This window comes from Gymnogyps californianus, chromosome 3 (genome assembly GCF_018139145.2).
Source record: "Gymnogyps californianus isolate 813 chromosome 3, ASM1813914v2, whole genome shotgun sequence".
Classification (NCBI taxonomy): Eukaryota; Metazoa; Chordata; class Aves; order Accipitriformes; family Cathartidae; genus Gymnogyps; species Gymnogyps californianus.
The window spans coordinates 57,423,717-57,495,399 of record NC_059473.1 but is presented as its reverse complement, the minus strand read 5'-3'; the positions used below and the strand labels follow the sequence as shown (position 1 = coordinate 57,495,399).

At 40.2% G+C, this 71,683-nt stretch overlaps 3 protein-coding genes across 5 annotated transcripts in view; all 3 read left to right on the top strand.

The window, feature by feature from the left end:
- The first annotated feature begins 12,236 nt into the window (after positions 1–12,236).
- Positions 12,237–41,014, top strand: RGS17 (regulator of G protein signaling 17). 2 transcript variants are annotated; one of them, XM_050894601.1, is made up of 4 exons: positions 12,237–12,370; positions 35,038–35,127; positions 37,052–37,286; positions 40,826–41,014. In XM_050894601.1, the coding sequence occupies exons 1-4, from the start codon at positions 12,252–12,254 to the stop codon at positions 41,012–41,014; spliced, it is 633 nt and encodes a 210-aa protein (XP_050750558.1). In that variant the 5' UTR covers positions 12,237–12,251. The 2 variants fall into 2 exon arrangements, with proteins under 2 accessions (XP_050750558.1, XP_050750557.1); XM_050894600.1 differs by having other exon boundaries at positions 12,252–12,370; positions 35,050–35,127.
- A 6,701-nt stretch (positions 41,015–47,715) lies between these two features.
- Positions 47,716–63,200, top strand: MTRF1L (mitochondrial translation release factor 1 like). 2 transcript variants are annotated; one of them, XM_050894030.1, is made up of 7 exons: positions 47,716–48,019; positions 50,803–50,882; positions 52,092–52,275; positions 58,473–58,636; positions 59,601–59,718; positions 61,521–61,657; positions 62,111–63,200. In XM_050894030.1, the coding sequence occupies exons 1-7, from the start codon at positions 47,716–47,718 to the stop codon at positions 62,324–62,326; spliced, it is 1,203 nt and encodes a 400-aa protein (XP_050749987.1). In that variant the 3' UTR covers positions 62,327–63,200. The 2 variants fall into 2 exon arrangements, with proteins under 2 accessions (XP_050749987.1, XP_050749989.1); XM_050894032.1 differs by lacking the exon at positions 47,716–48,019 and adding an exon at positions 48,374–48,443.
- Positions 63,201–67,114: 3,914 nt separating this feature from the next.
- The window catches only part of FBXO5 (F-box protein 5), a 5,153-nt gene continuing 584 nt past the window's right edge, over positions 67,115–71,683 (top strand). The window contains exons 1-4 of the mRNA XM_050894250.1: positions 67,115–67,845; positions 68,166–68,256; positions 69,465–69,626; positions 71,187–71,683. The exon at positions 71,187–71,683 is cut by the window's right edge and continues 584 nt beyond it. Of these exons, the coding sequence (XP_050750207.1) occupies positions 67,124–67,845; positions 68,166–68,256; positions 69,465–69,626; positions 71,187–71,438 (1,227 nt within the window). The 5' untranslated portion in view covers positions 67,115–67,123 and the 3' untranslated portion in view covers positions 71,439–71,683. The remainder of the gene's footprint in view (positions 67,846–68,165; positions 68,257–69,464; positions 69,627–71,186) is intronic.

Here is a 71,683-nt window from a genome sequence, read left to right as displayed (position 1 = left end):
CCAGTGACCTCGGGAGTGGGAAGGAAAGGAGGCCATGGAAAGGGAGCTGAGCTATGACACTGGTGCAAATCAGGAGGAGGCAGATGGTCCCATGAAAGTCTGTCACTCTGCTATCGACTGAGTGCATCCTGTACCACTGCACTGGGTTGTTGCAGGTGAATGCAAATCAAAGCTCAAAGAGCACAGTGTCAGCATTTTTAAAAAAGCTGTGATGCTTTTTTCTGCTGTCAGGGAATCTTAGAAGAAAAGAGCTTCAGGGTCTAGACCAGTGGCTTCCACTGCCCAGAGATGTGTTAGGCATGGGGCGTGCCTTGACTTTTCCATGAGATCTAGGTAGCATTTTTATATTTTTGACCAAAATAAATGTCGTTGCTGAAATGTTTACTTTGTTAACATATATATATATACACACACACAGTTCAAGGCACCCAGAAATTGAAAGCTGTGTGTCTATTCTTCTATATCTCAAAAAAGCCTCCCATTAAAATTTTGAAGCTTTTCAAGCCACATATCTTGCCACCTCTCTGACACCCACTCTAATTTCTTGCTCCAAAATGGTTCTAACCCAAGATTTAGTCAGGTAAATCCATGTCTTCTGTCTTTCATATTTGTTTGTTGTCTTCCCATTTTCTCACTGATGTCAGCTGCCCTTTTCATTTCATGCCTATTTTTCCTGGTTACTTGCTGAATAGCAGAAAGGGATAAAAGAGCCCTTGGTAGCTCTTCCCAATGACTGTCCTGTGCTTGTGGCTGTGATCAGCGGCTCCCGCCTCTCTCTGCACTGGTGAAGCCCCAGCCAGGTCTCAAAACCAGCAGCGAGGGACACGGAGCCTGGGGAGGCAAAGCCTTGAGGAAGCATGTGGCCACAGTGCTTACTACAGCACCTCCACAAACCATTCTGCTACTAAAGAAAAGGGCCACGTTCATTTTATAAGTGGGGAACCCTCTCATGTGACACAGCATGAAGGACATGAAGCTTGGTAGCAGCAGATGGAAAAGTGAGAGTCACGGCATGGGACGTGTGACTAACAGGTAGACAAAACAGCATCTAACGCAGAACAAGCAAGTACGGTGAAAGACCAGTGGAAATGCAGCATTTCAGACAACAAACCTTCGCCAAGCATGGGAACAATAGTTGCTTCTCTAAAAACAGATGAGAAAATGAAGGTAAAGCTTTGTTATGATGTGGGGAGGAGAAAGGGGAGATGGAAAGAGACTAAGACATCGATGTCAATAGTGCCTGAAACACAGAAACAGCAGATACTGAGTAACAGAAAAAAATGGAAGAGGTTTATTTTGTCTTACTTTTTTTTTTACCTAACATCTAGGAGCACAGAGAGCACAGACTTGCATGACAAGAAGACTGGCATAAGGACTTATGAGAACCACGGTAATTTTGGAAATTGCTCAAGATTCTGGAATTTAAAAACACACAACTTGGGGAACATTTGATTACAATTTGTAGCAAAGATTTGGTTAGTGATAGTAGATTTCATCCTAAAGCTACAGTCTAAAATGTTCGTGGCAGCAGAACCATCCAGGGAATAATTAATATATCTGCCTAAAGTGAAAATTAATGATCTGTATAGCCCTGATAAAAACATAGCAATGAAATAGAAAGACGTACTAAGGAAATTGCAGACAAACCTGGAAGAAGTCAAGAACAAGCTTGTTTGCTTTTAATTATATGAATGACTGCTAGACCACAACCCAAAACTGAGTTGGCAATCTGGAAGATACTTAGGCAAAACTATGATGACAAGTTTGTTCTTTTCAAAGTACTCCATGCTTTATGCTCTTACCATATGCAACAATATTACTGCACCCATGGCATAGCACGAGTGCTGGTACCAGTGAGCACAACTTATCTTTACCGATAGTGAGGAAACAATGGAAAGATCTTGTCAGCAGTAAAGATAACGAAGAGATTGACAGAAGATAAAGAATGGATGGACAGGGATCCCTCCTATGTCATGCTGAATCATCCCTTGTACCAAGTTGTTATGTAATAATAGTAATTGTATCAGGTGCTAATTATAACCCTGCACAAACTGATAGGTAAGGACCTGCCTATTAGAGTCAAACACATAGAGAAATGCTTGACATGACACAGACGTCATTATAGGAATGCTAAGGAACAAAAACACCACAAATCTGAACCTGTCATGCAGGTGAGCAGATGGCCACCCACAGCATAGGCAAGAAACCAAAACCCCAAGCTGCCATGGACTGCAGGTCACTTAAAGCAGCTACAGACTTGGGGTGAGAGTGGAGGAGAGGAAACCAAAGGCAACTGTGGAGTAGTAGTAGAAAGTGTCATACACTGACATACCAATCCTGGGCAAACTCTTGAAAACCCTCAGTTAACAGCTAGGGAAGAAGTCAGAAGTGATAAGATAAATGTGTTGTCTGGAGATAGCAGCAAGGTAAATGAGCAGAGAAATAGCAAGGTGGAAGCAAGAACCTTGCCAACAGCACAGTGCACTAGAGAGAGTCAAGGCTTTAAACTGCTATCTATCCAAATGCCAGCATGGTGGGAAAGAGCATGTCCCTTGCACAGAGTAGACCCTGGTCTCCTCTCCCTTCCTCAAACGAGCAAGCACTAGCGCTAACTAGAGGAGCAGAAATATCAGGAGCTTGCTACGAGTTTAACAGAAGTAGCATAGCTTGTGGGAGGGAAGTAAAGATTCACTACCGATGGGTATGTGCCCAGCCTGACCGCTGTTTGTCAAGGGTAAATATTCCTTTAGTTCTACAATCATGAAGTTCATAGATACTGTAACATGAGCAGAGCATGGTATCTGGACAATCCCTGCCCCTGCCTTTCTTATTGGAAGCAGCTTGTTTTTAAATCAAGCCTATCTGCATGTAGTGCTTGGATTAACCTTCTCCCACTATTCCAAGCCATCCAAGCCAGAAAGACCCTAAGCCTGTTTCTACCTCATGCAACCTTCCGCTCCTCTCCCTCTCAGTTTTACTGTGTTGACCAAATACTTTCTCCCTGCCACACAAATCTCTTGATTTTGTTTATTATACTTTTTTTTTTTTTTTTTTTTTACTTTTGAGGGTGGCTGAGGAAAGGAGGGCTGGAACACACAGAGATCCTGTCAGAGGATACCTCAGAAGTCAGTCAGTGAAACTAAAATCAGCATGATGACCAAATATCCAGTTATTCCAAAAAGCTTATATTAAGGAAGCCTTTTTGAGGCTACTTCTGTCCAAATTTGCGACTTCTGTTTCCAGAAGGAATTTGAAAAAATAAAGTGCCTTGGAAGTAGAGGATGCAAGTCTTCATTTTACAGTGAAGAATGTAGATTCTGTCACTTCAAAGAGTAGAACCATGTCCAAAGCAGTTTCAGAAAAGCTGTTCTCACACTAAAACAGTTTTCCTAATGCCTGCCTTTGTTTTTCAGCCTGTAGTAGCACCTGCACCATAAACGAGTTGTGTGCATTTATTTGATTAAATGTTGCCATTTCTGCAGACGAAAATTTGCCAGAATGGTCTTATGTGCAGAAAAAGTAGTTCACCAACATTAAAGGTTGTTTGATACTTGAATTGCACTTGCAAATCTTTTTACCCTATGTTAGCTACAAATTCTTGTGCTGGCCCTATGATTTTTTCTTAAATTTCTGCTGAAATTTGTACAGAATCTGTGCAGTTCACATAACCCCTAAATGACATCTGGCTTTTTACACAGAGAAATGGCTTTGAGCACAGGGAAACTTATTTAGAAATTACAGTGCTAATGCATGCAGTAAAGCTCTCTGTGTTCTCAAGAGTCTTCTTAGTGTCCTCTTTATGGGGAATGTCATGGACTTTAACAAACACTTCTTTCTAGCAATATGTCAAGATCTGTATTTCCCCCCTATGAGGAAAGTATCTTTTCAGCTTTTTAAAGTGTAGTGGCTTCATGTGTCTAAGTCAGCTGCAGCTATGCTAGCCACAACGAATAGGTAGATATATGTAGTGTAAAATGGGATTCTCAGATGTTTTTCAAACATATACAAATAAAAACAATATGCTTAAAAAAGCTAAAAGGTTTCCTGATGAATTTTACATTTTGCTTTTTATAAAATGTTCCTGAAGACTGTAGAGTGCTCTTAATCATAATTTTAGTACAGCTCCTTAAAAACCACATGCAGGCATCTCAAACTTTTCAATAATGCATTACTGTCAGGCTTAATGTTTTGTTACTAAGCAGTAATGCCTGATTCAGAAGTACAAATGCATATCTACTTGATGACGCAGAGATTTAAGCAGGGCTTCCTCAGGATACTAAGTTCACCATAAAATAAGAAAAAGAAATCTCAGACATCCTTTATGAGCACAGAAGCTGTCTGGCAAATTCATAAAAAGAATATTACTGTACACAAGGCAAGGATTTTATAATGTTCAGCCAAATTGCACAGTTTCAATTTAAATGAATATTCACGTAGCAGTGTTCTATCCTAATAAATAGCTTAATGTCTGAACACTTTCTGCCAAGTGTCCACACAATTTCTTTTTCTTCCTATTCTATCAATGGACAGAATGTCCACTTTATGACCTTCTCAGGGCTTGCTCTGAAAGACTTTAAAAAGGGTCAAACATCCCTAGAGCAGAAGACCTGACAGGAGAAAGATGTCTGTATGGTAGAGGTGTACATGTCTTGAAACTCTTTGATGAGTTGCAGTAACTAATCGAAGAGCAAGATGTTTTGCTGTAGACACTCAAGTCTTCAGTTCCCCAAAAGAAAAATTCAGTAAGTGCAATAACATGTTCTCTGAGCCAAGAAGTATTCAAAACCTACAATTTCAAAAGTTACTACCAAGAGGTGGTCTGCCATTCATACAAGAAGAATGACAGAATGGAGGCTGTGGAGCATCTTGGGCACTTCAAGCTACTTAAGAGCAATAAATTCCCTCCATGGTTCTGCCACCTTGGTAATCAGTATGGGACCATCAGAGTCAAAAGCAATGGTTCATACAGCTTGATGTAGGCAGCCAGGCTTTTAAAATTAAAAGCTATAATATATGCATGCCCTTTATTGGCTGAACTCAGCACACAGAACACAGAATCTGTGCACTGGCATGTATGGCACATGAACATGGTATATATGCAATATGAAGGTCTAGTTATAAACACATGGGTCAACTTCTGTTTTGATTCAGACCTTCTTACTCTTTACAAGTTTTTAGAACTTAGACGTGGTGCAAAATACAGTTTTTGAAGAACCCAGAAAAGCAAATCTGTTAAAATTTGGAGTTATAATTCAAATTCTGACATGACTACTGTTAACCAGAATAGTTTTTAGAAGTTGCCTTTTGCATTGATCTTTCCTTCCAAAACACAAATTCTTAAAAATGCAAACATTTCAAACTTTCCATACTGCTGCAATTAATTGCAGTTTTCCATGTAGGCGATCTTTAAATCAATTAAGGTGCAATTAAAGTTCCATTGTTGCCAAGAGCTTCTAATTGTTCTGTAATAGACTACAGATACATTGAAGTAAGTAAATGGAGCCCAAGGCAACTCAATTACACTTCTTCTTCTGGTAGACTTGTTCTTCTCTATTACTTTACATGAATTTATTTGTGAAATACTGAATGGCTTTCAGGACTTGGTGGTGAAAGAGAGAATGTACCCATGTCAAGGTTTTTCTTGGGCAGAGTGACTAGTATGAATGCCATTGCTCTATGAAGACTGTATAAGAGGTCAGCAGCACTTAAAAGGGTGCCCATGGCTCTGCTATCTTGATTTCACTCAGCATTGTGAGGGCTATATGGAAATCTTTATAGCTCAGAGACATCTGAAAAAATCTCTTGATCTGTCTTCATTTAGCTTGTGGTACCCTTAAGACACTCCTCTAGATGAATGAAGACAGCACAAATAAAAGATCGGTGTTGTGTTAGGGCTGTCTTTGCATTGCAAGAGCAGCATATGCATCTGTGAGATTGTGTAACTGGCAGGTGCATCCAAGCTGTGTTGCACTGTTCTGGTATGCTAGTAAGTCTATCCTTAAAAAAACTATGGCCTTAAAACAGATAGCATATCACAGATCATTAGAAGTAACATATTATGGCATTCTCTGAGGGTTTTTGCTTAGTGTTTGGAGTTAAAAAGATGTCTTATATATTAAAAATTCAATAAGGCACCTAACTCCTCTGAAAAAAACAGTGTTTCAGGGATATCTCTGTCACTCTCCCATTGACTGTTCTAGGAAACTAAAACCCAAGCATCCAATCAAAATCCTGTAAAGATCACTCCAATTATGCCCAAACAACTCATTAAAAAATTCAAGGAAGTGTTAATGTAACTCTGTTCTTATAAATGTTGAGATTTTCCAAATATGTGGAAAATCTAAAATGATAGTTGAAAGTCTTGAATCCACAGTATACAAAGCCTTCCTCAGTGTACATTTATTTCTTACAATGAAGCCTGAATGGGGTCTTAAATGGATAGTGTTTACCTTAATGCCTAGGACTTGAAGGCTTTCAACTTCCCTAAACTTAAAAACAATCCTTATTAGGAATCCATGTACCAAATGAATGCCAGTTAAGACAGTGAAAACATGAAGTAGGGTTAAGAGCTCAATAGAGTCACATCTGGGGCTGGTATAAGCTGGTATAAGGTTTGAATTTATGTGAGCTACACAGTTGAGGTTTTGGTCCTTTACTGGCAAAGTTAAAGGAAGCAAAGCAATGCCGAAGAGCTGATGTGATAGATCACCAAAAAAGAAGTATTTTAAGGGCTAAGTTTCTTGCCTGCAGAGTAAATCACCCTCGATATCCTTAAGTCATTGACTGCTCCTTTCTGATGCAAGGTGATCTTTCTTGCCTATTGCAGAAGTTTGAAAAAAGACAGATAGCTCTGGCTGATTCTGCTCCAATTCTGTCCTGATAGCTAAGCCATTATGTGTCCTACCTGCAACAAAAGACAAAATGCCACTTCCCTGCTGTATAAAATGATGGTGTGTGTTTATCTGCACCCTTATGTGATATCTTTCTTTCAAAACAGCCATTAGGGAATGGGTCCAGAAGATACAATAAAAAATTCTCAATTCCTAATGGAGTTTCAAGATGTTTCTATGACTTCCTAGCGCATGAGCTTCGCCGGGGAATGCCTTCTCAATCCTGAGAGGGGGACAGAAATGCTTACAGGAGGGTCATGTGCAAGGGGAAGTTCCAAAATGAGCAGAGGGGGCTCGATGGGACAGTGCCAAAAGTTCAGATAATTTGCGGGGCCATAACGACAGGCTTTTGAGGCCAGGGAAAAAAAAAAGAATAAAAGCTTGCTCTTGCTTCATCAGAAGATAGGCATCAATAGAGCCACTGAAATGACTGAAATGATGCAGCCTGTGTTTTGTGCCATGTCCAACACCTTGGGAATTTCTGGGGAAAACACTCTAAAACCTTAGCACAAGTCCTGCAGGAGGTGGAGAGTCAGGGAGGTGCAACTGTTGAGAAATTACCTTTTTTTCATCTTCTAGAGGCACTCTGTGGAATTTGAAATGACTGCAGTCAGTATTCAAAAGGGCTGCCCAGGTATAAATGTAATAAACCAAATGATTCTTCCATCAGTTATTCCTTTTTGAGCTCTCTTCCCAAGATACTGCTCTGTGCACAAGGGGATTTCTGTAATAATTACCCCTGAGTACCCAGTGGAATAAGTGGTAATTACACTGTCTAAACATAGAAATAGATCCTTGTGCCATCGGTTCCGAAACTGACAGGAAGCCTTACTCCAAATTTCTAAGGGTTTTTTAGTTTTCATATTCCTCCAGCACTGCAAGATTGAAGATACACACAGGGTTGCACAGACTTTCTTGCTCTGCGGCTTATATGAACTACCTGTCTCCTAACTTGTATAATAAACAGTTGCTGTACCCTTGGGTTCCTTTCCTCAGCTGCAGAGCAGACAGCAGATGTTCTGCAAAATGAAATCCTTCGTGATTATGGGATTGCTCAGAGGGCCGTAATACCTCCCCACCCCCAAGAGAATGAGTCAGTCAAGCAAACTAGAATACTATTCCTATTTCCTATCAGCACAAATGGAAATCATAACACTGTTAGTAAACCATGCCACCAAATGGAGGCAAAGAACCAGATGCAAAACTGGCAGAAGAAACTTATACCTGTGTTGTGATGGTCTGAGAGATCATATAGAGTACCAAGGAGAAAAACTATTTCGTTGGACAAAGGCCCACCTTCACCACCCAGTATTTTTGCCAAGCTAGATGGTCTCAGGAAGAATGAAAATGTTGAAAAAGTTAAAAGGCAAACTGAGGTCTTGGAGACAGTATGTGTAATTTGTAGCACTGTCCTAGAAGGTCTGCTCAGTATCAGTTCACAATATTCTATTCCTTCACAGTTATGTACTAACTTTCACACTTAATTACAGAAAAATAATTTATCTCATCAGACTGACTTGCTGAATTAAAGATTCTAAATTTCTTTTTCGTGCCTTGGACCAAGGCACCAAATATAAACCCTCTGTCTACAGTTCAGTCTCTAAATATAGCCAAGAATTAAGACATTCCTGCTTCTGCATCCTAAATAATCTAATGGAATCAATTACAGTTTTGTGTAGATGACATCTGGTATTTGCAAATACAACACGAAACATGAAATCCAACCAAAATAAGCATGAAACTAAAGTTTCCACCCATCCTGCTTCATCCTCAGTAAACATATTATTGTTTTGCATTACAGGGTGGATTTTCATATTTCTTATAGACTTCAGCTTAGAAGCTCTGCAAGAGAATGTAACATAAGCAGAAGAAAAGGGCTGATAACTTTGACTTGAGCCAGAGGTTAGGCCAGATGAGTGAATGTCGTTCATGTATTCACTGAGAACACTGTCCCATTGCTTGGATTTTCAGCCTTGCGCTTTTATTGATCAGCGTGCCAGTCACGCCAAGCTAAATAACAGTTTGCATTGTCAGATACAGCAAGGTTCAGAGTGAACACCAACATCAGCTGTGGAAAGGACAGAATCTGAAATAGATTAAATACAACTCTGTCCCACTGTGCCAGTAAGATCTTTGCCCATTATGTTTGGAAGCTAAGGATAGTCCCACTACACAGTATCGATGTTATCAACCCATTTCAAAATATAGGCCCTTGCAGCACTTTCCTAGCATTATAATTAATGTTTTATCCTCAAGTAGCCAAACATACTGTATTAGGGCTAGAATGCAAACTATCCCTGGATGTAAGTACACAGGATTTTGGGGGGGCTGGGGTTTTAGTTTTTTTTTTCTTTCAGATACACCCTAAATAGATAAATGTAACTTTACCTGCAATCAAGGACTGCCCTCTTCCTCCTCCAAATAATGCACAGTCAGGAAGGGGATGGATCATGTCCCTCCCCATACTCCAGAGCAGAGTCAGAGCATAGCATAGCAAAGCAAGCAGTCCCACTCTGAAGACTGGCTAGCCTGTGGGCTCTGAGCAGCCTTGGAGGAAACCATGCCTCCTGAAATGCTCTTCAATGAAGACCCATGTTTCCTCACAACTCCTGTTGCTACCATGTCCTGCCAGACTTGCAAACCTCCGAAACAGTTGGCCGTGGCAGTCCATACCGAAAGGTGAAGGGCTGGAGAATTTTCAGTGGTAGAGGCTGCTGGGCAGGGTTGAGGATGTGAACCATTCCTGTGAAACCACACTTCTGACTCTGCACCCCAGACATGGCCTGTGCTGTGTGTTGGGAATTACAGCTGCAGATTTTACCTTTCTGCGGCTGCACAACTCCCATCGATTTCACCATTGCTTCCTGCCAGCGCGAGCAGGGATGGAAGGAAGTGGTCCCCACACTCCCCTCGCCTGCCTGATGTTCTGTTTCCTCCCTTGCTCTGGCCCAAGTGCTCACATCTTCCCAAGGTGAATGAGACTGGGACTTGAACCAAGTTAAAACTAATTTTATTTTTTTTCTTTCCCTTCTGAATTGATTTTAAATCATGCCTACTCTTTTATCCAATTCACCAAGTACCTGCACAAATGCTGCTGCCAGCACAGAGAAGGTGACAGCTCAGGTGAGGGAATGAGTGACTGCGAGCTGTGCAGGAGAAAAGGGAGATACATTTATTTCAGTGGCAGCGGCAGCTTGTGCTGTGTTGAAGTTGTTGTGAAACTACAGCAAAGTCACCAACTGTCATCATCATGTCTGAATGGATAACCTTCATCCTGCCCCCTTGTATTTATAGTGCAACAGATTCAAGCCATAGTACATTTTTTATATATAGCTAAAATTGTGTAAGAAATGCATGACTTCAGGTACACAGGTGGAATGCATAGGATGTTTTCATTCCAAGATGACAGCCCTATGAATACCTAACTATGGGTAATTTCACTGGTTTCTGAAACTAATAAATTTTGTGGTTTTATACAAATGTTTCTAGAATCTCTACCTTACTTACAAGAAACAAATGTTCCCTGTGAAAATATCTGGCTTTAATTCCTTTAACCATAGTCATTGCACTTGCTGAAGCAAGTACCATTCACAGCATGACACAGCTATCTATGAAATAATTTAACTGCATCATGCGCAGTCAGCAGAAGTTCAGCACTGTAATTTGGAGAAAGTGACTCCATACTGTCACTCACTGTCTGAGCTACATATTATGCTGCAACCCTTTTCCTTTCCTTCTTATCTATATAGGCAGTAAAAATACGGGCAGTTTTTCAATAATGTCAACTTATCCCTTGTTAACAACATGTTTACATTTGATAAAAAAATGGTGTGGTTTTTTGTAGTATGTTGTTTTAATCTTCAAGAGTTCAGCAACTATAAACCTTAAGAAGTAATTTCAATAGCATTAGCAGGTGCCCTCACCACAGGTAGTTAAATGGTTCTTCATTGTTTAATTTGACCAAACACTTCAGAAATGACTTGATTCTACTCAGTGACAGTGTACATGGAAAAGTTAGCTATGCAAGAAGCTGAAATAATAATCACCAACCTTGAGTTTTGCAGCGTAAGTTTGAGTTCTGAAGCTTAGTATCCTTGCTACATGTTGTTGTGTGTAAACTGTCTATAAGGACACTATTACAGAAGAAGAACTTCAGGAGTTTTAGCAACCATGTAAATGCAAACTCTCACAGCTGCTGCTTGAATGCATGTAGATGGAGTAGCACATCTCTCGGTTGTCTGTGCACGATGCATCCAGGTGGCAAATCAACCAGAGCCTGCCTTTCCCCAGCACTCCTGGCTGCAGCAGGATGCCCTGGGGGTCTGGAGCACAGCGCATGCTGCTCACACCAGGCCATCTTCTACCCGCTTCTGTTTTAAACCGGGCTCCTCCCCACAGTAATCTGTTTGTACTTTTTCAAAGCAAAAATACTAAATTTATTCTGATTTATGTATGCTTGTAATAGCCATTACTCTGGGAAACATAGTTGTTGTACAAAAAAGATGTGAACCATTGGAAGGATCTGACATCTGAACCTTCCTAAATAATACAACTTAGCAATAAATGTTTTAACTTCTTTTGAAAACTAAGTAATGCATGGAATATTACTTCCAGCTGCGTATTGCAGGTCACTGGAAAGAAAATTATCTTGGCGTAATAAAACCTAGGAAAGACTGGCAATGAGCAAGATAAAATCTTCTGTGACCAGAAAATAGTCCCAAAGTTGGAAAAGTATTTTGGAAATGCATATTTATTATTCATTTTATTTACAGAGAATAACTCTTAAGTAGCAAACCTCCCAGTTATGACACTTATAATAATCTTGGCTCTTAACAGACAGCTATTAGTGCCTGTGATATAATACCACTTATATCAATTTCATTGGTCCGGCATTGACCAGAGAAGTCAAAAAGTAAAAAAGATCAGTTTCCAGCTCACGTTTAAAGTGAATAACCATCCCGCTGTATTTTTAGTACAATGGAAAGAGCTGTGATAGTCATATGGTAAGGAACAAGTCAGTCTCTACCAAGTGCTACACAAGCTGTGTAGCTTGCTGTTCAAAAGGGTAATAAACAGTCCTTTTAGTCCAGCCAAAGCGATAAGAATAGATGTGATTCAACGGCACGGTAGCATAAGCTTGTCACTAAAATGTGGTCTTCTGGAAACTGCTTTTAACACAATAGAACTATTACTTTGCCAGCACAGTTGATGGCCACGTGCTTTTGTTGCCACAAGCTGTGAGAATCAGTAGAATCAGAGATTGCTGTAGAAATGTGAATGTACTTTATGACGGTCTGTAGTAATTCTGTACATCTCTTATGTCTGTGTTCTTATAGCCACTTGGGCACTGAAGTAGCTGAAATGAGAAAGAGGCAGCAGTCACAAAATGAAGGAACATCAGCTGTGTCTCAAGCACCTGGAAACCAAAGGCCCAACAACACATGTTGCTTTTGTTGGTGCTGTTGCTGCAGCTGTTCATGGTATGTCCTGTAGTATATTTGGTTCCATATCCACCACAGGTAAACGATGAGAATGGAAAGTGCCAAGCACTGGGAACATGCAAACTTCTGGGAGAGGACTGCTGCCAAGAGGCACAATTTAACATTTCACTTAAAAATTTGATTAAACAATTCCCTGATTTGGTTGGACATCTTGTGAGGGGGAAGACGAGAGAATAGTAAATTCAAGCTATATTTACCCTACTTAAACCATAACTAAATTAGGACATTTCAGTTGTAAAACTAGTATGTGTGAATGAGAGGCTTGATACTGAGCATTTTATAATTTGCATTCAAAACATTTTTTTTTTCTGCTTGTACTTTTGATATTACAGTTCTCTGCATCCAGGAGGGTAAAAGGGAGATGGTCATAAATGTGAATATATGATGACCTGTTTTACTACTTAGTTGTTGAATAATATATATTCTGTAAATCTGAAAACACAAGCCTTAAATTCCACTTTATCTTTTAACTGGTGTGGTGTAATTTTAGTGGAAAAAAGGCTCAAAAATTGTGGCTGCTTGTCTATTCCTAAACAAAGAGTTCACTTGGAAAGTCAAAGAATTAAAGCCAGTTTCAGAAATAGCTTTAAATTCTCAGTGTCTTGAGATGCATCAGGTCTTTATTTCTTATTTTCATGAACACAGTTAGTGTTGAAATATAAAGTAATTGACATGCATTACTGTTTGGAGCCTGTGCATCCTGTTACATACACAGTTCAGTCTTTTTGGAGTGACCATTCCTCTGTGTATCTGTGTTGTTTTCACTTGAATCAGCCATCTGGCCTCAATCTAAAATCTGAGGCTATTTGCCCCCAATATATTTAAAAATACATACCAGCATGTATGCACCAGGCATCAAATAGGACAGCTTTTTCTAAGATGCCACATCCTGGAGGCAGTACCAGGGTGGACCTGCCTTGGCTGTTACTTCCAATTTCACCTGGAGGCAGAGGATATTTGGAGCAAGGATGAGCGAGAGCTCATGCTTTTACGAAGTTACTTTGCAATGCGTTCAATCCATATTGCAAAGAGGTGGAAGTGTATTAAATGGGAAGAAAAGGGAGTATGTTTTGCCACTGTTATCTCTGCTTTGTGACAAGGGCACAATGTAAGATTAGCTATACTGTTACAGACCAGAGGTTCATTTAGCTCAGTATCCTATTTCAGGAAGTGACCTGTAGCGGATGCCACAAGGAAAGCATAAAACAAGGGGACACCTCCTCAACCTACCCACAGCAGAACTCCTCACAACTTCTGGCAATCTGCAACTTAGGGACTTCCTGGCCCAGAGGTTATTGCTGTGTGTTTTATAGCCCTTGACGGAATTTTCTTTCATTAATTTGTCAAACCATTTTCTGAAGCAACTTCCTGAACTCGTCTAAACTTTTGGCATCCAGAGTTTCCCATAGCAATAAATTCTGCAATGGACCTGTGCGCTCTGTGAACTATTACTCCCTTTTATCTGTTTTAACCTACTAGATGTTAATTTCATTTGATGCCTCCTTGTTCTTATGAATGTGAAGAACAGTGAATAATTGTTCCTAGGATGATCAAGATTTTATAGAGCTCTCTCATATCCCCCTTCAGCTGTCTTTTCTTCCATAGTCTTCTCTATTTTAATCTCTATGATACAGAAACTGACCCAGATCATGGTTTATCCTTCTCTCTCTTCTCTCTACCCACCTACCTTGTGTGTCTCTATGTACCTTTCCTATTCTACTCTCTCCTGTCTGAGATGTGTGACTAGATCTGTTGCAGTAGTCAAGACATGGGTGCACCATGTTTTGTGTTTGCTCTTGATTTTTTATTATTAATTCCTAGCACTCTGCTTGCTTCTTAACAACCCCTGAGATGATGTTTTCATAGAATTATCCACCTTGAATACAACATCTCTTTACTGAATGGAAAAAAAGTGCATCACTGTGCATGTACAGCTAGGGTTGGCTTTTGCCTTGCATACTGCAACATGAATGGCCATAAAAGTATCAGTCTAATTTCTAAAATTTAAAGACAACTGATTTTATTTTTTAAGCATGCTATAGCTCAAGAAGTCTTATTTGATAACTATACTCTATTTTGAAGCTTTCATGAGCTTTGTGACCCTTGGAGTGTCTCCACTCCTTAGAATGCAATACCATTATATATTTGAACAGCTTATGCATATTAAATCTAAATTAGAGCAATTACTGCTTTAAAATGTAGGATGTCCCTTCAGCTGCTTTAGTAATTGTTTTTGCTGTTAATATCCTGTCTTTCGGGGTTTTTCAGGGGTTGAAGGGGCTTTTTTGGTAAAGTAGATTAGACTAAGCATGGAGATACCCTGTCAATTTAAGCTAGTTTTCAGGATTAAGTCAAAGAATGGGTCAAAGGGGATAGTGACATTACTTGCATTTTCTAAAATCAAAAAGGTAGAACAGATGATGTAATAAGTCTTTTCCAGCTCTATCTTCTGTGATTCTGCAGTGGAAACTCCATTAGAGGAGAGATGGGACAAAACTTTAAAAAAAGGCAATATGCAATGCTTCAGAATCTCAGTTAAAATGAAGTAATTGATTTTGGTGCCAAATTTGTTTGGTAAATTTGAACTATCCAAGTAGAGTATGGATTACTGTTCTTGCCTCAGTTGTGTACCTTAAAAAACTACAAGAATAATTTAAAAAAAAAAATACGTAACAAACTTTACTAGTCACTCATTATATAGAGGATCCTAGGTAGGTAATTCTCTAGGGTAGTTCTCTGTAATAGGAAAGCCTAATCAATAATTGTAACAGGTTCTCTGGACCTAATGTAATTACATGCTTTCCCTAGTTCCACAGGTCTTTGTATTTGAGTAACCTGAATTTCTCAAGAGATACCTGTCTGGAAATGTTGCTGGATTCATTAATGGTGATGACAATGCTTTAACTGTCAATATCAAGATTAGGAGACTTTTCTTCTGTTTTTCCACCAGCCTGTGTGACTGAGGACAGCTCTTATATCACTAACCTCTTAGTGCCTCAACTTCCTCACCATTCATAGAAAGTGGGGGGAGGGAGGGCAGGGTATGAGCAGCTTCTAGTAAGAAGCTTTCACTTTTATCTGTTTGAAGAGTTAGTTCAATAGTTCATATATCCAAACAAATCATTAGAATTCTAAAAATATCTTTTGTGTATCATGTGATGTTTGTTTTCTTCTGTTCCACCTTGTGTTAAAATCAGAATAGGCATTAAGTCTTCTGTTTGCATAACAGCATAGGCAAATATTCACACCTTTGTTTGGGGAAATAGTACCTTGCCTAATAGAGACTTGTTAACAGCAAGAAGTTAGATCAAAAAATTATTCAGTACATCTTATTACAAACTTTTTTTTTCTCTCTAATAATTCCTTCTCAAAGGTAAAAAATATTTGAGTAGTTCTCCATTGTTGTGGGATAACCCTGGTAGGCAGCTCAGCCCCATGCAGCCGCTCGCTCACTCCTGCCCAGCGAGATGGGGAAGAGAATCAGAAGGGTCAAAGTGACAAAACTCATGAGTTGAGATAAAGACAGTTTAATAGGGAAAGCAAAGCTGTGTGCACAAGTAAAGCAAAATAAGGAATTCATTCACTGCTTCCCATCGGCAGGCAGGTGTTCAGCCATTTCCAGGAAAGCAGGGCTCCATCACACGTAACGGTTACTGGGGAAGACAGACACTACAACTCTGAACCTCCCTCCTTCCTCCTTCTTCCCCAGCTTTTATTGCTGAGCATGACATCCTATGGTATGGAATATCCCTTTGGTCAGTTGGGGTCAGCTGTCCCGGCTGTGTCCCCTCCCAGCTTCTTGTGCACCCCCAGCCTGCTCGCTGACAGGGCAGTGTGAGAAACAGAGAAATCCTTGACGCTGTGCAAGCACTGTTCAGCAACAGCTAAAACACTGATGTGTTATCAACACTGTTTTGGTCACAAATCCAAAACACAGCACCATATGGGCTGCTATGAAGAAAATTAACTCCATCCCAGCCAGACCTGGTACATCTATTGGCACTGATAATTGTCAGGACAGTAAATTGTTCAGTTTACGAGGACAAAAAGCAGGGCTGATTATCAAGGTTTGCTCAGATTGGAAAAGATGGAGATAAACAGGCTCCTTAAGTTGGCCATTTTATTGTAATAGGTATGGTCAGGATGTTGCCCAGCCAGCTTAAGCCCTGAACTGGTGCCCGAGCATCAGTAGTGAAGGAAGCAGTCCTCCTCAGTGAAGAAAATAAAGTGCTTCTGAAGTTCCCAACAGGAAAAGCTTGTCCACTTTCTACAGAGGCAGATGATATATCCCTCTGGAGATCTTCTATAGGACCTTCCTCTCTTCACTGGCCAGATATAGACCTTAGGTGCTTACTTCAGGAAGACTGCCTCACTAAAGCATCTAACAGATAAGTACCAGTCAGGTACCTAAGGTGCTGGGCTGAATCTCACCCTCTGTCTTAAGCTTCCACAAAACAACATTTCCGCAGAGGACAGAAGAAAAGGCTTCTTACTAGGTGTAATTTCAATGACTCAGGTAGCCTGAGAGTTGCAAAATTTGCAGTAAGACACCTAACATGATAGTCTATAATTTCCTTAATTACACATTCTCCAGAGTGCTGCGCATTTAGTATTTAGTGCTATGGCTTTACAGTTTTGAGCTCAGCTTGGCGAGGTAAGGGTAGAAGCCTGCTATTTCGCCTCACCAACCTTATTTAGCAATCTGTTACTCCAGCTTCCTGAGCAGACATGAAGCCAGTCATTCTTTTGCAAACACTTGTAAATCACATTCTTCAAAAAAACTCGCAAGACAGTAGCACAGAGAGGTTGGCTATTCTGCCAATTTTATTTTGCTTCCTCTTTTGTCTCCCACCCAGAGCAGGAATCATAAGGTGCTCAGAAGATTTTAAAGCTGTGGGACACTCTGATGCCTGATAATCCCTCTCCTTTTACCACACACAGAAGGCTCAGAAGGCATCTAACATCTGCCCTGCAAGAGACCTTAGCAGTATGGGAGTCTGGGGGACATGAAAAGCCTTCCAGGGGATAAGTGAAGATGATCACACAACTTCACTTGGTTCTGTAGCTCGATTCAAATGTGCGAGCTGGAAAGCCTTTACCTTAGAGGGAACCATTAAAACAACTGCTGAAGACTTGTGGAAGAGGGAAAGGGACTCACATGTCCAGCAGCTCCGAGCTGTGCCCTGTACAAAAGCTATGCCTGCCATTTGATTTCTTGTGATCCTTCCATGACTAGTTTCCCACACCCAAGAGATGCCAAGGAAGATAGGGTATTTGCCAGCTTGGCAGTAAACAAGAGTTGCTCTTGGCAAGAAACCTCTCTCCTCCAGTTCTTATAACTTGCCTATGACTGCTGTGGATTACGTCTGAAACTTCTTCCTGACGACCTTGTTACACAAATATTTTTCTTTATTAAACGGAACATTTTCTTTGCATGGATTTAGCAGTTGACTTGGGCCTACAAGAAGATATTTCTGTCTCTTGTGCCATGAATATGAGATGACAGATACAGTTCTAAGGAAAATTTTAAATTATATTTTTTCTCTATGGGGTTCAACATTTTCCTCTTCCTAACAAACAGATAGTGTGCATGGTACTCTAAACGAAAAAAACAAACCAAAACAATTTTTTTTGCACTTCCCACCTGTCTAGTACTTTGAGATGAATAATTTTTTTCTGGTGTATTCAGGGTTAGTTTGCCACCAAAAAATTTTGTCTAAGCTTTGCATGACTCTACACAAGATAATCCCCGGGGTTGTCATGGCTGTTTTACCTTATTTAACTATGGTAGAAAGTGTGGAGGAGAGGGAAGCAAAGAAAGGATGGAAACAAAAACCAATTTAATGCAATAAATTATAGCCACGTGTTCTGAAATACGTGGAAAACAAAATCCATATTCTGCTTCCCATGCCTGTCTGCAGCAGAACTTTTATACTAGGAGCAGACTAGAGGTGGGTGGGTACAAAAAGAGTCACCCAGGCTCCAGGATTTTGTTAAAGCTTTCAGCAAGAAAAGAAAATCTTTATCTTTGAAACAAAAGCACTCATTTTGAAAAATATTTTTGGCTTCCAATTTTTTTTTTACAAACCTAATTTTTTAATTCTTTTCCTCCCTGAACACACAGGATAACACATCTGAAACAGATGTACTCACCTCTCTGCATTTTACCTTTTCAAAACATCACACCTGAGAAAAGCAAATATGGAAAAGTGCATCAGGAATTATTGTACTCTAGTGCAGAATACAGAAGTGCAGGCTACTGTACTCTATTTTACTGAAATAGAAGGTGATATTTTTAAAAATATTTAATGGGAAAAGATGTTCCATTCTGAGCCTTTTTATACTTTAAAACATCACAGGACTTCCTTACATTTTTATCATTTGCTGTTGCAGAGGTCAAAGATGAAAACATTCCCATCTTTCCTGGAGAATAATTTATTCTGAGGGATAGTAGGCTTAGCTAGCATGGGAACTCGGGCTTTATGCATCTATGGGACAGTATCATCTGTATCATCACACTGCAATGGGCAGCACTGGTGCTTTCTTAGGAAAGGAGCGCCAGTTCTTCTGACAGGTAGAATTTAAAGCTGGATAAAATCCATTATATGACCTGTCACACAAGCTACCAAATGTGATATTCTAGAAAATCAGTCTTAAATCACCTTGTCTTTAAGTCCACATATCCTCAGTGCTGAGGCCATGAGAGAAAGCTGCCTTGCAGACGTTCCTGTTGTCACTGGAATGCACCATGGGGTAAGTGTGGGGTAAGGATTTAAATACTTAGTCCTCAGAAATAGGCCTCTCAAGGTTCCCTGAGCTACTTAAAATAAGAAATTTAAATTCTCAGCATTTGGAAAAACAAGCAGAAGACACTCTGAAAATAAATCGCTTGTCAAGTATTTTTTTCATACTTTTTAAAGTTATGTTAACAGTACTTATTAAATAATAACCAAGTAAAGCATTTCTTTTCCCTTTAAAGCAAAAGAAAGGGATAATCTCTAAAGTTAAAAAAATCAGAGGGGAGAAGCATGTCTTCCCAATGGGTATGATATTTAATAGGCTCACTCTGCTTTATAATTCAGACAAGGCAAGTGATTTTTCTGGACTTTTATGGATGTTTAGGTCCTCAGGGCAGGCTGGGGACAGGTGGCTCTGTGCATGCTTGTTTACACAACTCTCCCAGGGCATCACAGCCTGACTTGCCAACCTCTGGGCTTGCGCCCTTCTGTGACACTGGGCCAGATTGTCAGTGTTAGCCTAATAATTCCTGGAAGTCTGCTCTCTCCTTGAGCCAGAACACAAATATGCCTCAGATGTGATTCAATACACGGCTTAACCTCAGATGTGATTCAATACACGGCTTATCCCAGCGCTCCAGAGGTGGCGAGTAAAGGCAGCTTTGACCACTTCCTGCACCTCCCTGTGAAGCAGATGTCAAACGCTACTGTTCGAAAAAGGGGAGCACACTTCTTCTACATAAACGATGCCACAAGGTGCAAAGGTATGCTAGATGAGGTCTCAGGTATACTAACTGTGGCGACCTACTTCTCCATAATTTTTCCTGCATCTACTTCTAAAGAGTAAGATGTGAATGCAGGAAATCAAAATGTTACCGGCAAACCAAAATGACTATAGAAATAAAATTTACAAAAGGCAAAATTTAATGTAAAAACAACTAAAGGAACCTTAAAGTGAACCTGTTAAATCTCATGAGAGCCTGCCTTGGTTACTGTGGAGCCCTGTTCTAAATTAATCAAATACATTTCATCTCCCCTCATCAAAAAGCAGCCCAGAAATCCCTCTTTCCAAGCTCATCCACCACCTTTTATCTTCCTCCTTTCTTCTTTTCAGTCCCCTGCCACCTACCTCCAAAGCCCTGTGGAAGCACAAGGTCTTGCACAGCCTTGGAGCAGGGGCAGGAACTGTGAGCCACCAGCTCCCACAGCAGCAACAGGTTTCCACAGTTCATTTGCCATGCAGAAGCAGCTTTGGTGCAGGTTATTGCTTTGTGGGACATGTAAAGTAAATCAAAATCGTGCAGTTCTCTATGAGAAAGCTGTAAGCTACACACTGCATTTATTTCGGCAAGTGTCTGCAAAGGGGTAGTCACTAAGGTGCTGCTGGTCTACCATGAAATCATGGTGGAAGCACAAAGATACACAAGACACTACACAGATGTTCAGCATATATAAATCATTTTAAATTAATTTTCAACCAAGAACTCTGGTTTGAAAAGACCTTTGACACTGTAAACAGAGTCTAACTCCATGTAAACTGATAAATGGTTCTATTTTCAACGGTATAAGGTAAACTTGTTCCTCCCCATGATAAAATAGAAGTCTAATGCAAAGGGTGGAGCAATAGCTTCTTATGCAGCCAGTCTGTTAGCTTTGATCGCAAGCCAGTGGCAGAATCCTCATTAACATCAAAACCAGCCCTGGGGTCTCTGGGCCAAGCTTTCCTAGTATCAGGATTTTATCCTTAGTATTTTAAACTTTGAAAGTTCATTTCATTTTGAGGAACAGATGGAGGCTTATGTGTTTACTGACATTTTTATCCATCTGTGATAACACAAGCAGGTTAGAGAATGGGTAGAACATAAACATAATATATTAGCAAATTTTCAATAAATGTTTCTGAAGCTTCACAAACCAAATACGTAGATTCCTATGTGTATAATACTGCTAAGATAAGAAACCCTCATCAGTCTAACTGCAGAAAATAGTCCTATTTCAAGCAAACAATTCTGTAAAGAAAATTGGAATTTAAAAAAAAAAAAAATCAGAGCTGCAATCCTCTTAAATTGAAGAATAAATACATGCTCAGAGGGGATTTGGGATTACACAAGGCTCATTCTAATTCAGCCGTGCATAAGATGCTGACAGTAGCTCCTTAGAAGGAGATAGCAGACTAAATCTAGTTAACTTTAGAAAATGATCTTGATTCTGCCCTGGTGCAGCACACAGAGTGTATTCAGGGACAGCTGCTCTTGAGGAGACTAGAGGGAGAGAAAGCAATGGCAGAATCACCTCCACTGGGGTAAAGCAGCTTGATGCCTCCTCAGAGGCTGTTTAAGAGATGGATTGCTTCAGAGCATCAGCATCTTGGCTCTCCCTCGCCACTCATGCCCGTTTCCCACCTGCCTGTGCCAAAATGCTATTCAGCTTAGTGTCTGCGGAACAGTGGCTGAAGGAAGATTCGTAATGTCATGACAGATTTTCTGTCACCAGTGCACAGCTTGACTGTTGCTGTGGAAAAAAGAAAAAACAGAAAACCAAGAGTGCTGAGGATGCCTGAGTCCAGTTTACGCTGTGATTTTCAGCTGTTAGGAGTTTGGAGCCCTTGAAATCTCCCCTGATAGGGTTTGGGCTGGTTTTTTTTCCTTATTGCAAATTTGACAATTATGTATTTACACAAAGATGCATTAACTCAGGAGTCTGTGGAAAACCACAGAAATGGAGAAGTGTGTGAAAGGTCAAAATGGGTCTGAGATCAAGATATAAGCTGAAGTAAGGCATGTTGATAGATGGTGTCATTTTAAAGGTGCCAAGGAGGCCTTGCAAATCCTCTGAACTTTATTCATCATGGAGTATAATAAAAACTTAAATATTTAACATGCAAAACCACCACCAACAAAATCTTACCCAAATTAAACACACTGGCTGTGTCTATACTAGTAAACGAAGCAAGACCAGGGTCTAATATGGGCTCAAGCAATCAGCCATGCAGTTATTGTTAGCAAGTGTTAACTCCCTGCCAGAGTTTTGGCCAGTGCCAAAGTGCACAGTCTCAGGCAATGATCTGTCGCAGGTGCAGAAACCCTGCTTTGGGTATGGACTTTATGGACTGGGGCTACATGGTGCCAGTCAGCCTCAGAGCCAGAGAACTCTCCCAGCCCGTTTTATCTGCAAGAATAAATGCAGTCTCTAGTTCCAAGCCAAAAGGGAAAAAAATTAGGCTACTTAAATCTGTTAGCAGCAAAATTTCCATCTTACAAAGGTTTATTTTTTAACTATGTATCATTCCAAATCCATTTAAAATGTCAGTTAAAACAGGAATAAACGTCTAGCACTTTTAAGAGAAAAAATGAGAGAATGTATCATGGAAATGAGTCTGCATCCCTAGTAGATAACACTTCTAAGATGGAGATCCTCTCACTAGAAAAGTGGGTCAGACATTCATTATGTGAGGCAGAAAGGCAAAGGAGATGTGAATCTTGTCTAGTCACCCTTAATAATTCCATAGCACATATATTTGTCTAGATGGCAACTCTGGCTCTTCTGAAGTAGCTGATTGAGGGCCTGATACCGGCAGATGCTGAGCACCCATTATGGAGCAATGGATATCTTCAGTTCCTCTTGACATCCATGTTGAAAGTGCTTCCCAGCTCAGGGCCTTGTCTAACAGAAAATCTGGAAACCAGCAGTCAACATCCATCAAAACAGATGTAATATATACAGGCTGGCATGCCAGTTCTCAGTCCTGTTTGTTAGTTGGACAGATGTTAAGTGGAAGATCCCTCATCTTATTTGACTGTAACGTGGATAAGCGTATACTAGTTTGGTCCAGGCTAATTTCATAAAATACAACGTTCATGAACATCATGGTAGGAATTATGCTTTACAAATACATAAAGCCCTCTTTAACTGAAGAACTTTACAACACCTTACGAAAAGAAAAAATGTGAATTTAGTATGAATATTCCCAGGCATCACTTTCCATTTGGAAACTGCAGCTAAATCTATGGAATCAAAGGAGTAACCCTAATCAGGCTCAACTCTTTACTGTTGCTGCTATTTTCATCTCTGCAAACCAAGAATAATAAAAAAAGCCACTACAGAAACTGAGACTAGGCCCATTTATCAGAATTAATTGACATCATTAGGCTTGCTTGCTAGTGGATTGGAGGGCTTTTATTCATCCAGTTACCCTTTCAAAGAATACAATTTCTATTTCTTTGAACACTAGACAACTGCCACTTTTAATTGTCTCAAATATATGAAGGAATTGCTTGCAAAATAGCTGTAGCCAGGAGTAAGGACACTGCGGATTGTCTAGTAATTAGATGTATCCATTGTACAAGACAGAATATGAATGGTAATATTATTCTGAAGGAAGGAATGAAGCTGACAGCCAGACTAGTGATCTGTTGGGTGACCTGACAAGAGAAATACACCCTTGAGTTGAATTTTGCCTAAAGCAGAAACCAGCTCTACAGTAATGAAACAAAGCTAGAGTAACTCCATTAGGAATCATTGGCAAGCAAACTTTGTCAAGCCATGGATTTCTTACCTATACAGAAATTACATTCCACATCTGAGAAGAAAAATCTCAAAAATTTATCCTAGAAAGGACTAAAAGTTTCCAGAAGTTGTAACAGCATCTGGGGTGGCTATCATTATGTAAAAGTAATATAATCTCTTTAAAATAGAATCCAGCAGAAAGCATATTTTCTTACAGATTTTCAGAAGAACAATATACATCTGAGAAAAAGCAGAGTTTAGGAAAGTCAGATTGCTTTAAATCACTAGTTCTTTCCTCTCTTGCACAGTTACAACTTTTGCTCAGTGCTAGTCTAAGTTTGAGGGAGATACTGTCCTTTATTCCTGAAGTTCAAGTACAGTGCACACTGGTAGTTTCCATCTGCCTTTGGATGCCTGCTGAGCTGCAATATCTGTAGCTAGGTAGTTTAAATCAGTCACACAAGAACAGAGGAGGAAAGCAAGTTCAGCAAGGCTGTCCATTAAAAGGACCAGTCTCCTTTCACGTACCTTTTTGCCTGCATTGACCCTGAAAGCATTTCCCTCCTTCACCCTGAAGTCATCCTGAAGTGTAAATATCATTACATTTTTTTAAGTAGCCCCCAAAAATATTCTTCAACCGCAGCCTTTCTTTAAATATGATTGTAGTAAATGAGTTGGTTGTGGCACTGGTGGCCACACCTGGAGTACTGTGTCCAGTTCTGGGCTATTCATTGCAAGAGACCTGGACATACTGGAGAGAGTCCAGCAAAGGGCCACTAAAATGATTAGGGGACAGGAGCATCTCTCCTATGAGGAAAGGCTGAGCTGGGACTGTTCCACCTGGAGAAGAGAAGCTCAGGGAGATCTTATCAATGTGTATAAATAACTGAAGGGAGGGTGTAAAGAAGACGGAGCCAGGCTCTTTTCAGTGGTGCCCAGTGGCAGGACCAGAGGCAATGGGCATAAGCTGAAACACAGGAGGTTCCCTCTGAACATCAGGAAACGCTTTCTTACTGTGAGGGTGACCAAGTGCAGGCACAGGTTGCCCAGAGAGGCTGTGGAGTCTCCATCCCTGGAGATATTCAAACCCCATCTGGACATGATCATAGGCAGCCTGCTCTAGGTGGCTCTGCTTGAGCAGGGAGGGTGGACAAGATGACCTCCAGAGCTCTGTCCCTTCCAACCTCAACCATTCTGTGATTCTGTGTTTCTGTGATTCTGTGTTCAACTTGGCAAAGACTGAACTCAGATCTTAAATGTTTGCAAAACATTTCTGGATATATTTGTGGGTATCTTTGGAGAATGTCCCTTTTGTCAGAGGGTTTCCAGCAGGTTAGTTTTTCCACTACCAATCCGCTTCTGAACATTTTCTAAAAGAAGAAAGAATCAGTATAAAAATTACATCGAAGATCACATTGCAAATAGCAATCTATGGTGGAAGAAGTATTGACACGTGGATTTTTGATTCTACAAGGCTTTGCTTTCAAATTCTTCATGGGGTCCAAAAGGAAAATGCAGAGTTTGGACAAATTTGAAAGCTTGTCTACCAAATGCATACTGAATTCAACTTTTATGGAAAATACAGCAGGAGAATATAACTCATGGCTTTAAAGAGAATGTTAGTCCAACTGTCCCTTATGAACAGAAAAGGTTACCAGATTTTACATCTATTCCAAATATACAGGAAAGGGAGTAGAGTGGAACACTGCAGATTTCCTAAAACCTTTTTAGGTACTTGCTTTACTGAGCACATCCATCTATGACTTACTTTAGCTTAGCATTCATATTTCAGTAAGAATGATCTACCTTCACAGTGGCATGTGGGATGCAATTTAATAACCTTATATAATGATCTTACATAAACTCCAAAATCTTGGCCAAGACTTCCCATTAACAAAGAAATGATTATACTCTTAAGCACTAGATCACTTGGGTTCAATTCTGCTTTTACTCACGCTGAGGAGTAGCACAACATAAGACTTATCTAAATGTCTTAACTGACTAGACCTTAATAGCCTGAGATGCTCCAGATATCTTAAACCTTAATTTCCACCAATCTCCTTTTTCTTTTACGGTTTATAGTTGAATCTGTAATGACTTTGACCAGTTACGCTGAATCCAGCACAGTATTAAGAAAGCACTGCAACTGAAAAGCAGTAAGAAATTCAGCCTGCTCTCCCCCACCTTCAAAGTACAGCAGAAACATACAATTTCAGGTGAACTGAGAAGTTCCTTATTTTTCATGGGGAAGTTCACAACTGTGAACAATGATGAGCTGGCCTTATCGTAAGCCTTTGAACAAAAGAATTCACAGACCTTAGCCCAGCATTTCACAAGGAAGAAAGGTAGGACCCTGTTCATCCATAGTGGTTTTAAGTGTATTTCCTTCTAAACTCTAAAATATCTCACAGGGGTAAAAGTTATTCCTTCACACAGAAAAGTCTAAATAGGACTGCAAGAGCAGTGCTATGGAACAAAGACAGGAGAATTGTCAGCGATTCCTTCAGTCACCCCTGGATTGCTGCTACAGCGTAGATGTCAGAAATACGGCAGTGAACAGGCCAAGATACCTGTGTGTAGGCACAGGGGGTTTTGACCACATCTCTTTGTTCCTATGTCCACACACTCCACAGCCATATCATCAATGCCACTCTTCTAGAAATCTCAAGACTGCTTTAGGGAAGCGAGGATACTTCAAAATAACCCAAAAAACAAAGGCAGGTTTTGCTGTGCTTTAGGATTTTGATACTGTAAGGCATTGCTCTTCAAGCTTCTCTCCACAGTTCTTAGTATAAAGGTCATTCTGAGTCAAAGGTGGGGCTGCCAACTGTTTGCAGGACTGTGAGAGATGAGGTTCTAATAAACTCCAGGTATCATGAAGTTAAGAGTTACAGCTTCTGGATCTCCTGATGAACTGTTTTCTTATTAGAAAATCTCTTTTCTTGTAATCAGAAAGCTTACTGGGAAAAACATCTACTATGACAGAATGTAATTCTTCTAAAGAGCTTTTTAAAGTTAAGCACAATATTTCATTTAAATCTATTATTTGATTACATTAACTAGAATTACTTATGAAGGACTAGTTAGAATAACAGTTACTAACAATGAATGAAACCAAGAAAACTGATTATTACATTTTAAAATGTAATGATAATTATTTTTAAAACCATCAAAACAAATTATGAAATTTCATTAATCTTAAACTTTTCCACAAACACATTATTTTGTGGAAAATCCAATTCAGAAGTAAATTATCTTTCTTTAACTGTCAAATCTGTGCAGAACACAAACTCAGTTCCAGTCAGCTGCATTCTCTATGAAACCCCAGTGAAAGGGCCTGTGAAACAGCTTCTGCACCCATCCTGGGCAGCAAAAATCAGACCAGAAAATTTCCACCTTGAGCTCCTCCTTGGCCCACAGGATTATGGTATGCAGAAAGGTGCATATGGGAGCCAGAAGTCTGCCTGCATTTACTATTACTGGATCCTGAGCAGACACTAAGCTTTTCAGTTGAAAGCACATTCACGGCACACACAAGTGCCCAGCCGTCTGTTACAGACTGTTTCTCTGCTGTATGCTCTTCAAAGAAAGAGATGGAAAATAGGGGAAAAATCTGAAGTACACCACACTACAACATAGCAAACTGAATCAAGGGGAAAAAATACCACAAAGGAAAATTGGAAAGAAAGAAATTGAATGTTTTCTAGCCATTGGAAGAGACAAAGCATCTGGTTTTATCATTTGGTTTTTTTTTATTTTACTTTTTGTGACCTATGAGAGGAAAAAAAAAGGCCAGTTATCACTGCAGCTTTTATGGCTACAAGTCAAAATGATGAGACCACAGGGTAAGCTGAACAAAGAGCTGGGAGGTTTGTGACTCCACATTCCTTCCCCCATCTGAAGCTTTGAAATATTGGAGGGGTTTTAGCTGTAATACAAAATCTCCAGGATGCTAACCTTGCAAATACTTGCAGTATTTAAAAAAAAAAAAACAAAACCCAAAACATTTGTTTGGGTTTTTTTCTTACATTAGGTACAGCTTGCAGAATCAGACCTCAAGTTTATAAATTCTGCTTGCAAAACACATATTTTTTCACTCTAAAACAGCTGAGTCCAAGCTGGAGTCTATGTTTGTTTGTTTTTTTCTTTTAAAAACAATTTGGATTATACATGTCTCTTGCACCATCTTTTCACCTAAGGCAAATGTAACTCTGGCACTCAGGAAACTTAGCACCACAGGTACCTGGACTTTTTGAAAGGAGTTTATAGTTTCAGTGGACACAGCCAAGTAGGCTGATTATAGCCTTATGGTAATTGTTGGCTTTTCCCCAACAGACTGCTTTCTGGTGTCAGTCTACTGAACACAATCTCCATCATTTAGTTTTAAGCACAAGACATTTTTTACTCAGAGAAGGATGTAGCTATTTTTCACTAAAAGTCTAACTTGTTTTCAGTATAAAATTGTACATCCTACATTTCTTTCCTGAATTCAGTGAAGATCTGTAAATCTTATCTCATTAAAGAACTAGGATGGACACTAATGCCAAAAAAAATCCTTCACATTTTTTTGATCTGTTTCTTCTTTGGAACAAAAATTATCACGTTCTGCTGACTCAGTTAAGACCAGATTCTGATAAATTTAAGTAAATGACTCCAAAGGCTCTTGACCACCATTCCCCTCCAAAGTTTCTCGCAGACAACCAATGCAGACATACGGAAATACCAAGTTTGCAATTTTTACTGTTTGACGTCTTTTGGTGGCTGAACTGCACATCACTTATGCTGTCCTTGCAGACCTCCAGGGGTCCATGCCTCTGCTCTATAATTCATTTAGTGCCACTAATTTGGCTGAAGTTTGCTCTGCACTTCTATGCTTTGCATATACTGGTATTATTGCCACAGTCCAAGTGCTTTAGTCTCTCTTGCTATTCTTACAAGGAGATAAATTATCAGAGGTCAGAGATAAGAGACCACAACACATGGCTTTGATGGCTGATGGTCCCTTTCTCTCTAATCCAGCCAGGGGCCTGAAGGATATAGTGCAAGTTTATCTGAGCCTATGAAATCATCTAGTGCAAGGCATCACTTCTTCATAAAAATCATGACTTTAGCTCTAGTTTTTCTCAGAATAACTGTTCTGGATGTTATTCACTTATTGTAACAAAAAGTGAATTCTTTTCCTAACTTTGATAGAAGCAGGTTTTTTACCCTTTACTCAGCTTAAAAAAAAAAAAAAAATCATTATCCTTCATTAATATTGTTCATGTAACATTTCATTCTCATGGATGTCTATTTTTGTGCCATTAAAAGGGAGATAGAAGATAGCATTACTGACTAGACTCTAAATGATTTTGAGATTAACATAGCTGTATTGTTCTTTATGAATGGATCATGATAATATTGCAGTTATTTTTCATTATTATTGCTTTGTACAGTATAGCAAAATCAGCATGCTCCTCTGTTCATAAACAAACACAGCCCTGACTAGTTTTCACTGCTGTCAGGCTTAAATATTCCAGCTGTCAGAAAAACAAGGTGTCAGAGAAGAATTTTGTCTTTGGTTTCATAAAAGAAATTAGAGAGTGCCGGTATAGTTGTCTGTTGCATTATCATGCAGCATACAAGGACCACATCCATCTCTGACTTCCACCAGAGCCTGCCTCAGCGTGTAGGAGTGAACTTGTGAACAGAGCTGTGCAAATAATTGATTTTTCAATGACTGACTGTTGAACCATGGTATTGAAGACAGTCTGGTCAGATTGAACCACAATCAAAAATGAAAAAGACACTGGCATGCACTTTTTCTGCATCCAAATTAAAACCAGGAAAAATATGTCTCTGTTCATATAGCATGCTTTAAGCCAGACACTTATAATAAAAGTAAAGGAATCAAAGAGCTTGGAGACAGGCAGGGCCACAACCACTTTGTACTGAAGAGTGCAGGTATTTACCCAGCTGGTGAAAGATCTAGGGTTGGTGCCCATCTTTCTCTCAGAGTTTTCAAACCACCTTCCCCTCACTTCAGGAAAATGCACTAATCATATATTCTTGTTTTCAGGCTCTCCCTTCAATGATGTATAAAATATTGTACTTTATATAAAATGCTTAAAAGTATTCATTACACGATGATTTGCCATTAAGTTAAGAGTCTCCTGTTTCTGTCTTGTGTAATGAGTATTCTATTATTTTCACCAATGTGGAATAGCTTCAGCAGAACAGCTTGAAAGACATCTACCCCACCACAGTGCCACAGGAAGGGTGTTTCAAATCCTGAATGAGTGCACTAACCTGCTTGTTTAAAGGAGGGCTTTTCCTCCTCCAAATGACTCTGAAAAAATATTTCCTATCTGAATCTATTTGGTAAATTCAGCCTGTGTTTGTCAACATTTTAGGTGAATGGCCTTTTTACATCACCTACCAGTGGAATTTTAAAATCACAATTAAATCTTTATCTCTTCTGTTTTTTGCGGGGAAGGGAGTTGTGTTTTTTTAAGAAAGCCTCCACTTAATCTACATCTACCATATTACCATTATTTAAGTTATGGCAGTCCTGCCTGTAGCTTGCTTGGACTGGAAGATGGACTCAAGCATCAAAAAAATCCTTCTTGGCTTTTGGACCTATGACCTAAAAATATTTTGTCTCTTGATCTGATGATACTAAAAATTCCTAGGAGTGGGATAGGGTGGAGAGTGGTACCAGTGAGATACGCTCTTTCAAAGTGTAGATCAGTGAAAGAAACATGTCAGAACATCTGTCATCCAGAGGACGTTAACTGAATATTGATTTTCATCTGAAAACCAAATTCTGCCTTTAGATTATGTATGTGCAGCTGACTTCAGGTGGCCTTTGGGCTGCGATAAGGAAGGTTTTTGTGTTACAGTGGTGGCTAGAGGGCTCGTGGCCCTACTGTGTGACATACACAGGTTCAGCCTAAAATGTAATTGTTGCCCAGCAGGGCCTAGCATCTACAAACTTCAGCCAAGAAGTAGGAATTGAGCACAGATCTCCTGAATGGCAACCCAATAGCCTACCAACTAGTTCACAGTGTCCCAGTTTGATTTCTACTCTTTAACTTCATGGCAGCACAAAAACCACCGCTAAGGCAACAGGCTTTAATCGTCACATTGTCTTCAATGCCAGACTTAATTGCAAAATACTGTGATGATATACTGCATATGATGCACATAACTGAGAAAATACCTGAGTGAATAGTAACTGGTGTTAGCCATGCATGGGCAGAATATTAATCTTAGCACCTGTCACAATGGCATCGTTTTCTTGCCATAGTGATAACAGTAATTTCACTGATTCACCAGATTTAGGCTACTCGTACATGAGAATCTGACCCTTGGGAAGCAATTAAAGACTATTTGTTTACTGGTTATACAGAGAATGAAAGATCAGGTCCAAGCTCTAAATGATTTTCAGTTTCTTAATAGCAGTAGAAGGTAAGTGCAGCAGTAGGGATGCTAAGCAACTTTAAAAAAAAGGCTAAAACCACCAGCTGGAAACACCTGGAGGAAGAGTCAATGAGATTTTTGCTCTTAAATTAGTCCAACTCTCTTGATGATTTTATCCAATTAGCTTGGCTTTTTTACCTAACCATGCACCAGTGGCCTGCAATACTGATTTAGCTAAGTAATTACTCAACAGAACAATTATTTAATTGCTGAACATGAATATTAACAGCCGAACAATAGTAGCTAAATAAATAAAGATTGGTTTTCTGAATCCCACTAGTTCCTCCAAAAACTCATCAGCTAGGAACCTGGACCAGTTTAACTTTATGTGTGGTAATTTGTTCAATTTGTATACTTCTTTAAGTAGTCCCTGGTCATTAACATTTTTACTTGTAAAGTCTGTGAAGTTGCAAAATAGAAATGCACTCACTCCAAACAGAAATTACTCATAATAATACTGTTGCAGTAGTTAAAGAAACTATCATTTTTGTAGAAGTCAGGAACCCAAGATATATTTGAAAGGTACATCAAGCTCAGGCCACTTGGGTTTACCGAAGTACTCTTCACCATACTCTCCAGAGCAATAAAATCAGCATAAAAGTGGGCAGAACCAACCTTCCATAGGAACAGAAAACAAACTAGTGCTTGTGCTTTCCACTTAAACTCTGCCTTTAGACACCCCAAACTCTCTCTTTTTAAAGCATTAGTAGTTTTGTTGTGCTTTTATCATGGGTAATTTACATCTTTAAATTTTAAAGATATCTGCTGGATGTACTCCAACTAATAAATAATAATGGCACCATATATGTTAATTTACATCAGGTGTCTCTCTAGAACATCTCCCTTTCATTTAACTACTTTTTGATAAGGCATATCAGCAATTTCCTCTTCTTAAAGCCTTAACTAAGATAATTTTGTTAATCTTTATCCTGTTACTTTTACTCTGTTTAGTTTTACACTATACAGCATAATTCTTCTGACATAATCAGCTAGCTTCCATGATGGAATAATGTGTCAAGGACACCAACTCCAGGTATGCAGGGTGCCTTTGCTGCTGAGGACTGCTTGAATTCCACAGAGAAATGTGAACAGATAGGGTATTTTCAACTGAAGACAGCAACATAGTGAATAGTAATGTGATCAGTTATTTAAAGGCTGCTTTCAAATTAGCTTTGCAGTCACAAATGTGTAAACATTTAATTTTTTTTCTAAGCAAACATGAACCAGTTCCTTGAGTGAAAACAGAGCATGTCTGAATTGAATGTACTTCTGTATAAAAATGATGGTTTCTTTCACAGGAAAAACATATCAAAAGTAATGTATCCGATGGAACTCCAGCCTTGACAGATGTAGATAAATAAAAGTTGAACTGTAGTGCTAGTGTTTGTCACGGGAAACATAACGCAGAATTTAGGCCAAGATGTATTATAAATTTAGTACTGTTTTAAATGCAATACCCAAACTTGAGAAATTGTTCCAACCAAGTATAACACTTCTGTCTTTAGAGTCTTCCCTGTTTTGCAACTCTGACTAACTTCAGCCATTGAACTCCAGCTATGAATGGTGAGATGAAGGAATTAGGGACAAGTGTGTGCCTCGCATTGTCACTCTGGTATAGCTACCAGAAAACTGCACACTACATTCTGGGCCCACCAACTGAACTTTTTACTGAGATGTAGTCTTGTAGGAAATCAAAATGCATAGAGCCTATCCGTTACTTCTTTGATTAAAAAAGTGCAATGAAGTCAACATGGCTTTCTTGTCCGTTTTCCTATTTCTCTTACTCACCACTCACTACTTGTATTCCACCTTCATCAGCCCATGTTGTTTTTTCTAAGTTTAGCAGAGATCTGGCATGAGCAAAACAAACAGTATTTGATCCCAGACATCAAATTAAATTAGCAGTGTAGATGAACTGCTCTCAGATGAGTCACCTGCTACTTCCAGTAAGACTCTGCATCCAAACCTTGGATGTCTACTGCCCGACAAGTAAATTATCTCAGTACAGCTTAGCTGCTGCTCATGTGATGGTGGAAAGAGAACAGGCAGCTTCATTCTCTTTTGGATGGACTCAGGTGAACACCCTGTTACATTCCCAACCTACACAAGCTGTTTCCTCCTTCCATGGTGTTACTCTTCCATGGAACCAAAGGACACTCAGTTCTCTGCACCCAGCAGAGAAGACAAATGCTGCTCTACCTACAGACTGCACAGGAGGGAGGGAGGGAGGGAGAGAGAGAAGCTTTGTGCCTTCCCTGTTTCTCCCTCACCCCAACTTTGTGCTCCGGCAAGATGCAAGGTGACCCTAAGCAGTTACCTGTGTAGACTTAAAGATTACAAGACAGAAAGTGGATGGTCCCTTTTTTTTCTCCTCCTGTATACGGAACTCCCATTGGCTTTCCTGGGTGCTCCCTCTATAGACTGACGAGCAACAGGTCAGAGGAGACGGAAAGGCTTTTTACCTGCCAACCCCAGAGTTCAGGATGTGTTGTTTCTCCTGCAGCAGTTGATGACACCCTAACACCTTAGCAGCACTGGAGCTGCATTCCTACGCTGTAACAGGGGAAGCAGGACCAAGGGCCTGAACTAAGGTCTTGGCAGGTAAGTGAAGGAGCAACCAGTATCAAACAGCTTCGTTTGAAAGTGTACGTCTCTAATGTTTAAGTCTTAATATGTGCTCTGCTTTACCTGGGAGCTTAAACTTCCAGTTTTCAGAAGAGTCTTTGAGATCACCTATTAACTCTGCCAAACGCTTGAAAAAATGTTGAAGAAACTCATAAATGCAGAGGGGCTAGAGGGAAGGGTTATTTGTGCTAAAAATATCTCAAAGCTGGGATTTATTCTTAGAGCTGAGCAGAAGTTATTCAGATTAGTCGGGGAGGGAGAAGCTTTATGCTACCAACATATTTTTGTATATTGCCACTTAGGATGACTGAGAGCATCATTGTATGGTGAATACTCAATATTCAAAATACGAGCTCTCTTGGGATTGGGAGGGGGGATTTTTTGCTTGGTTGCTTGTTTTCTCTCAATTGGACATGTAGGGAACACCTGGTAAAGGGAAATCTCCCATCTCCTTACTACGTTCCGCTTCTTAAGCTTAATTATTGGAGCCACGTTTCCTGTATGAATACTTATGTCATCCAAAATGTGCTTTATTTCAGTAGTTGTCAGGAATTGTGTTTTTGCTGGCAATACCATGTTCCAGAACATTTATAGAGAGCACACACAGAGGAAGTCGCTACCACTAAAGCAAATCTGATTAAAAAGATAACTTACAGAAAAATAAGTGACGTTAGTTACCAGCTCAAAAAAGAAGAAAAAAAAAATTAAAAACATCCTTACATAAAGGAAGTTTTTCTTTTCCTTGCTTGTGGTAATATGAGGGTAATTGATGCCTTTCTGTTGAGAGGCCAGTAAGTTTTACTTTTTGGAATGAAAAACAAATTTAGGTCAGAGGAGGAAATCATAAGGAGCTGCCACATGCTAAGTTCTGTATCTGAGCCATCTACTGCCACCGTATCCTGGAGAGAAAAAAGGGAACGTTCATAATGATTGAACAACCATCCAGAATTGGTGGGGCACCAAAGCCTCATCAATGTCCAATTCAGATATTCTTATCCCCCCTACCCTTATTGTTACTAATATTCTCAATTTACTAAGTGAAATCACTCCACAAGTGACCTCTAAGTTTGTGTCCATCTTTCAGTGGATAAACTGTGAACTTGTAAAAAATTACACATGCTAATATCAACTGTTAATTAATATTCATCAGAATTAAGGGGAGAAGTCATTATCAAAAATTTCTCTCCAAAATTTTAGGGGCAAGAGTGAAAAATGACACTTTACATAGGTTTATATCTTTTAAAAGTTTGCATTACTATAGTCATTGTTTTAAATTAACTTTCTCTAGACAAAATAAAGTGTTGTACTACATTGCAGCCTCACTGTTAGGAATGAAGATAGAGGAGACAATGCAGGAAGGCCAACACACACGACCAAAATGGAGAGTATCCAAGTCATAGAAGAATGGTAAGTTGGTCAAACTGTTGTCTAGTATATGTTTTTAATTTGCCTATAACTAATATCAAGAATTGTCTTGGGTTTTGTGCTTCGGGAACGTCCTTTTAATTACTTTTCCTCCAAAAAATTCTATACAAAAGGAAGCAAAATCTGTCCTGACAATGAAATGCCAGTAGAGACATTCATAAGTCAGGCTTACTTAGTTTCTTATTTGTGGGGAAGAACGGTGGGGAGGAATGGCAGGTGTATGGATGGTTCCATAGACCTGTGGGTCCCTATAAGAAGCCTCTGCCACCTGTGGGATCATTTTCTTCTGTTTATCCAGACAAGAAGAAAAACTAACGGGGCACAAGTGTACGTCACAGTCAGATTTTTAGCATGGTTACCTTTCATAAAACAGCTTGGACTATGGTTTCACTGGAATTAACCAAGAAAACACATACCTTGAAAAACAGGCTAACAGGCACTGCAGGTCTGAGCTTCTATTTCTGCCTAAAGCTTGGGCCCATGTTTATTGCGTTGGGAAAAATGCTAACCTATCAGTGGCCTTGAGTTCTCTAATCTCATAAAAAGTAAATTAAAACTTAACTCTAAAGGATATGATTGATGGTAAAAGCAACCCAAACAACTCATTGTCTTCATTGCTACTCATGGTCATTTATCAGAGGACAATGTCAGAAATTTCCACAAAATACTGTAGTGAAGAGACCTTCCCAACAGACAAAAAGGGAGCACAGGGTGCTTGTCAACTCCATCCACCTCAGCAGGTTCTTTTCACTCTCCTCAGAGAGAGGACTTTTCACCTTCAAATCTGTATGTTTATACTTTTTGGTTCAGATTACAACTATTTTGCTGGATAGTTTAAATGTTAAACACTTTCTCATTTATTAGATCGTTTGGGCTGCCAAAAAGCTATCACAAATAGCTCCCCATCATCCAGTCTGCCTTGCATGCAGAGCAGGAGTTGATAAATGGACTTGAAGAGAAATCATATAGACAAATGTCACTTACTGTGCAACAAGATTACACAGAAGCTATTAACAACAGCTAGTAAAGCTCTTGTGTTGGATCCTATCAGGAAGGGGAGGGTGAGCACTCAGAATTAAGTTTGAAACCATATTTAATTGTTGTTAAGTAACTTGAGGTATTACCTTCTCAAGCTATTCATTGGTAAATTAATGGATTAGTGACACAAGTTAGTCTTCTGATCACTTATCCAGTGCGGCCACTGCTACAAGCCATGAATAGTTTCCTTCAGAAAATGGGAATAAGGACTTTTTCCCATTTCTTCTCTCTCCAGTTTTTCCAGCAACATCCATCACGTCTTGTGCCAATAGATCATCATTCAGGTCAATAGCACCAAACAAAGGGAAGCTTAGCAACCCTTAGGTACAAGCACAGAGAAATATGCTAATTTAAAAGCTCTCAATTACGATTTTGTTGGGCCTCATTAGTACGCTCTTGGCTGCCAAGAGCCTTTTGTTTTTCTTGTCCTTCCTGAATCAAATCATGTGGCAGCCATTGATTGGCCAAACACCATCAGAAGCAGGCAGGGACATCAGGTGTCCTCTAAACCCCTCATGAAAGAGAGTCTACTGCCAGCTCCCTGAAATCACATCTCCTTTAACTGCAGAAGCAGTAATTCAGTGCTGTTGTGGAATTTTGTCTTTGAGTCTGATGGCTAACAACACTAGTAGAAAACTTGTAGAAAGCCAAGTGCGTGTCTCATAACATTAAACACGTTTAGTGGGCTATTGAGATAATGAATGCACAGTGAAGAGTGAACAAAATTCCCCTGTCGCTGCTGAAGCCTTGTTGCTTCCAGTTTTCACTCTGGACTAAAGTGCAGTTGAAAGGAGGATTTTTGGATGAATGTATGAAAACACTGTTACAAAAATAGAAGCATATTTGTAATGATACTTTGCTTTTGCAGCCAAAACCCTACTGCAGATGAAATTTTGTCTTGGGCTCAGAATTTTGACAAGATGATGAAAACACCAGCTGGGAGGAACCTTTTCAGGGAGTTTCTTCGAACAGAGTATAGTGAGGAGAACCTGCTTTTCTGGCTTGCGTGTGAAGATCTAAAGAAGGAACAGAACAAGAAAGTTATTGAAGAAAAAGCAAGACTTATATATGAAGATTACATTTCTATACTATCACCAAAAGAGGTAAAGCTGTAAATGTTACATTTGCATTTTCTGTTATTCCAGACCAGAAATGTTATACCCTGGATTGCCAGATGGGGGTCTGAAAGTCTGCCTGATCTGTCAGATGAAAGTCTTAGTATGGACATTAAATCAGGAAAGGAAGGGACAGAAAAAGTAGAGACACGGGTTCCAGGCCATTTAGCATCACTGGCCACAACACCTCAAAGCTCTCTGTAAGACTCAAGAAACTCCAGTAAGAGAAGGCTGAGAAATAGGTATGCTTCTTTAGTAATGCTACATGCCTGCCAGAGAGAAGTAAGTAATGCAAATGGATTTCTGGAGCAAAGGCACCAAAATTAAGGAATTTAAATCAGAATCATTATAGATTTATCTGCTGCAACAGCTGTCTGGGAGAAAATCCAAATTTGCACTGGTTATTCCTATGTGAGAGTCCAGGAATGGAGACCACATATTTTCTCTAATGAAAGGTATGATAATATCTAGGAAATTACATAAGATTTTCTTCAACTCTTAAACTGAAATAGACAAATTCTGAAATGATCTTCACCTGCAGTAAAGAAAAAGCATCCCCTATCAAACCATGTTTTGGAATAGAGATATATAAATATATAAGCACTATAGAAGAGTCTTTCTTGGGCCATGTCATGTACCTTTAGCTCCTTTGCCTTGTCTCTGTGCATTGCATCTGACTTTCTACTCAATGGCGTATGCTAATTTATGCTCACTGTGGACCTTGCTTCCTACATTTTACTTCTGCATTGCATTCAGTAATATTTTGCAACTTCATTTATATGAATGAAGCCAACAGCAATTTATAGCTCCATTATCTTCTCTTGTGCCATAGTGTATACTTCTGCTTTGGAGTGAGATAGCTGCCAGTATAGCAAGCTAATAATGAGTTTTTCTTATATATAATATCTCTAGTACATATATATGTGCTGAATGCTCAGTTGTCTTTTTAAGCTAAGATCAACCAGTAGTTAAAGTTCAAACACTAAATAAGTGTTGTTTGACTTAGGGTTTAATAAAAATACTCACAAACTTGATGAACTGGATGTGTGCGGAAGTCATCAATGCAGTTGCTCCTGCCCCTACTGGAAATCTTATGAGGCAAACAAGAATTTTTTGCAACGCTTTAGATCAGTACGGGAGCTGAAAAGTTCCTACTCATCCAGGCATCCCATTCCAGATGTTATCTTTTGGCATAAGAGCTGAAATACTCAGCATCACTTGTTCAGTGATGAAGTTATTGAGGCAGAAGGTCTTAGTGTTCTGAACAGATACTTTGTATTCATCTGTTTAGCAAGGAAATACCTTTAGTAATTCCAACTAGTTTTGCCATCCGGCTTTAGTGAGTCACTGAAAAACTACAATGTAAATTAATAGTTCCATAATTAAATTTTTTTTCATTCTATAAGTGCAATTAGCTTTTACTATATTCAATGGCATGAAACCCCACCATCCTGCCAAATTTGAGCTTTTTATCCCAGCTATTATATTTGATAATGAAGACCCAATGAGCTAGCTGCACAAACTGTTTTTGCTAAGATATGTGCGTGTGCATGTGTGTCAGGTGGAGAATTGCTTAAATCTTAGTGTGTCATTTCTGTGCTACAGAAATGCAATGGTCTAGGATTGAAATTTATTCAAATAAATTCCGAAGACGCATGGCTGCAACACTGCTTCTCAAAACTACCATAACACTACTCCCCCGCATGCTGTTGTGTCTAAAAGCAGGTAGTCGCTGGCCCAGCAGCCCCACTGGTCTGTTCATTCCTGCTGTGCGGTCCAGTCTGCTTGCACAGCTACGTTAGTTAGACAATGAGTTCAATCAGAAAAATGCCTGGATTGAAGAACAGCCCAGAAAAGAAATGCCACTTTCAGATGGATCAATTCCTTAACTCAGCTAGCTGTGGGGCTGCCCAGACAGCCGTGCCAGCACAAGGGAGGGGAAGCGCCAGGGTGGGAAAGGGGGGAGGCTGCTCATGGCAGCTGACGCAGCACCCGCTGCCCATCTGTAAGGGAGACGTACAGCAGGGATGCCTGCTGCGCCCCGGGATGCTGCACGTAGGCGTAGCAATGACCACTTAGATGGAGAGTGTGCATTAAGCAGGTGTAATGGATGTTCTGCAGGGATAGCGTACTTGAGTAATAGGTACAGTTTGCTAGCATGAATAGACAACAGTTTACTCGCAGTCAGGCTGCATCACAGTTGTGCCTTGTGACCGATAACCAAGTAACAGCAAATACTGGAGGAGAAAGAGCTCGCCTGCTGTGGCAGTAACATACTCCAATATGCCAACAAACCAACAATGCCAGATTCTACAGTTGGTACTGAAGATATAATGAAAATGCATATTTACTCCTCAGTACCATACCATACCCCTGTATTTCAAAGAGTTTGCTTCACCACATATAAAAATACACAAAGTCACACATCCACACATGTTCTGAGTTAGCGTCCTTCACATATCAAGGTATCTTGGTATGTGCAGCTTTCCAGGGTTGAACTCAATCCTTCAGACAATATGAATATCTGTTTATATGGTTGCAGAGTAGTAGGGTCAGACTGCAACCTGGTGTAAATCACAGTAGCTTAACTGATCTATGCTTGGTATTTCTCTACTCAGTGTTCTAGCTTTTTCTTCTTAGCTGAGTAAACCCTTGCTGGCTTCAGTGGGCTTTCCTGCTACTGGCATTTTGTTTAATCCAGAAGGCATTAATTTTACTCGCTTTAGAGCATTTTGTGGATAAGCTGTACATTCACTCAAATTTCTAAATGATATTCTAAAATCATCTGTGCATTCATCCCAAGCATAATACGCCCTTTTCTGCCTAGGCACAGTTCATTACAAATGGAAAGTAAATGAGAAGCTAAAATTGAAACTTGCTAACAACTTCAATATGGGCATACAATATCCTGAAAGTATAAATTACCAGATGTTAGAGAGTCTTGAAAAGAAGAACAAATCTGAAATAGTTAATATTAATGGGGAGATTAACACGATAAAAATGATAAAAAAACTCTGGGTAATTTGTGAGTAACAAGTGTAGTGCCTGAAAAAAATGGGAAAAAAAATCTGTAGGGCAGCCAGATGAGAATGCTGAATAGAAAGCTTCTGAAGATTTAACCACAAATGGTCAGGAAAAAAACATTTCAGCTTTCTGAAAGAGAGTCATTCAACATTCATTTCAGATAAATAATTTTTAAAATGTAAATTTTTTTTTTTAAGGTAAAATAACATATTTTGGGAAATCCAGGTTACTGCAGAGCTTTATTTAGTTGCACTGTATTTATTCTGTTATACAGCTGCATTTCATCTTACAGATCTTAAGATGAATGCAAAGACCAAGTCAAAACTGAAACAGAGTCGATGATCACGGTCTGTAATAATTGTGAAAAATTCTGAGAAGCACAGAGCATTACTTGAATAAACTGATAAACTCGGCATGTTCAATGGAGCCCTGAGAAATAAAGATATGTATAACAGCCTTTCTGATATTACTGTTTAATATTAGTCTGTTCTCATCCTCTTCAGGTTAGTCTTGATTCCCGGGTGAGAGAAGTGATCAACAGAAACTTGTTGGATCCCAGCCCTCACATGTATGAAGATGCCCAACTTCAGATATACACTCTAATGCACAGAGACTCTTTTCCAAGGTTTTTGAACTCTCAAATTTATAAGTCTCTTGTTGAAAGTATTACAGGCTCTACTTCTGAAACTTAGTTTTAATTTTCAAACAAAATAACTTGATTTTTTTTGGGTGGGTGGGATGGAAGAAAAGTAGTTTAATAACATCTGGAGCTGGGTTCCTGGAGAACTACAGTTTAGCACTACTCAGGCTACTGTGAAGAAAACAAATACATATTATGGTCTCTGTCTACATTTTTACCAAGGTCCTCCTTGCTCGAGATGGCGTGGGAGGGGAACAATGGATTTGCCAAAATACATTTGTTTCACACTCCTTTCACCCTACTGCAGTCAAGATTGCAATGATGTATTTGTAGTTTTATGAACAGTCTCCTTGTGTATCCTCACACTGCATGTGCAAGGTAAAACTGCTTCACTTACCACTTAGTTGTTGCAATATTTAATCCAATAACATAAATTATATCTGTATTTAAGAACTTTTTTTGTGCAATACAGTCTTATGGTACATAGAAACAATTGCAGCAAACCAGAAGGAGGCTTGCATTTTTTAACATCACTAACTGAAAAAAGCCAATTTTTAAGGTGTAGCATTACTCAACATGCTCTACTGAGTACAATACACTGACTTTTTGAAGCCAATATTTCTGTACAGAAAAAAAGAGCTATTTATCACTGTTTATTTAAAATAAATCAAGCAGAGGATTCCTCTGGTTGTTCACTGCCAAAACTGTGGCATTTTCATTACAGAGTTTGCAATGTTAAGAAAAGAAAAAAAAAAAAAGAAAAAAAAGCACAAACCACTTAAAGGGATCCATATCTGGGTGACACAATCTATGCGCTGATATTGTTTAATTGTTAAAAGAACAAAGATTTTCAATGTACATTTCAGATGTCAGATACTGTAATTGATTTATTAAAGACTGGCTATCCAGTTCTAACACTGTTGTATAATGTTATGTACTTCAGCAAAAAACAAAAACAAAAACAAAAACAAACAAAAAAACAACAAAAAGCTTGATAATTTAGTTTTTTGAATAAAGAAATTTAATAAAAGATTGCCTACATGTAGCATTTTAGAGCATTTTAGAACATTTTGATGAATTGCATCTGTCCTGTAAGATTTTTTTTTTTTTTGGAAAGCTAAATCCAGTAAAAAATGTTTTTAAACAAAGTAATGTTTTACAAGGTGGCGGGTTAAAGAAGACTTATCTTAGCTTCTAGCCTCATTGATTTTGAGTAGCTCCTTGAAAACAAGGGGTTTGGAGAGTAATATTAAACCAAACTTCAAGGGCTCCTAGACCTACAATACTTACCCAAGCAAAATGCCTACGGAAATGCAACGGGTGTCTTTCCTGGGTAAAGAATCCTGTACTGAGCCCTTAATCAGAGCTAAGGCAGCACAGTACTCCCATCACTTGGCTGCCATGGTGTTTTTAATAGGTGTTTGCTTGGCCTTTTTATCAAAAAATGTCCAATTTTAGGATGCATTTTGATGTTTAAAGAGACAATGACTCGGAACTTAAAAAAAACCATCTTCATACCTACCATATACAAGCAAAATGAGTGTTAGCATCCCTCACGAACTGCTAAAGATATACCAAGAAATGGCTTTGAATACCGGTTAAATATATATATATATGTATGTGTGTATATATATATTTAATACTGACAACTCTGGTCTTATACTAAGACTTAAGAGGCAAGGTTCTTCTCACTTACATAGGACTAAATATGGCATATGCCCGTTGCTTTCGATGGGACTGGAAGGTCTGGCAGTTGTGTCCTTGAGTGGAATCTAGCCCCAACACACTTGGCTCCAACCACCCAGTTACTCCTTGCAGGCAGCCTCCAGTGCCGGCTCTCGCTGGAGCCGCTGCTGCTGAGGCGGCTCTGCTGCTATACAGTAACTGGTAGGATGCAGGTCTTAGTTTATCTTCTGGGGCTTATTTTTTTCCTTTGTTTTACTACCTCTCATTTTTTTAATTTATTGAACATGCTTCAAATAGCAAGCCTGGGGAATTTTTTAATCATTCTTTTTACTTGAAACCTGTGTGCTTTTTTTGGATATATATACAAACAATTTAACAAACTGTTTCTTAAACTCATTTGGTTTTGTAATTTATATAGAATTCAGGAGATGATTAAAGGGCTATTCTCTATTCCCTATGCAAATATTTTAACTGTTGTAGTGTTTGACAAAATGGGATCTAAAAAAAAATCTGCAAAGTGGAAACCAAATCTGTTTACAGTGGCGTTGCTGACTATCCTACCATATTCAGCACTTTTAAATATTGTTATTTATGAAAATGTAGTTTAAAATGCAAGACAAAATATTTATAAATGTTTCTTTTAATAAATACCTGTTTTGTCTGAAAGTGTTACTGTGTTATGACAACTTTATTCATGTTGGTTAGCTACTTACCATTATGAATAAAATATTCAATTATTATACTGATAGAATAATAGCTATGATGTTTACAAATCCTGAGGGGGGAAAATTCAGTGAGAAAGGACTGCCTCCCCCTACTGTGAAATACTGTTAGAAAAAATGAATTTTTCTGGCTTTTTTTCTTAATTGGAATTTAACTGTGGTCCTATATATGTCTAGTATCATTTGATTACAGTTATGTTTACTGTGGTACTAAACATATACAGCATCATATATGTATATATTTACATAGTGTAATTTCAAGTTTGTTGGTGTTTGAGGCACAATACATTTAGTCCACACATCTAAACAATGTGTAAGAGACAAAACTGCATGCCTGAGTTTTTACAAATGTAGACTTGAATATTCTCAGTGTTACTATTTGATGGTGACCTGCTAGTCATAAGCTATCTTTATAAGATATCTCACACAGGTAGAAGTTCCTGTCAACATAGACAAGTCATCCTTTCAAGGACAGTTTTAAAGCTAAATGTGCAAGCCCTAAAATATTATCTTGATTTCTAGCATAAGATTCCAAAATCTGTATTTGGAAACTGTTACATCATTTTGAAAAATATTACACCAATCTTCAGTGTAATACTGCAATGAAATCACGTTCAAAATTTCTTGTCTTAAATCCTCTGTTTGGAGGGATTTAAAAATTGAACATAACACGTGAATTTTCTTTCTTGAAGCAAATGCTCATATTAAAATGTTTAATATACATTCCATCTATCAGTTTGGGTTTCCCAAATTTTTTTAATGAAAAAATGGATATGGTCCAAATGGACAACAAGTCATGCCGTAACATGATCTCATTGCCTATCATACAGTTCTTTGAACACAAATTGTAAAACAGTCAAGCTATTAAACTGATTTATTGTGCATGCAGTGTACAATACACTTTGAAAAACTGCCTAAATACACTTATTCTATAGCCTGGAATAAAATAAGTATGTATTTAACCTGTATTTCAGTTTTTCATGAGACTGTATGTAGCAAGTGCACTACAGAAAGTGAGTTACGTTTTTGTCACTTTTGCCCAGTGTTTAATCTTTTCTGTCAAATAGAGCCTAATGCCAAGTAGCCACAAATAAGCAGAGCACTTGTGTACACTCCTGACGTTTAGGTTTCAAAGAAACTGAATATATATTGTATTATGCATGCGTTCAACTTAGCTGTTTACAGTCAACTTTCACATAACTAAGCTGAAAGTAGTTTGGGATACCCAGGATAAAACAAAACCTGCAAACAGTGTCAAGAGTATTTCAATTAGACTGGAGGCACATATGGTATGAAGGAGACCAAAGGTATGATGGAGAAAAGACAGGTCAGTGACACACGTGGCTGGGCTGCATGTTAACCAGCTAAGTCCGGGCAGCACTGTACTGTGGAAACGTGGCCATAGTGCTTCCAGGTCCACAGCCCGTCCACAACTCGCTTGAGCACCTGTGGAGTCCACATAATCCATTCGCAGGACAACAGAGAGTGGACACAAACCAGGCTTAAACTAGTAATAGCTCTGTTTTAAATTAAAAGCATACTAAATTGTCTGCTAGGCTGTGGTATAAACCAAGCAAACAGAGGAGACCCACATTCTACCTTAAACAGCCAGGGTTTAAGCTGTCACTTGATGCCAAACTTGCTCTCCTAGGCAGCAAATTCGGTCACAAGGAGCATCCGCCTGTGGAACCAGTATCTAAAAAAGTCCAGCTTGCTGGACTGACCACCCCGTGAGCCTGCTCAGGAACTGGCAGCTTCTGTATGCAGTAAGTGCTTGCGAAAGCCATTTAGCTAAGTATTCCACAATGCCAATTCAAAAGCAATCAAAGCTGATGCAAGAAAGTCTCTTAATTTCAGCGACTGTCTACACCACAAGGAGTAAAGCTCACACCTCTACAATGTCTATGAGCCTGCTCCCTGCAATGTTAGCCCAGCCAACAACAGCCTGAGTCCTTATCAAATCCAACAAAGCAAAAAATTAAGGTTGCGTGTAGATAGACAGCTGCAACGTCTGCTCCAAGTTGATTTGAACCATGGCTAACTACCAACTTCAAAATAGGGTTTTTCTCAGCCCATAATGCTGTTATTTTTGGAGAGACCCAAGACTAGCACTGTAGCACATCCTGGGACATGGCTGCAGTGACAAAGGTCCAGTTGTGTTCACCAGTACCTGAGTACGTTTGCAGTGACAAAACATCAGCCTCATTCACATAGGCCCTGAATACCTCTGCCAGCAGAAGTGCTGTTTGTGGGATGAAAGAACAAAGCAATAATGGTGCCAAAATCAGCTGGAAAAAAACCTGACATAAACATTGTCTGCATATTACTTTAACGTTACACCAAAAGCCAGATTTTGCCCCTTCCTTTAGCCATAAACTCACTCTGTGGAAATCCATCCTTCTGATTTAAAACAGGGATACAATTCAGGTGATTCAAAGGCTGACCATCAGTCATTGACTCACACTACCTTTTCTTCTGCTCAAAAGCTTTACATTAAATCACCCCTTACTCTAAATTTGCTGAGTTCTGCGTACTTCTCTCACAAGCAGGGTTCACACAGCTGTTAAGACTCTCATAATTTCTTTCAGTTACAAACACCAAAATATTTGGTCTATTAAATGCATAAATTTGATCATTTTTTCTTTACCCTTCTGAAAGAAGGCTTCAGGGAGCTTCATGGGCAGGCAGCAGTGAGTGCAAGGGAAGCTTTCGGTGGGTGAGATTTCCTAAGCAACAGCCTGGGCTGTTCATCAGCGCCAGACTAGCCGCACAGACTGTACATTCTCCACAAAGCTCTTTGAGCGTGATTTTACTTATAAATTATTGCTACAGTGTATTTTACCAATAAACCTTATTCAAAGTGGTGCATTTACGATCATAGGAAAACATTTTTATCTAACCATTCATTTTAATGTTTAATATTCCGAATAACAAATTCTCACGTTGACTGTATTGCCTTTGGATTTCTACAATGGAACAAAACTTCCAAGTTTTCATTTCTGACTACCAAAACTACTTAGGTGTGCAAGCATTACTCTTGCTTTTGATATTACATTCATGAAAATAACAATTTACTAATGTATCATATGGAAGTTACTGTTATTCCACCAGTGTAATTAGTTGTAAAGTATGATTACCTAGTTATGTTAAGACATGAACAAGGACAGAACAACAGCAAAGACCCGACTTTGACTCCTCCAATGATTGTAATATAAAATACTACCTAATAAAGTTCTATGGATAGTTGCACATTTTTATAATAAAGTATATTCTTCAAACTCTTTTGAGTTTAGCCAAGAATCTCATTAATGATGTCATCTAAAACAAGGTTACTATGCCACCCTGTCTGCATACCAGAGGGGATTTGTCAAGATCATCCCACAACATCCATCACGTCACATTTACTAAATGCCTGCATCTTCACTGCCTTCCAGTTTAAAACTTTGACGTAAGACACTGTACTCAGGTCTGTATTTTGTAAACGGGTAGTCTTTCAGCCTCACCACTAATCTCTGACGTAAAGACTCTTTCAGTTGCCCTTTTTTCCTCTCCTGACAATGCATTTCTTTTCCTCTAAATGCTTAGTTTTGCACCTGCTTTTACTGTAGAGATATTCTTCCACATGTATTTGCAGCTTCCTCCTCCTCCTCAGCGTATTTTAATTCTGAAAATTTCTTCTGGAGTGAGAGTAAAAGACCTGTAAGAGTAACCTGGATATCCAAATCCCCAACTGAAACTTTCCACATCCTCTTCCACATAAGCAGCCTTGGGAGTTGGCTGCAGCGGAGGAGGACGTTAAACCGCCCCAGGGAAAACTTCAGCACCCCCGCGGGCTCTTACCCCAGGGGCCCTGCTTTAAACTTGTGGTACGGAGGATCTGGCGAGGCTTGGGGGTTTGAGGCTTTTTTTTTTTTTTGGCCAGAATGAATAAGACAACACCCAGATGTCATCTCCTGTGCCGGCAGTAGCCCCCCGGGGCCTGCAGGCAGGCGTACGGAGCAGCATGGCCGCGACCGACGAGGTGTACCCAGCCGCCCCCCCGCCTGCGGCACCGCCGTAGAGCCCCGATACCGCCGGGCCCCACCCCTTGGCCCGCCCTGCCCGCGCTGGCCAATCAGAGCGCGCTCGCCCCAGGGCACAGCCCCGCGAACCGAAGGCAGCCGAACCCCTTCGACTGTTTCCGCCGGCGGAGCCCCCATAATTTCCGACTGCGCCTGAACTCAGAGCCGAGGCTCTTCGGCAGCTTCCGGAAACCCGGACAGGAAGCAGGCGAGGGCGTTCGGGTGCCTCCGGCACGGGCAGAGCTGGCGAAGGAAGGGCGCCCCAGCTCCCGCCCCAGCCGGGCATGCGGCTGCTCTCGCGAGCTCTCCGCGCGGCGCGCGGCTGCCGGGCCGCCGCGCTGGCCCCTCGGAGCCTCCGAGCAGCGCCGGTCGCGGGCAGCCCGGCGAGGACATGCCCGCTGCAGCCGCGCCGCGGGCTGAGCGCCCGGCCCGGCTTAGACGAGCTGTTCGCCGCCCCCTCCTTACACCGCCTGCTGGAGGCGCGGGCGCAGGGCGGGGGCGGGGCGGGGCCGGAGCTGGCGGCGCGGATCCAGCGGCTGCGCGACAAGGAGCAGGAGCTGCGCGACACGCGGGAGCTGGCGCGGCAAGGTGCGCTGCGGAGAGGGGCGGGGCGGAGGCGGTGGCCCGCGGCGCCTCCTGGTGGGGGGGGGGAGTGGGGGTGGTGGTGATTTGCATATGCCGACGCGATTGGGGGAGCGCCCCAAGGGGGCGGGCGGAGGCGGCCACGCGGCGCCGCGCACCTGTGCGGGTGGCGGCCGCGCGTGCGGGAGGCGCGGCGCGTGCCGGGCGGGGCGGGGGCGCGCCCCGGTGGCGGGAGAGCGGTGAAGCGCGGGGAGGGTTAAAAACCTGTCAGCTGGGGGAGGCCGGGGCAGCCTCCCCGTGCCTTCCGTTGCCGAAAGCAAACAAACCTCCTGAGCAGAGGTCAGGGTACGAGCGAGCGTCAGCTGGCGTGAGTGGGGAAGGCTCGTCCACGGGCGTGGGAGCCGCGGATACTTGAAGGAAGAGCAGCGCGGTAGCATCTGTTTCGTATAAAATAAAGATAATTAATCGGGGATAGAAACCTTTTAATTTTTTTTTCTTTCTGGTGGCTTTTTTTTCTTGGTGTCAAGACAGACCAGTCTGCCTGCCTGCATGCATTTCAGCAGTCATAGAGCGTAGTTTGTGCTGCCCCCGCACTGTGGTTTGACTTTGTGTTGTGTTAGTGGCTGCGCACTTTTAGTGTTGCCGAATAGTGAATGTTTTTTTACCCTGAATCAAACTTCATTTTCATAGCAGTTAGAAACCAAAATGCAGAAAAGGAGTACTTTAAGATCAGTAAACATTCACTAGATCATGAAATGTTCCCTAGATAATTTAATGCTACTTTGCTAAATACTGATTAATCAAAAGTGTTAACTGTAGTCAGTTATTCTGATTAATGGAGATGGCAAACACTGTCTAAAAGCAAATGGTGGGGTTTTTTTTTTTTTATTCATTCTCTCCCACCTCAGATTGAAAAAGGAGAAATGGTTCCTTTGAACAAACTAATCATTGACCCAAACTAACTGAATGAAATGGAATGGAAGATTTTTTTTTTCTCCTTTCAGAACCTGCTGAAGAAGCCAGTGTCATCAAAACCAGGCTTAGAACTTCAGCAAAGTGAAGTGATCACAAGAGCTCAGTCAGTAACTTTGAGCACTTCTGCAGTTCAGCCTTAAAAATACTTGTATATATTATTTTAAACTGATTTTAGAGCCTATATTACATTTGCATCTTAAAGTATGCAACTGCTATTGTTATATTAGATTATTTCTTAATTGCATAATAATTGCATTATCAGTAGCTGGTTTGACTCTAATAGATTTATAATTCCTTAATTCTTATCCTTCCTTCTGTTGGCCTTAAGGACTGGCCCTTGATCAGTCAGTAGTTATTGTAAAGAAATGTAGATAGTTGGAGATGGTCAAGTTTACATGTGTAAAGAGTTACAGTTAGTCAGGTAGTCAACCATGCATGCTCTTAGCCAGCTGTAGGTAAAGCATGCTTGTTGTTTAAACCAATTTACGCATGATTATCTTTTTAATTTCCTTCTTACAGAAGTGATTGGGGGTGGGGGGGTTAATTCACCAATATTAAACCTAAATTGTAAAGTCAAAAAGTTTCATTTAGAATTGTGCTAGTGACTAAATGCAGTTACAGTGCTGAAGAGGTGTGGCTTTATTGTAAGAGTGCACCTCCTGTCTCAGCTGAAAGCATTTAAAAGCTTGCTGTACACAGAAAAAAGAAGTCTAGCATCTTTTGTTTTCTTCTCTTGCTGCTGACTGTACAGTTATGTGTCCCTGTGCCTGCCCCAGTTCCCTCTTTTTCATTGTGTGTACCATTTTCTCCTTTTTGGGGTAATATTTTTTTCTTCTGGGTGAGTGAGCTGAATCAGTACGGATCAGAGGCTGCTTAAGATGTTGATTTTTTAATTTTTTTGGGGGTGGGGGTGGGGGGAGGGCATGTGTGAAGTTTGATGTTGACCAGAAAAAAAAGAACATTTTAACATATTGAAACTGTATTACAGAAAAACAAGTCCTAATTGTAAAGCATTAGTGTTGATCAGTCAAGTAACACTTTAAAATTACAAGTTCCTCTTATTGTGCAAGAGTCCTTCCATACTTTTGTTTTTAGTGATGTGTTAGAAGTTTTGCAGCTGTTCTGGAATAAATTGACAGAGATAAAATACTTGAAATTACTACTACTATCTTCAAATTTTTGCATACAATGATAGGGTTAATAGTCCTTTTAATGAAGAGTGTCAGTTGTGGGGCTGCTGTGGTCTTTAAGTCCTTGATGTTCTTGTCACATTGAAATACAGAAAGTAATTTCTTAGAATCATAGAATGGCTGAGGTGGGAAGGGACCTCTGGAGATCGTCCAGTCCAACCCCCTGCTCAAGCAGGGTCACCTACGGCAGGTCACTCAGGGCTGTGTCTGGTCGGGGTTTGAATATGTCCAAGGATGGAGAGGCCACAACCTCTCTGGGCAGCCTGTGCCACTGTTTGACCAGCAGCGCAGCAATTGTTGTTTTGTTGGGTGGGGGTTTTTGGGTTTTTTTGGTTTTGGTTTGTTTTTTTTTTTTTAATGTCTAAGTGGAACTTCCTGTATTTCAGATTTTCCCATGTCTCATACATGAACAATATCAGAAAACACTCCTAATATGTACTGTGTATCTTCGTTACAGATCCTATCTCATTTTCTGACAGGTTTAGTGTGTTGGAGGGAGGGGGGTTGTGTGGTGGTTTGGGTTTTTTTTTGTAGAGTAAGTTCTTCATGTGGTTATTTTTCAGAAGGTTTTCTGAGAATAACACTGATATAAATCTGATGATTAACCGTACTCAAATATTCCAGATGAGAGTGAAGATTTCCAGAAGCTTGCAGAAAGGGAAATCGCCTCCTGTGAAGAAGAGATAGCTGAATTGAAACACCAGGTTAGATCCCCTTTAAAAGCCTCTATTTCCTTGCCATTCTTAAACAAAGCCAAATTGTCTTCTCATCAAAATAGCATGTATACGATAAACTCTTCTCCTCCTCCCCTCCCTGCCAATTATACTCCTCAACTAGTGTCTGTTATCTAAGGAAAATGAAAAATGCAGATGGCATAGAGACAGCCTGTAAGTAAGTGCCTACTTGTATCTGAAATTGTTTGAATCAATACATCTTTGTCTTGTCTGGGTGTACCTTTATGGATGTTCAGCTTTTTATCTATTGGAAACATTAAATATATATAGTATCACACACACATTAGTGGTTTTGACAAAAATAGTTTAAAACCATGTAGCTACTTTAGACTGCCACCTTATATAGGTTCTACATAGTATCTATGTTATTTAACATAAAAATACTGATCTTTACATAAACAAACTGTTATATATTCTTAATGTTACTGGTGAAATAGAAGCTGGTATTGTCACATTCTTTATTCCTTTGACAACAATATAACAGTCACTTTATAAATATTTTTGTAAATACTTATGATTTTTGCCAAAAGAAGGAGAAGTCCGTGGAAGGAAACATCACCTAATGCTAGTAAAGGAAGATGATTGAGAAGCATTTGCAAATCATCCAGAGTTCTGATCCAGCCTGCAAAATTGTGATACAGTTTTTTTTTTGGTTCTAGTGTATCTTTCTTCTACAGATCAATATAAGGCTGGCTCTCCCTTTTTAAATAAATAAATGAATAATATAGCTGAGTTGTTGTTGAAGGACTGTCCTCCTGAACATCCATACCTTCTTAGTTCTGCAGTTGAGACCAGGTTAAAAGGGAATCTGATGGGAAGGGAGATGCTCAGTTGTCTTGCAAGAACTGGTGTGTATCCTGTGATGTCCAAACATCGCAGTGCTCCTGATGGGTGAGAACTTCTGTGAAGTTTCGTAGGTCTTGAGAGAGACCTATGTAGCTCCTGCGACTGTGAACAGACACAAGGAGCCTTCCTGCAATGCAGCATCCCCCCCCCTCTTCCTGACTGCTGCTTCTGCACTGCAAGAGGCATGAGAAGCCAGTCCTCTGGGCAACCGACGAGTTAGTGCAGGAGAACGCAGCCTAGATCGATTACAGGCTTGTCTGGCATTTTATACTGTCTCAGTTGTGGATAGCAATGTCAGAGGGAAGTCTTAGCTGGGTGTTTTTGTATTTGCAGATAGTGTTGCTTTTGATTCCTTCAGAAGAAACAGACAAGGGTGATCTTGTCATGGAAGTAACCGCTGGAGTTGGAGGGCAGGAAGCCATGCTGTTCACCTCGGAAATATTTGATATGTATCAACGATATGCTGCCTATAAAAAGTGGAAATTTGAAATATTAGAATACTTTCCCAGTGAAATAGGTCAGTAATGAAAATACTTAATCTTTGTAACTTTTTAAGTTAAAATACTCATTCATATCATACTTGAATTTCCTGGCTACAGGAAGCTAATTTGCACTAACTTAATTTTAGAAGCGGAAGATTGTTTGAATGCCTGAGTACAATTTTCCTCAGCTTCTGTATTTGAGAATGAAATTCCATTTCAGAAGTACTATTAAAATCCTAAAGTGCTAATAAATAAAACTTGTCTTTCAGTAGTTTCAAAAAGTAGAAATGAAACTAAGTGCTTGGCAGAAGAAGATTCAGAAAGTGATGCAGATATGTTGTTTTAGCTTTTTTTTTTTTTTTACAAATACAGATTACATATACTTTTTATTTGGATGTGCTGTTCTACTTAGTTACTTAATGTTTCTAGTGTTTATAGATCAGTTTGGTGGCAGGTTGAAAGTCTGTTTATTATTATGGATCCCTTGGCAGAGAGGGATCAGTATAATTAAAACTGTTCTTGAGGTTTAATCTAAAACATCTTGAATTTATCTGAAATAATGTTGTCTGAGGATTTATATAAGGAAATGGGATGTTTGGTTATAGCTCATCTGTAACAGCTAATGAATGAGCAAAGTAGGGGAATTGTTGAGACTTTGAGAGGAGAGATAAGAGATCTAATTATTTATGAAAGTCTTCAACTAAAATTTCACAGGTAATCAGTTTAACAGCTTGATGCCAGTAAAAGGAGATCTTTCTCCTTTCTCCCCTCTTCCTTACTGCCTCTCTGCCTGTCTGAGCAGTCCTACCTTTTTCTCCCCCCCCCCCCCCCCCCCCCCCCCCCCCCCCCCCCCCCCCCCGTTTTCATGTCCATTCACTTAAACGGGCAAAGACTTTGCTTTTTATGACTGGGATAGTCTTTTGCCTAGTTTAATGTGTTAAGTCATTTCTCCTGAGCCTTAGAGCTGGCATAAGATAAGCAGCAACATGGGGCTGAATGCAAGGAGGTGGAAAAACTGGATCTTCCGGTGATGATGAGCTACGAAGTTGGTTCACTGCATCTCATGGAACAGTGTCTTTGCAAAGATGGGGATTGGTAGATTTGCACAACAAACTGAGGCAGTGGCATATGTTAATTTTAGCTTAATGCAGTTAGTGTGTAAAGTTCTTTCACAAAGATCAGGCTGCTGTCTCTGTGTTGCTGCTGACTTCTTTGCATTGGCACTTGCGATTATGCGTCTTTGCAGAATCTTATCACAAAGTCAATCCAACTGAAAAATAGCACAAAACCCCCCTCGATTAATCTTCAGGTAATCCGGCACAAGAGGAGAGGAGAAATGCTCGTGGGGGCAATGGAGGCAGAAGTGTGTAGCTAATGGTGGTGGCAGTGAGAAAACCAGGACCTCCTTTCAGCAGCAAGAGGTTCAGTCAGCTTCAGCCAACTGTGAAACTGCAATCCAAAACATGCCCAACCAGTGGCAGGGATTTCAGGTTTTGATTGACAGATTGCTAGCCGTGTTTCTGAGCAGGCTAGATTTCCCAAGTCTGTTTGTGTTAACAGATCTGCAGGCTTACTGTTTTCCATGCTGTTGTGAGTAAACTAGCACATTTTGCTTATTTACATATGGCTGTGGAGGTAATGTATATATCATAGGGGGTATGGATCAGTAGATGGGTGCTTGTGCAGCTTACTGCTCCTAGCTCAGATTGGTTGTGAAACTTTACCTGTATTCATACTTTCATCAGCATTTTTTTCTTTTTTAGTGAAACTTTGAAGAAGAAATGAGAAAAGCTAGGATGTTAGGATATGCAATCTGTCAGAAAAACTCTAATCTTTTTTCAGTCAACACTTAATACAATTGCAGAGAGATTTTTAGCAAGCTTTGAGAAATGTGAAGCATCTTCTAACACTTCTTCTGTTTACTTATGCTGTATTTTGGACTCAATGATATTTTCAAGTATCTGGAACCCTTTCTGTTTCAACTGTGTAGAAATTCACAAAAAATAAATATCCACAACTCTCCTAATTGAGCTTCTCATGTCAGTGAGCTACTTCCCCCTTCTAATGAGGGTTTTTCTGTGCCCTAAGACCCTTCTTGCATAAGTACAGTTTTTGATTCACTGTTATATATTGAGGGATTAAAAGAAGATTCAGAAATTGGACTCCATGGAAGAAATAGTCAGACATCACAAACTGGGAACTTGAAAATCTAATTACAGGCTTGATTTGTTGTCTGTATTCAGACTTCAAAAAAGGGAGGCCCATGTCTTCAGCTTTCAGATGTGCAGATACAATTTAACTTACTATGGATTTCACTTATACTTCTGGGTGCTTAAAAATCTTTAATAGAATTTGATTCTAAAAGTGTTATATCTGTAAAATATTCGAATAACTTTCTTTAGAGTTCTTAGCAGGTGACTTATTTCAAGTTGATGAACATGAACTGGGTTTTCACAGTATCAGAATCTCCTTCTAGAGTGGCTGCTGTCGATTCAATTAATATATATTTTTTAATTTAATGACACTTGAATTCAGTATTGCCTATTATCTGATTTTGTTACTATTAATAAACTTTTTTTTATGGTCAAGAGGTCATTTGTCAAGTAAACTGTTTGCACAGTTAAAGTGAAGGTAGGGACAAGAAGAAGCTTCATGTTACAGCACAGCTTGTTGCTGAAAGAGGAAAGTCATGTTTATCCCCATTCATGACCAGCCAAATGCTTTGCCAGGAGCTGAGCCAGTTCAGCCATCAAAGCCGACAGAAATCTATTAACTTTTTTTTTTTTTAAAGTAGATGGAATAAGCATGGTACAGGTTAGATGGGTGTAAACAGAATGGGGGAAGGGTCTGGGTCTTCTTTATTTCATATACTAGGGGGAGAGGACAGTTGCCCTTTGCATTGAAGCAAGACTTAGATGGGGTGAGCCCCAACAGTCACATACAACTTCACCTTCAGAGCACAGTTTTACAGTCAGCTTAAACAAGGGCTGTCCCACTTTCCAGCCAGCTGCCAGCCGTATGTTCCTTCTCTCTCTCAGCTCTAGCAATTTTGAGGCCACAGTGCTAATTGGATCAATCCACTGATTTGGCTTTAAAATTCGCTGTTATTGGATAGTTTTAAGTCAGGTCTGACTCAGCTTGCAGTCCTGTGATTGGAAGAGAAAGGGAGTTGTGCTTGCCTACCTTTTTGGTGAAAGCTCAGTCCTTGGACAAGGAGCCCACACCCTCAGAGGCATTCTCTTTAATGCCTTAAATGGGAAATTGAAGTAATACATTAACCTAGTGTACATCTAGCTGCATTTTCTCTTTGCAACTGCTAGGGTTTTAGTGGCTATATATTTATTTTAAACTCTTGTCTTGCTGAGGGCTTGCCTGTGCACTGAAATGAATGTTTAGGAAGGTAGGATGTAAATTTAGAGAAGAATAAAGGCAGCCCTAGCCTTTGTCAGCCTCTTGCAGTGTATTTTCTGATCTTACTTGCATGACCACGTATTATCAAAAGTGAGGAGCTAGAAATAAATTGGGAGGTAGGGGTACCGTAGATGGCACTGCCACTGAAAGGCATGCTTGAACCCTCAGGTTCAGTGTCTGTGCTGTGCTGGTAAGAATGGAGTTAAGGATGCTTGCCGGTGACACTAGGCTGTTGCATCCCATCCACGCTCCATTTTTATGGACTGCATGAACAAAAGCAAAGTCCTACAGTAAAACGTGAAACTCCCTCATTTCAGAGAGCTCCAGAATTTGGCTGAAATCTGAATGTAAGCGTGTGTAAACAAGGTGAATGTTAAACAAAGCTGCAATTAAGAACTGGTTTCAGTCCACTCTTAACTGACTTTATTGACCTGCCCCAAGGGATGCTGCTGTGCAAAAATAGCACATTCAAGATTTAGCGCGCACATTAAAGCACAAACCCACATGCCATTATTTATCCACTGCTTCTCACCCTGTAGTGGCAGGCAGAGGCACAGATATGGGACTTTGTCTCAATCTGGGTATAAGATACCACATACAAAACAAGTGCAAACTCACACCCTTGTTCTGTGCACATCAGCTTTCAGGATAGAGAGGGACATTTTAATTGAAAGGGGCAAGAGTATAGTTAGTAAGAGCTAACTACATTTGACAGGCCTACGACGTGGCTGCCAGGGTAAAGGGTTTGTTGAAATTTCATTGGATTTGGCTGCATTTCGTATTACACCTGTGTTGTAATAGTTGATTTGAAGCAGTATGACCTAAATACCTGTCTTTTGAACCAGTTTCTTGGTCATCTCATGCTAAGCACGATGGTGCCACAGGCACACTGTTATCACGACAAACTTAAACTCTCCTGAACGTCACAGATGTGGCTGCAGCACAGATAGACAGACTGTACCCGTGGTGTATATATATTAATGCCAGGAGAAGTGAGGGAGAAAAGACAGAACATTAGCTTTTGCAATGAACAGCTTATCACGTAATTAATACTTGTCAGTAGTGCCATAGCCTTGTGGACATTCACATTATTTTTACTTCTGACGTAGCCTGGCTTCTTCCTTGTGTGCAGAGGTTGCTTATAATTTTTTTATATGTAGAAGAGTATGTAAGTTTTATTACTCAACTACATTAATTACTTTAGGTTATGTAAGATTCTTTTAGACTAAAGAAGAAATCTTTTGTTCATTTGAATAGCATTTGCATAGCAGTAGAAAGATTTCACACTACCTGTTAGAATTAAACTTACTGATCTAAACTGAAGATTTTGACAGGTATTCTTATTTGTTAAACTACATGCTTTATGGTCAGATTTACTCTAAACATGATGGATTTGTCTTACAGAACTGATAGTAGATAATGGCTATAAATTCAATCAGTGAAGCACTAGTTACGTTGAACAGTGCATTTGAATCAAAGTGGTACAGATTTGTACAAGTAGGAGAAAAATTTTAAAAGTCAGAAGGACAAAAATGAGATGAAAGAGAAAGGAAGAAGCAGCTTAGGCTATTTTCCACAAACGTGACTGTAAAAGGAAATACGGTTTAGTAAAGTTATGAGGGAATGTTAAATTTTTGTGGAATAAAAACATTTGCAGACCCTCCGTGGAGGTGAAAAACCTGGCCTACATTCTGGCTGATGATTTTTTCCTGCTCTGCAGGGCATTTTCAGATTCTACGTTGTCTTCATTTTCCTTTTTTAAAAAGCTGCTATCTTGTCCCTGTGGTTGATTTCCTTAGTCTAGAGATAGCCTAAAACAGTATTTCTGAGAAGTATGTGCCTCTTCTTTTCCTCGGCTGTGGTTTCATGTTGCAAGACTTCAACAGCGATACTTTTTTCAAGGCTGCCTATCTCCTGTTTAATCATTCCCTTGGCACACCATCCACTGTGCTGAGAATGGGATCTGCGAACTGAGCTGGATTAAAAACTGAAATGGGTGAAAAATTACATTCATTTATAGGGCCTTCACTTCCCTGATCCTTCAAACAGTTGTACCGGCACGACTGAAGGGTTTGCACACTAGCAAACCAGGAAGAGCAAGAATGCCATAAACTAGTATTGCAACAAACTCTTCCTGTCACGAAACCATGATTGTATTGGGCTTTACTTCCAAGTTCCAAGCTGTTCAATGCTAGTTTTTAGTACATTGCTGTCAAGTGTTTTGCTGGATGTGTTGGTAAGAGGGGCAGGAGCTGGAGTTCTGCTTGCTCCAAGGGAGCAAAAGATTAAAATGAAATGAAAGAGCAAAGATGAGACACGGGTAGGATGCATAGAGGAGAAAGGATAAGAAGAAGAGTATGAATAATACTGATCCTTTAGTTAAAGAGTTGAGTTTTTTCCCATTGAACGATAAGGTTCTGAACTAACAATAAAAAAATTGATGTAGTTTCTGGAGGTGGTTTTCAAAATTTGATCTTTACGTAAACTTACTACTGGTGTTAGAGTTCTACTATGGTTTATGATTGTATGTGTACGTGGATGTACGTGGTTCGTAGACAATCTTTTTACGTATATAAAAAAATTAAATTAGACTCTATAAGACAGTCCTTTACTTGAGATAGTGTGTGAGTATGTATGTCTGGCTTTGTTTTTAAGAGTTTTCTTGCATTTTCGGTATAATTCTGCCTAAGTATTTAAATAGTAAATTCATAATTTTAAGGAACAAATGACAATGATCTCTAAATACACTGTTTGAAATATAACAGCATAGTACTAATGGTTTTTCTTACAGCTTTACAACTGGTTTTCTTCTGTATTTAAGGTGGCCTAAGACATGCAGTTGCCAGTATAGCAGGTCTTGAGGCTTACAAGTACATGAAATTTGAAGGAGGAGTGCATCGTGTTCAGCGGGTGCCAAAGACAGAAAAACAAGGACGCATTCACACCAGCACAATGACTGTTGCAATATTACCCCAACCCACTGAGGTAATATTTATCTTTTAGTATAACAGACTTTACCATGAGCAATGTTTTTACATGCCATATTACTGATACCCAAGTGTTTTCTGTCTCTTTTGTTATTCTCTCTTAATGATTTTTTTTTAATCTTAGTTTTAAACTAAGTCATATTTGTTTGTTTATTTTTTATTTTTGTCTAGGGGGGTGAAATAGAGAATTTCTGGATTTCCTTATAATCCTAATCTCAAGAAAGTCACTGGCAGTTTACTTCGCTATAACTTGAAAATTCACTGTGACTGTGTCTTGCATGTTTGTGGAAAACTTTACATTTTTTACAAAGTAACAAATTAGTTTACAGAGCTCATAGAGATTTCTTTTAGCACCTCCTCTTCCCCATTTTTGTAGTGTCCTCACTTTCCCCTTCCAAAGTGTATGGGTGATAATTCATTCTCGCCATATTTGCTTGGTTAAAAACAACTGGCTAAGAATTAAAGCTTTGTTTTGATCTTTGTTTCATGTTGACCTAGCAAATTGTCACAGATGTTACTCCTTCCTATTCTCTCCCGAAGTTGTCTCGCTCCTTCCTCCCAGAGACCATAGCCCCATTCCAGAGCCAGCAAAGGGGATATGTTCCATTTTATCTAAAAATCGTCTGGTCAAGTTCAAATATTGGTTAACTCTGCTGGAAGAGGGTGCAGAGCTTTCAGAATAGGGGGAAGATTAGTGCTAAGGGATGGTTATGCCTTAAGCTACTATTTGTCTGATTTCCTGGCTTCCATCATGTCGCATTCCAATCTGGCTACAAGGATTTGTTAATGTGTTTGTAGGTGGATGTGAGCTACCACTTATAAACTTTAAAAAGTTTGATCTTGCCTGAATGTGCCTTATAAAATAAACCAACTATGCATATTTGACATCTGTCTAGAAAGAAACAACATAAATGTGTTCTTTTTTTGTTGGGTTTTTTTTTTTTTTCTGTCTCCCATGACAGATGAGGCTGCAAATTAATCCAAAAGATCTACGGATAGAAACAAAGCGAGCTAGTGGAGCTGGAGGCCAGCATGTCAACACCACAGACAGTGCTGTACGGATAGTTCATATTCCAACAGGTGCTTCATTTTTTTCCTTAGTACAAGATCTGCATTGCAAAACTGCTGTTAGAATTTCATTTGAAACACTGGTTTTATTTTCAAACCTGGACAACAGTAGAGCAGAGTTTTCATATAGTTTTCATGTGTGTTTATAGTACTCTAAATGCACTGTCTTGTGCCCACTCCAATTTGTAATAGTGACTGCTGGCTTCAGTAGGTAAGCTATCCATTTTGCCATTAAGCATGACACTCTAAAAGCATGAAAAAGTTATATTTAAGCTTTCAAATAACGGAAAAGAAACTGAAAACCAGAGTAGGTTAAAATCTGATGATTTGCCTTTTCTTGACTAGTCTCCGAAAGAGAGATTGCTCTATTTCCATATTAAAATGTTGCTTTTAATTGCAGAGCCTACTCAGGATGCCAGCTTCCATTTGTCTGCTGGCTCCTTTCCCATAGATTACACACATAATTAGGAGGCCCATCCCCAGGGCTCAGGTTAGGAAATGTAGGAGGGATAAGATACACCCTCAAATACTACCTGATTTTAGCAATCGTATCTTTTTTTTATTGCCATCCCTAAGCTTTTTACTTCCCTTTGAGCAATCCACAACAGCTGCCTTGACTTTCATTGCTTTTTAACTTTTCCTCTTCTCTACCACAAACATTAGTCAGGCTTTACAGCCTCAGGGTAATCCCGAGTGCACTTTGTCTTCACGTATCCAGATTTTTGCCACACATTTCTTCATATTTATTGAAGACATTAATCCATTCTGCACTTGTTGCATCACCTCAGTAAAGCAGAAGGTAAACAGTGGAGAGGATAGAATTTTCTTCAAGATACGGTGACAAAAAGATACTCCAGATTCAAAAAGTTTTGGATTACCCGCATGTTTGGGAAAAAAACCTACAAACTAAAACCAGCAAATGATCTTAGTTTTTGCTGAAGGCAGTTATTAGTGTTTGTTACAGAAATCTTAAAACGTATTGCAGATTTTTTTTGTGGTTATGCACTAGAGATGGTTCATAGGGGGTTTTATAACTCGCCTTATCTCCTGACTTTTTCCTATTCCACCTTTCCCTTCTTCATTCCTCTTGATCTCTCTTCCTTTACAATTGTCCTGTTAATTCTTCTATTTCTCTCATCCTAACTCTTTTTATAAACCTTCATTGCGATCCAAAAAGTTGTTTGTAAACAAGTCTTTCATAAAGTAATACTATGTAATCTTATAAAAGCATACTGTAATCTTACCAGAGTTACTTCAAATAAATCCAAATAACAACTTAGCTTGTGCTGTCTTCTTCCTGTATTTCTTCTCCCTATTCCTTTCTTAGGCTGTTCACTTCTCATCTTAACTTGAATTTTATGTTTTGGGGGGAGAAACCACACCTTTTTTTTAAGAAAATAGTGCCCACTTTTGTATATTCTGATCATATTCTATATACTCACTATCTCATGTATTTTACTACTCCTTAAATCCTAAATTTCCTGGAACTGTGGCCAAAAATTACAAGTATTAAAGGTGTCTTCTGTAAGTCAGATCACATTATGTATCATTTATTTCATTATCTACTTGTTGTCCAACATGTCAAATTAAATTTCTTGTCTTATGGCTTAAAGCACCTGTACAACTCAGCCTGCACTTCTCTCCCAAAGTGTGTCATTAGACATGAATAAGCCTGGACTTTTACATTCCCAGTCCAAAATATGTATTGAAGAAAGAAACAGCTTATTGTAACATACTAAAAATCTTCTAGAAATTGCAAAACCCTTTTAGTATGTCTTACTGTCAAGTGTTAAATGTCATGATATTTTTGGCAGGGATCATGTCTGAATGTCAGCAAGAAAGATCTCAAATTAGAAACAAAGAGAAGGCTATGCAAATGCTATGTGCTAAACTATACAACGCCAAACTGGAAGAAGAAACCAAAAAGAGAAACAGTGTTCGAAAGATTCAAGTAAGTTTCACTTAGTAAAGATATAATTCTGTATGAGCATATGTTCTTGGGGTAACTCCTGTGTTTAACTGCAAATAGTAAATGGAAATATAGAGGAACAGGAGCCCAGGAAGGACTCATACGAGGCAAAAAAATCACACTCTATTCAGCAATAAAGGTCATATATTAACCAGACTTAAAATTTCAGTAGTATGTAAATTCTAGAGATCTAGTGAAACAAACTGGATTACAGCATGAAGAACCAGAATAGTATTAGAAAAAGATACCGTAAAATTGTTCTTCTACGTGTTTGAGAACAATTACTGCAACTACTGAACTCATCTGAGTACTATGTAACTATAACAAATTTTGGATAATCGTGAGTGGAAGAGAAAGCTTTTGCTTTAGATGCTTAATATTTCATACTTTTTATAAAAAGACGATGATGATAAACTGATTCTTCTTGTTTGATAGATTGGGACTAAAGGAAGATCAGAGAAGATCAGAACATACAACTTTCCACAGGACCGGATTACTGACCACAGGATAAGCAGATCAGTGCATCATATTGAGTGTTTCATGCTAGGGGAAGAAATGCTAGATGAAATGGTACAAACTCTGAGAGAATATGCTGATTATGAAACTTTAATGGAAATTATTTCAGAAAATGAAAAAAAGAATCTATCCTGAACGTTGCTTTTTGCCAGCCCATTACAACAGATGTAGACATTTGTCTGCAATGGAGCTTCTTGGAGCACCACCCAGAAAATGCAACTGCTTTTCAGATCATGAAAGACACCACAACTTGTTTCCTCATGACTGATAAACAGTTTTCTTACTTGCTGAGTAAAAGACTTTATTACCTTCATATGAGACGTTATTGCTGCAGCAGTCCGCTTAAAAAGTAAATTTGACTGGGCCAGAAGTAACTGCAGTTTTTAACTTTCTCCACTGAGAAGATACTGATACACCACTCTTGAAAGGTATGCATTAAAAAACGAGCTATTTCTAGTACCATTTTTCATTTAAACAATAATTTAAACATCAGTACAGTGTCAAATAGCTTACTCGAGAGAACAAAAAAATCCTACTTTGTTTGAGTGATTGGAAGAAAGTGATAAATAAATGACCCCACCACTAATCTGCATATTTGTTAATCACTTATACGTGGCATGGGAGAGGGAGTCAAAGTGTATCTCCTTCATGTTTTCATGGCCTTCTGGCCCTTATTAATAAACACAAAACATTGTTTAGGAATATCCCTTGTTCAAAAAAAAAAGCTGTGGAAGACAAGTTATTTGATTTGGTTTTGAAAAGGATGTTTCTGTTCTTGAGTGAGAAGTGAAAAGAATCATTACAATATTGTTTGGCTGATATTTCAGTCTGCATTTGGCTTCAGTTCAGTTTCTCCTTTATGTTTTTAATTGACTCTCCAGTTTATTGATTTTCTAAACATTACATGGTATGAACGGCATCTTACTGGTTTTGTTTATTTATTTAACAGCATCTTAAAATGTTTGATCTGTGAAAACAAAGTAAAACTTTTGCCTTTCTAATCTACTGATATATGTGCACGTTTATATCCGTGGGTAAAGAAGACTTTTAGCCTTTATTTTAGACTACATTTTACAACCGCAAATATATACAGCAATACAAAACCTGAAGCTTCCATGCCACATTATCCCATCATGCATTGTACCTATGCATGTGTGTATACACACACAGAATGTATTTGAAATATAAATACCACTAAATAAGAAATTGGAACCTGAGGAAAAATGTTACCATGAATATAGGGGTGTTTACTTCCAGACTTCTACTTAAAATTAGTGTAAGAAATTAGAATAGGAACAAAGTAAGTTCGCTACGGATCACTTATAGAAATGTATTCTTTAAACATCCTATATAAAAATCAGCTGATTAGTATCAGTTTATTATCTTCTTTTTTTACATTTGAGACTTGAGTTTGAACCAATGCATGTCAGAAAACCGCACAGAATCATTTAATACCTTTATCAGCTTTGTTTTCTAGGAAATACTGCATGGTAACTATGATTAAGTTCCAAATCTTTTAATTAAAGATGCATACATTAACTTCAGATGTAGGAGTGCCTGTATGCATAAGGTGAGGCATACATATTTCCTGTTGGTAAGTGTGAGACCTAGGTCTAGATTTACTAGCAGATTTACAACTCCCAACTGGCACATAAGAAAGTAAAAATAAACATTGGTGCATTTCGTGTGTAAAATAATTAGATATTGATTGGAGCAGAAAGTAGGACTGAAGTCTTTATTCCTACTAGATCAGTACTGTAAACGGAAGACTACAGAGCACTTGTGACAGCCTTCTTGACTTTCACTTAAAGCCAGGCTATCTTATGCCAAGTGAAGCATGGAGTTTCCGATTCCTTCTAACTTCAGCTTCATATTCCTCCAAACAAATAAGGGCCATCAGCCAGATCTAAGCACTGGACTACTGCATGAAACTGATATAAAGGGTTCAGGTCTTTGTCACCCTAGACCTTCCCTGATGTTCCAGCTGGTGGCCTGGCTAGGCAGAGCCTGTTCTTGTCTGGCTCCTGAACGGACACTAGATGTGTTGTTGCCTTGCAAGTAGCCAGCCTCTGATCCGTGTGAGAAAAGCCAGGTATCACATGGTTCTGGCAGGAGGCTGACTGAGGGCGGTATCCCAAAACTGGCATCTGACAGTGTCACGCAAGGTGGACTTCACTGTCTTGAGTGGTGCCTCCTTGGCCTGTCATGGCAAGCTTTACTGTGTAAAGACTTCAAGTCCCTTTCTTGCTCCGTATTCATTTTAATGCAAGGTCTGTTGTCTCACTACAAATGCAACCTCCCCGAGCAGGGAGAAGATTGTACTTTCAGCAGCGGCGGGATCCCTGCACCGGTGTCCAGTCTGCTTAGCTCCCAGTAGCACTCCTCCTCACTCTGCCAACTACTAATAACGTTGATCCCACTTTAAAATAAATAGAGTTCTTCCATGGGGAGGAACCCAGATGTAAGATCCACCGCCGGACTTAAATCCTTCCCTGGTAGAGGAGCTTTGCGCACCCTGAGCGTGCACTCCGTGCAAGGGCGACGGGGAGATCCCAGACGCGTCCATTTACACAAGCGACCGCGGATGTAGTTGGGCGCCAGGCAGCGCTGGGACGCGTGTCACCCCCGCGGCGCGGAAGTCGGTTGTTCGTTTCGGCGAGCGCCGTGAGGCCGGCCGGCGCCCAGAGGACGAGGGCACGGGCCGCCGGGCCGCCCTGGCTCCCGCGCTCCGCCCCCGCCCCGCCCCGCGCGGGGCGCGCGCGCGCGCTCCGCCTCCGCGCCACTCGCCTCGCTCCTTGCCGGCCGAGGAGGGAAAACGCGAGCCGGCGCCGGCTCCGCCCGCGGCGCCCCGGATTGGCCCCCGCCTTCTGCCCGCCTCCCATTGGCCGCGCCGCCCCCGCCGGCGGCGCCCGATTGGCCGGCGCGGTTTTGGATACCAAATTCAAAGTTTTTAAAAGTACCCGGCGAGGGCGGCCGCGCACTCACTGCCCGCGGCCGCGGCGGCGCAGCCCTGCAGGTGAGCGCGAGCGGGCGGCGGGGGCTCTGTGGCAGGGCCGGTTCGGGGCAGCGGGGCTCCGCGATGAGGGCTCTGTGGCAGGGCCGGTTCGGGGCAGCGAGACTCCGCGGTGAGGGCTCCGTGGCCGGGACGGCGGGAGCTGCCGGCGTACGTGGTGGCGGGACTGGGGGTGCTGGCGGCGCTGCGAGGGGCGGCAGGCGGATGGGGGACGGGGATTCCGCGGCGGCCGCCCGGCCCTGCCGCCCTCCCCAGCTTCGCCCCGCAGCTATCCCGCCGGCGGGACGGGATGGGATGGGACGGGACGGCGGCGCATGGGCGGCGGCGGAGCGCCCCGGTCCCGCCACCGAGCCGCGTGTGGGGCGCGCCCCGCTGCCCGCCGCGCACTAGCGGGGCCGGGGCCGAGTCAGAGCCGGGGTGGGGAGCCCAGCTCCCGCCGGCGGGCAGCGGCGGGCGGGGACGCGCCGCGCTGTCTCCCGCCCGCCGGGCCACGCCGCCGGAGGGGGGCATCCCCCCGGCATGCTCCTGCCCGCCCCGCCGCCACCATTTTAGGGGGAATCCTCCGACGCGGGGGAAAGCGGAGACCCCCGAGGGCGCAGGGTGCCGTTCCCGGGGCCGCGGGGCACGGCAGGGCCGGGAGCCGGTCTACCTGCCGCCGGCCCGGGCCATCTTGAGCGCTGGGCGGGAGCAGCCTGACAGCGCCGCGGGGGCCCGCGGCTGAGCCCGCTCCGCCGGGGGGTCGGGGCCGGCCCTGGCGCCCCGAAACACGGGGGAGGGGGGACATTTCCCAGTTCTGCAGGGTTTCAGCCCAAAGGCTCCTCTGCTCGCTCGCGGCGCGCAAGCGAGGGGGGAAGGGGGGGAGGAGGAGGCTTAGCGAGGGCTTGCATCTCTCCCCCAACTCACACTGTACAAAGTCATAAGCGTATTTGCTCCTTTCTTCCACCAAACGTAAGTACGAAGAAAGAACTTTTTCTCTGAAACGTTCATGAATCACATTTTTCTAATACTTTTTTCCAAAACTGCTGGAAGTGCTTAAATCCCTTAAAATACCTGCTGAAATAAGGGGGAGCTCATTTTTCCTACGGATTGCAAAGCATGTTGAAAATTATTTTCCCCTTAGATTGAAGACGACAGAGATGGCTTCCTTCTCCCCTTCAGCCCTCGCCCATCCCCCCGCAACTGTTAATATAGATAGCACCACACTTCGGGGGGAGGGGAAAGAAACAGAGCAAGAAAAGCTCAGTTTCCCTATAATATCTATTGACCTCCCACCCTCTTAAAATCGTGCTTGTAAATAACCTTTATTTCACTTTGACCATTGTTAAAGGGGTGCTGCTTTCCAGTGTAATTTACACATGCATGTGAGCACTCAAGCTTTTCCTGTCCTACCCAGCCTCCTCCCCTTTTAAAAAATGCCAGATACCTGGCTGCATCAGCAGCATTGCCTCTGGCCTTGGATGCAAACTTCAGGCTGCTCTGGCCTGGCTATACCCCTGCATGGGCCTGCTGTCACTCATGGACCCTCTGCCACTGGTGTCCCTTGCAGGGACCTCAAGTGTCCTGAGTATGTCGCTGCAGTTAGGGTAGGAAGTGGAGGCATTGGTGTGTCTAAAAGTAATCTGTACTGGTGGAATGGTGACAAAGTAAATCACCCAGACAGTTTTCTCTCCCCAGTCATGTGCAGCATAAAGCTCTAATTTTGAGAAGATCTTACGTAGGTTTAATATGTGGCTGTTCAAATCCTTGGTTCCACTAGTTGTCTGTGTTTTAGACACTAGAGGGTGAGTTAAATAAAAGCTTAAAATTCATAATGCAGAAGGAAGGCATGATCGGTTCTTTATAAGAAAAAGAATTTGGATGCAGTTTATGCTGTATTGTAATACTGTCCTTGTTGTTTCTTGCAGGTTACAAACAAAATAATGAAATCAAACCTTAACCACTCTTTCAAAATGAAATGTGATTTTGATTCTGTGTCTCTTCACGCTGGGTTTGCACCATTGAAATCTGCTGTGGAGAAAACAAGACTGGAAGAATCCTGCCCCTTGAATTATGAGGAAGGCTTTTGTAAAAGCTGTGCTGAAGAGCATCAGAAAATACTCCTTAGTGACTCATACCATGCGGCCACCAGAAATCTAGATCTTGAAGATGAAGGAAGACCTGTACATAACAAAGAAAACAAACAAGTAACCCAGAGACTTGAGGAAGGTATCTATGAAGTGGAGGCACTGGAAAACAGTAAATTTAATGAGGACAGTGGTTATTCCTCTATGTTAAGTAATCAATACGCTGATGCAATAGAACATGAGGATAGTATACCTTTGGCTGGGAATCTCTGTGGCACACCAAAGCATTGTCTCATGAAGAACCAAAATCAAGCACAGTTTTCAAAGAAGACTTTGTTGCCAGTAATCCATTACGAAGAAATGATTTGCTCAACTTTGAAAAAAAGTGGTAAAAGAAATCTCAAGTCTTGGGCTGCGGTAGACAGAATTGTTTTTAGGGGAAAGGTTGAACTTTGTAACCTAATTGGAAAGAAAATGGGATTAGATAGAATAGACATTCTTGCCGAACTCTTCCAAAAGAACTTGAAGCATATATTAGCAAACATTTTAAGGCATCTTGGTGAGATGGATTTAATAAAGTAAGTATATTGATCTCTTATTTCATTAGGAAAGTAAACAACGGAATCAGATGGCTTAAGAATGTTTTAGATATGGGGCTTGTGACATTTACTCAATGGTTAGTATTATGTATTAATATATTAAAATATGAACTGTCAATGTAAGCCATGCTATATATGGAGAATGTGTCTTTTCCCTAGAAGGCAAATTAAAGACTACAACTATGAACCTATCCCACCTTCTACATGAAAGAAAAAGATTACAGAGTTATTCCTGCTATTAAATAAAAAGTTTTTCCCTTTCCTAGGAGGTAACTGATATGTTTGTATTGTCGTTGCAGTTTTGCCAAAGTCAGCACAACATGGCAGAAGATTCTACAACAAGATAAATGGATTTTCCAAATGTATAGTAAAGCTGTGAAAAACCTTTCTGTAAGTTTCCACACTTGTTAGAGATTTCAAGCCTAAACCAGCAGTGTCTTTCTGCTGTTTCAGGACTCCTGCCAGCCTTAAGAGATTGTGGAAGAGTTTTAGATTGCAAACATCGTTACTGGAGTGTCTGAGTTTGTCCTGTTAGGATGCCCTGTCTCAAGTGTTGCTAGTCTCTTCACTGTCTTTGGAGCCCAAGGAAGGCTGACTGAGAAGGTTACCCAAGGAGAGCTGGAGATGTTCTGAAGAGCTTCCACATGTCCTGTGTTAGAGGAAGGCAGGAAGGAGAGGGTCAGTTCCAGCACTGCCCGCTGGGCAAGCCCTAGAGGCTCTCAGCAGAGGCTTGCTTACTTCAGCATCCCCACTGATCCAGAAGGGAGCAAGACTGAGAAACCACTTAGCTGACTGTGCAACTCAGGTTCTCTGCTTAGACTTTCTAGCAACAGTCTCTGAAGTGCAACATGTTGGCTACAGAAAACTGAAAAGCTTTTTGCACTGTGAGCTATTCCTAATGCCTATTTGTCCTATGAAATAAAAAATACAAGGTCCAAACACACTAGCATTGCACTTTACCAAGGCAGGACTCTTTTAAAACACTAGGGGTGGTTTTCTTCCCTGAGAGATGGAGAGACAATGAAACAAGGCTTAGGATCTGCCACAGAATAAGGTAGTCAACTAGTTTGAATTTTATGTAGTATTTTACAGTGCTAGCCTGTTGGGATGAAACAGTTGGACACTGCCAAACATTCATCCCATAAAGTATGATTTCCTCCCTGCCATGGTATGCTTTTTTTAACCTGAACTGCAAACTTGGAAAAATGGTGGGAGGAGTTTACTTCTCAGAAAGAAAACTTGAAGCATCCCTGTTCACCATAAGAATTAGAACTATTGCTTTGCGCTTTAAAACGTTGCGGTGACTGGGTTACATGCTCTGCCTAAATAATTATGATGTGTTAATATGAAAGTAAGATGCATTACGTAGTAGAAGATGGTTGGTTTTGATGGTCTGAACTAGGGGTCTGTTCTACGCATTTATAACAGTAGTGACTGAGAAAGCTAAAGTAAAATTAGTAGCATACTACTTGTTAAGACACTTTATTATTGGAAACCTAGCCAGGAGGAAGGATCAAAAATAAGTTTCTTCTATTAAACAAAAAGTCAGATTCAGATAAGTCTCTTCTCAAATTTTTTCTTGTTTTTATTTTCATTAGAATGGCACTAAGGCATCAGAGCACACTGCAACAAGGGAGTATGTTCTCTACCGAGCAGCTTTAGCTTCCATTCAGAAAGCAACCCCACCAAACAACTTGAATAAAAAAGGCACCAGATCCAAAGCATCTAAGAATCACAGCAGGCTCATGGAGTTTTCTGAGGTAACTGGTGATTTCCATTTATCTTTAATTTCTCACATGTTGTCTGGCACATGATCAGCTTGTAAAGCATATTTCTGAAAGTAGTATCTCCAGTTTGAAGTGCTTGTAACTTTTATTAGTATGGCTGCCAGATTTTGCTTATTGAGCCTATTTTAAGACAATGTCAGAAACTAAGTGGAGAATATGGATACACTAGGATGTTCTACATCTCCCACCCACCCCGCCCCGGGTGTCTAGGTACCCTCAAAATGCCTTAGTGATTTTTTTGGCTTGAATTTTGGCTTGAATCAGACATGAAAAAGCTTAGTCACTTCTTGGTTTCCATGGGCTTATAATGAATCACATGTTTTCCAGATAAGCAATCCCACAAAAACTGTCAATTTTGCTTCCACACATATTGGCAATTTAAAAAAAAAAAAAAGGCCAAAGACTAAGTAGTTCTTATTTTTTAAAAATTAAACAGAGGAATATTTCTCCTGTTCATTCTATGCTTTTTTTTCCAACTAATTATCTGACATTAAAATGGCTTTTTTTAACAACATATTTGTAGTGTGTCACACATTTGGAGTTGTCAACAACTGCCAACAGCCTAAGTTTCCCTTCACCTTGTCATTTTTCTTAAGCTTTTTTTTTTTCCACGTATAGGCGCAGGTCTACATTGCAAGTGTCTTATAAGACTTTAAAAAATTTTTATTGAAAGTCATTGTTTGTTAATAAGCAACAGATTTTCCCAACTAGAAAAAGTTTTTATACTCAAGCTCGAAAGTCGTATTCTACAAAGTGGTGCAATAAGAGAAGATATAATTGCACTGGAAAGTATGATCAAGCCGCTCTAATACTACTATATAGTACTTTGTAGCATCAGGAATCTGAAAGTTCTACTGTACACTGAAGTAGCAGTCTAAAATTTTTTTCGTTGATAAACAGATATATATATATGTCTATACACACACACTTAGATTATAAAAACGTTTTGCTTTTAACAATTGAGTGATATAAGCTGTTATACAGCTCTATAATTTTCTAATGCTAAATGATTTTGAATGGTGGATCTGTTTTTGTGTCAAAAATGAATTCACTGGACAGAAGTAGGAATTGCTTCCATTTGATGTCTCAAGCCGAGTGCCCCACAGCGGAGATTTCTGGACACATTGCTCACTTTTCAAAAATGTTAATGATTTAAATGGAATTTGGATTTATTTTCTTTTTTTTAAATTAAAATTAACTAAATCACTATCCTTGGATGAGTTTTGGTGGATTCAGGAGGACTGTTTTTCTTACTGCTTTGCATTTAGTCTCTGTCCTTTAAATTTAAAATCTAAAGAATTTTAAATTGGCTACCTCTGTTCCAGTCCAAAGTACCTGCAGTTATAGACTGATTATTTCTGTTCAATCTCCATCAGAATTTGATACAACCAGAATTAGGCTAAATTTGTAATTTATCTCTCTAGAGTAGGAGAAGTTATAATATGTTTTGTGGCACTTAGATAACATCAGGGAATGTTTGGGGTGTGTATTTACCCTCCACTCATGATTTTCTTTATATGCTTTTTCCAACAGGCTGCCAAGACCTTGAAAAACACTGAAAGCCTTAAAGTCTGCAGTCGCTGTGGCTCACCTGCAAAGTATGACTCCTATCTACAAAGAGCAACGTGCAATCGTGAAAGTTGTGGCTTTGACTTTTGCACAAAGTGCATGTGCATCTACCACAGCTCCAGTGACTGTATGAGTGGCAAACCAGTGAAACCCAGCTCTAAGCCAGGGCCGCTTCCTGGAACTAAGAAAAGCAAACAGAATCTACGGCGGTTGTGATCCATCCATCCCAATACCGGTTGTCAGGTGTCCCATAAAAGTTTCTTTAGGATATGAAGTTATCCACAAGGAAAATCAAACAAGAAAATGCTTTCTGCAATTCTGTATTTAAAAAAAGGTTAATTTTATTATTCCTCTGTACTATTTGGTCATGTTGAAATTCCTAGGAATCATCACAAATATCCAGTTAAGTCTTACTAATCTATAAGTTTAAAAGAAAATTCTGGATATGGATTCTAATAACA

Bases quoted from the DNA above. Each gene is read 5' to 3' on its own strand.
- MTRF1L (XM_050894030.1), top strand. From the start codon at position 47,716: ATGCGGCTGCTCTCGCGAGCTCTCCGCGCGGCGCGCGGCTGCCGGGCC. The intron at 48,020-50,802 runs GTGCGCTGCGGA...CAAATATTCCAG, and splicing joins GCGGGAGCTGGCGCGGCAAG to ATGAGAGTGAAGATTTCCAG. The intron at 59,719-61,520 runs GTGCTTCATTTT...TATTTTTGGCAG, and splicing joins GATAGTTCATATTCCAACAG to GGATCATGTCTGAATGTCAG.
- RGS17 (XM_050894601.1), top strand. From the start codon at position 12,252: ATGAGAAAGAGGCAGCAGTCACAAAATGAAGGAACATCAGCTGTGTCT. The intron at 12,371-35,037 runs GTATGTCCTGTA...ACTACATTGCAG, and splicing joins TGTTGCTGCAGCTGTTCATG to CCTCACTGTTAGGAATGAAG. The intron at 35,128-37,051 runs GTAAGTTGGTCA...TTGCTTTTGCAG, and splicing joins ATCCAAGTCATAGAAGAATG to CCAAAACCCTACTGCAGATG.